This window comes from Xenopus laevis, chromosome 2S (genome assembly GCF_017654675.1).
Source record: "Xenopus laevis strain J_2021 chromosome 2S, Xenopus_laevis_v10.1, whole genome shotgun sequence".
Lineage (NCBI taxonomy): Eukaryota > Metazoa > Chordata > Amphibia > Anura > Pipidae > Xenopus > Xenopus laevis.
In genome coordinates, this window is record NC_054374.1 from 89,098,177 (window position 1) to 89,170,265 (window position 72,089).

The 72,089-nt window shown below is 38.0% G+C and overlaps 3 protein-coding genes across 3 annotated transcripts; all 3 read right to left on the reverse strand.

Annotated features, from left to right (window-relative positions):
* Positions 1 to 31,994: 31,994 nt before the first annotated feature.
* LOC121400353 (C-C motif chemokine 4 homolog) lies at positions 31,995 to 33,753 on the reverse strand. The gene is made up of 3 exons (XM_041583267.1): positions 33,545 to 33,753; positions 32,900 to 33,014; positions 31,995 to 32,387 (listed from the first exon to the last, which is right to left on the reverse strand). Exons 1-3 carry the CDS (start codon positions 33,621 to 33,623, stop codon positions 32,285 to 32,287), a joined length of 297 nt encoding a protein of 98 aa, XP_041439201.1. The 5' UTR covers positions 33,624 to 33,753; the 3' UTR covers positions 31,995 to 32,284.
* Positions 33,754 to 36,802: 3,049 nt separating this feature from the next.
* LOC121400787 (C-C motif chemokine 5-like) lies at positions 36,803 to 39,949 on the reverse strand. Its single transcript, XM_041584739.1, has 4 exons — positions 39,887 to 39,949; positions 38,901 to 38,982; positions 38,326 to 38,431; positions 36,803 to 36,893 (listed from the first exon to the last, which is right to left on the reverse strand). The coding sequence occupies exons 1-4, from the start codon at positions 39,947 to 39,949 to the stop codon at positions 36,803 to 36,805; spliced, it is 342 nt and encodes a 113-aa protein (XP_041440673.1).
* An 11,376-nt stretch (positions 39,950 to 51,325) lies between these two features.
* On the reverse strand, positions 51,326 to 69,103 carry LOC108709640 (C-C motif chemokine 4). The gene is made up of 3 exons (XM_018249667.2): positions 68,622 to 69,103; positions 54,660 to 54,768; positions 51,326 to 52,206 (listed from the first exon to the last, which is right to left on the reverse strand). Exons 1-3 carry the CDS (start codon positions 68,686 to 68,688, stop codon positions 52,119 to 52,121), a joined length of 264 nt encoding a protein of 87 aa, XP_018105156.1. The 5' UTR covers positions 68,689 to 69,103; the 3' UTR covers positions 51,326 to 52,118.
* Positions 69,104 to 72,089: the final 2,986 nt, after the last annotated feature.

The following is a 72,089-nucleotide window of genomic DNA, read 5'->3' on the forward strand; positions in this document are numbered from 1 at the left end:
TGTCTCCCTGCATGTACAGTATATCTAATACAGTATATACTGTATGTAGACTTGTATCTTTCATATGTGATATTCTTTTTTGGATTGCAGTATTCCTTAAAGGAGAAGGAAAGGTTAAAACTAAGTAAGCCTTATAAGAAAGGTCCATCTAAATATACCAGTAAACCCCCAAAGTAGTGCTGCTCTGAGTCCCCTGTCAAAAGAAACACTGCACTTCTTTCCTTCTATTGTGTACTCATGGGCTTCTGTATCAGACTTCCTGCCTTCAGCTTAAACCTCATTGCCCTGGCAAGAGCATGCTCAGTTTGCTCTTCTTCCCCACCCCCCTCCCTTCTCTACTGTAATCTGAGCCCAGAGCAGGGAGAGACTCAGGCAGGAAGTGATGTCACACCATGTTAATACTGCAGCTCCTATCCTAAACAAACAGAGAGCTTCTAGAGCTGTTTACTCAGGTATGGTAAAACATTCTACAGAATAAATATAGCATTCTAGCTTGCAATATTGCAGCTAATCTATTGGCAATAAAATGCCTCCGTAGCTTTCCTTCTCCTTTAAACTTCTTCATAATAATCTGCAAATCCCATTTATCCTCTTCTGTGACAAATGTAAATGTATTATATACTTCCAGTGCATCTTCCCGCATGTAAAAAGAGACTGTAACTCAGCTGGTTTACTTGTTCCTCCTGTGGCAGCAAAAGCACTGATTCAAAGCGCTGTTGAAACCTTCTCCAATCTGATAAATTTCCTTGTAGAATGTCCAGACCTGCAGGAGGTTTAAGATTGTCCATCTTTTATGTTTCCTCTTCAGCCAATACTTCTGACACCATGTATTGTTTTTGGTTGTTTTTATCTATTGCAATCAGCACACAGCGACCCAGATCTGTTCTGTGGACAACATGTCCAAGTAAAATCATGACACCAACCAAGCACAATGCTCCTTTAGATGTTGTCTATGGGGAACAGTGCAGGAGAGAGTGTTGTATAAATTAATGACAAAGTCCCCCAAAAGTGCAAAACTAGGCATAAGGGCACAGCTTTGACATAAAGTATTGCTTTAAGAAAACAACCCTGATGTTGCTGGACTACAGTTCCCAGAATGCCTCAAACTTCATTATGTGTTCTTTTATTCTGGAATTTGTATTCCAGCAGCAACGGAGTAAATGTTGCTTTGATCAATGTGGTGCAGTTGGCTTTACTACTCCTTTAGCACCTGCCTATGGCATGGTGGTAAGTACAGGTTTGATTTGCACCCACAGTGTTGCACTTTGCACTCGATTCACTAGTCCCCTGCCACAAGTGCTTTGTAACTGAGCACTAAGAGACACTATTTTGCACTATTTAACCCATATGGACTTTTACCATGTATTTCACATTAAGGACAGACAAGTATATTCCTGAAAAAGGCTCTCCATAGGGACTGAAATGTTAGATACAAAGTGAAATTGAACAGAGATTATCCACATACAGACGCAGTACATCAGACACACCGGATGAAGTAACTCAAGGAAGCTTTAGAAAAAAAATTAAGAAAAAAAGCAATTTAGTCCTGCATGGATGGAAGTTATGTTTTATTGCAACAATTGTGCCTCTACATTTTGAGGTGAAAGCAAGAAAATCTGTAAAGATAAAAAGGTTGTTTTCCATTTTGTTTTCTACTCTCAAAGCTCTGCTTTGGTCAGCATAGCTGTAATCACAAGGGAAAGTTGACTCACTACAATAAACAAGTCAAATCAGATGAAAGTGCATGTGGACTGGCCAAACCAAGAATGACATGACAAAGTTGTCATCTTAAATATGAGGACAGTTGCAAGTTGTTTTCAGGTTAGTGTTTTTTGTCCCACAATATCTTGCTGTCACTTATTAATAATGGTGTGGCAGTATATAGAGCAGGGGTCCCCAAACTTTTTTACCCGTGAGCCACATTCAAATGTAAATGGAGTTGGGGAGCTACACAAGCATGGTAAATTCCCTTGGGGTGCCAAATAAGGGCTGTGATTGCCTATTTGGTAGCCCCTATGTGGATTGGCTGCCTAGAAGAGGCTCTACTTGGCACTATACTTAGTTTTTATGCAATTAAAACTTGCTTACACGCCTGGAATTCAAAAATTAGCACCTGGGTTGAGGACACTGAGAGCTACATCAAAGGGGTTGAAGAGCAACATGTTGCTCAAGAGCTACTGGTTGGGGATCACTGATATAGAGAATAATGCTGCCCTGTTGAATTCCAGGTCATAGAACTAATATTTTATAATGGGGGTACAATATTTCTTATAATACTTAATATTTTTATATTGATATCCCCTTTTGCAAAAACCAAAGCTACTAGTTTGAATAATAATCCAAAACACAAAAATAAACAACATAAACTAAATGCAACTTTATTTAGAATTGTATTTAATATATTTACTGTAGTAATGTCAGAAGCCTTTCTATTATCTCCTTATTTACTAGCACGCTCACCCTGGCTCATTCATTAATGAATGAGGCCTCAGCTCTGATATCTGTTATAACCGTATTATTTTTGGCCACTCAGCATGTACTTTCCATTGAAATATTATGAAATATAGTGTATAATAGCTAGCAGTTATTATATTGATTAACAGCCCTAGATATATCTAAATGGAAATATATGACTGCATGCAGAGCAAATCACTGTTAAATGACAAACTCTCTGACTTTTCTACCCACTTGTCTTAGAGTTCCAGACTTCTCCACAGAGGAAGCAGCCTGGGGACTCCCACAAGTACTTATCGAGAATTAATGAAGACTGAAACCTTAGAGGGGACATTTAACTTCAAATTACTTTCGTTTTGATGTATATGAACATAGTGTGTAATTCTGTTTTTTAATTATCTGTCTTTTTGCTCTGCTGTTCTTCAGTTTGGCATTGCTGCAAATAACATAAAGGCACTTAATAAAAACAGAGCAACATGTTTAACAAAGGGTAAACAGACAAGTATCCTCAGCACTATGTATGTTTTTTAGGACTTTAGAGTTCTCTAAGCACCAATTATAACAGCATGACACTAAGCAACATTACAAATACATATTTTACAGGTTATTCAGGGCTCAGGTACATACATTATGTATCAATATGTCACAGCTTGGATTGCCTAATTTTGTATTGCCTATTTTTTAACATTTTACGGAACAGGCATATAGTGAAACTAGTGAGAACTACCATCCAGACTCCCTAAACATCTGGGCAATGCTACTTAACCCCAACAGAACCTCTAAGGAAAGACTGGATTCCAGCTCTGTACAGAAGTTCCCTAACAAAAAAAAGAAAGAGACTGACATTCTGACAAGGCTGGCAGAAAAGTAACTGTTCACTGTGGTGAAGCCCTAAACTATGACTCCAAAAGTGGAGGCAAAAGGTGTATGTATGGTGGATACTAGTGTTTGCCAGGGACATGGCTATACTAATAAAAGATGCAGTCTATATTTTGCTGATTTTTACCTGCAGGTATGTATACATACATTCAGTAAAGTACAGTGAAGTCATATACGTTTGTATTAAACCTTTAAAAACTACATTAAAACATATATATTACAGTAACCATATAATAGTGTGATATACCGTTATACCATATATACAGGTGATTGGACCGTTAGCTCAACTAGATGTACCAGATGCACATTTTGGTAACCTCTGCAATTAAGAGACCTTCAATGAATGAGTTACAAGTGTAGGACTCTATTGATGAATACAGGGTATACTCAGGCACATCAGTGTGATAAACAGTCCTAAGAGGAAAGAAATTCAAGCTACCAGTGACAGAAAGGTAAGTATTGTTTATGTAAAGAAAATTATATAATTGAACAAGAGGCAATCAACATACTTTAATTACATTTTTAATGTAATTTCTCAAAATATGTCTAATAAATCCTCCTCTAGTTGCATACTGCTGTTTCCTGACAGTCTTATACTGAGCAGCAGTAATTGCAAGCCTAAAATTATTATAAAAAAATGAAAGGGGTTTGCTTATATTTGCTTATAGTGGTGGTAGCTAAAGTCTACAGTAATGCCTTGCCATCAGCCACACAAAATACAACAGCCGCGCATCCTATAATGGTTTTCTTATGTGGTACAAGTACCTGGAAATCTTGAGTTAAAAGGAGGAAATGGCTGTTATAACCACCAAACCCTCTATGGCTCTCCATATATACTTCTGACAAGTTAGTGTAGTAGTGTATCTATGCTCTGATAAAGATCTCCCTGTTCTTTAAAATGGTACGGTATCTGTACAATGATAATGTCCTCCCTGGTGTGTGTATGGCAATAATTATTTATATGCTGTTTAAGGGAACATAAACCTGCAGCAGTACTGTTTCCTTCAAATGTAGCTGGAATACAACAACATTTTCCGGCCTTTTTTAAAGAAGACATAACCAAAAGAAGTAGGGCACAACTGTTGTGCATTATGATTTAGGCTTTTATACCAGCCCTGGGGCAACCACAGTCCTTTAGCAGTGAAGATCTGTGCCTGTAGCTTCTTTTCTGCTTATTCACTGCACATGCTCTTTGCTGCTGTCACTTACTGAGCTCAGGGACCAAAGCAAAATATACTGAATATATATAATATAATTGTCACAATATAAGACTGAGGCTGATTAGTAAATCATTATTGGTATATGGCAGCTTATAAACCAGCACAATTAGCATCAGAATTTAATAATCAGCCCTATAGCAGGCCAAACTCATTTTCTGCTTGATGATTTACAACGGCCCCTAAGCTTATCTCCTCAACAGTTGCTCAAGGCACACTGAGCATGTGTGTGTGTCACAGACACGTCTGACAATATTCAAGATGGAAAACTCCAATGGCAACTTTAAAGGCCTGGATCATTGCTACTATAGAGATGCTAAACTTTGATGGCTGGTTCAATAAGTTCAATATACAAAACATGGCATTTCTAGCCATATTAAATTTAGGGTTAGTTTTCCTTTAAGGGTTAAAGCTGTAGTTTAGCAACAATAGAGGTGCATTCTTAAAGGGGTAGTAAACCCTGCTTCACTGAACTGCTCAGCTAAACGTTACTCAGTTGTTGCTGGACTACATATCCCAGAGTAATGTAATGTATAATAAAGATTGAAGCATGCTGGGAGCTGTAGTCGAGCAACATCAGGTTTGTATTCTTAAAGCAATATTGCAGAATAAATTGTTTCCCCAAATCTCCACAGCCAGCAACTGCTTAAAAAGTGCAAAAAAAATCTCCAATTAAATTCCCAGCAGATGTCTAAATCTGGTTCCCTCTTCTTTGTTCATGCAACTGAAGTTGAAAACATTAAGCCCAGTTTCCAGGCACTGAACAAGTCTATCCTTTATCCCCACGTCTGATTCCTTCGTCATATAGTGAAGAAAAAAACAACATAATCATCTCTATATGTAACATAACAACAACATGCCTGACATGCGGCAGAGAGGAGGACCGGAGTGGGGAGGGGAAGCAGCGAAGGGCAGCAGTGAGGAGGAGAAGCAGCAGAGGGAAGGGGTGGAGTGGGGAGGGTAAGTGGCAGAGGGGAGGGCTCGAGTGAGATGGGGAAGCGGTAGAGGGGAGGGCAGACCAGAAGAAGGAAGCAATTACGAACTGGGTGTAGGCAGAAGAGGTTCCTGCACGGCTCCCCCTATTGTTGCGCCTAGGGTTGCCACCTGGCCGGTATTTTACCATCCGGTAAAAATGCCGGTTGACCCCAACATTACTAATAGGGAAAAAAGATAAATATATAGAAAGGCTGGTATTTTTTTCCAGAAAAGGTGGCAACCCTAGTTGTGCCCTAGGTAGGTGCCTCTTCTGCCTACACCGAGTTCCGGCCCTGGGAACACCTATTATGTGTAGATGGTTGCTGGCCCTTACTGTGTCTTGCTCTTTCATTAGCAAAGCACATGTTTTTACAGAGGTACCTCGCATTACACCCTGCAACTGGCATTTAACCCTATGTCAAAGTTGACTGAAAGCTTCATGGGAAGTAACTTTTTAAAGTTATCTACTCCCCCCTGCTACAACACTGTTGTGTCCAGTGCCACAATACACAACTTCTTTCATGTCCCTACTGGCACAGCCCTAGGTTCCAAATTCTAACCTGGTTCCAAATTCTAAACTGGTTCCATTCAATATTATATTTAGATGACATTTATTTGCCTGGGGTATCCTGCCATGCTAATCTCTGTGGCAGGCACAAAGCTACATGAGTTAAACAGTAACATCAACAAATGAAAGTGTATTAAATTAATACACTTTCATTTATTGGTGTTACCGTTTAACGCATGTATTAATTTAATACACTTTTATTTGCTGGTGTTACTGTTTATCTCATGAATTAAATGAATTAAAATAGAATGCACTGTTGTGCTGCGCTGATAAAACTGGTTTGATTGCTTTAGCAACTCTACTATAGTTTAAATAAACAATCTGCTGGGTAGCTGTGGTGGCAGCCATTGAAATCTGAAAAAGGAGAAAAGGCACAGGTTCCATAGCTGATAACAGATAACCCTGTAGTATACAATGTGATTCTACATAGCTCATCTGTTATCTACTATTTGTCTTGTGCTTGAATGGCTGCCCCCATGGCTACACAGCAGCTTGTTTATATAAATTATAATAGTCTTTCTGAAGCAAACACCCCAGTTTTACCAGTGCAGGGCAACACTACATTATATATTCAATCCTTCTTCCACTGGTGGGTGAGGTCTCTAATATTTTCTGGATTTACAAATGCTATGTTAAATACTCACAAAGTGAAAAACTGTTTATTGCTTTTCCCCCTATTTCTGTTAACCTACTGACTGTTATAAGCAATTAATGTTTGTAACAGTTTTTTTTATTATATATTATATAAATTATAATATACTATACATTTTTCAATAAATATACTAACTGAATAGTAACACCTAAATAGGTCACGGTTGTATGTTCATGCACCATTGAACACTCCCAATGTGCAACTATGCAATGCACTAGAAAATACACAATGTGAACTGTACTCATATCTTGTACTATTTCTTAACTTTTAACCAACTAAACAAGGTTCACTTCTAGAAATATTTAGCAAGCCAAACACAGATAATGCGTTCATTCCAGTTATGTCTGCAGTTAGAATAAATATAGTAAATAATCCAAGCAGCATTTAGTTATCAGGGCACTTTCTTGTGGGTATAAAATATAATCTGACATTTACAACTATTTGTATTTTTAACCCATCAGTAGTAATTTGATTTCTGTGCAGTGGCGTAACCAGATATTATTGGGCCCCACAGCAAATTATTTTTCAGGCCCCAAAATGTGTAGAGGTTGACTTGTTTCTCCAATATTTATTGAAATTGTATATGAATTAGGGCCTCATGGGGCCCCTATACCTCCTGGGCCCCCCTGCAGCCGCAGGGTCTGCTTCCTCTATAGTTACGCCCCTGTTTCTGTGTGATTGTATAAAGCATGCAGGTGTGTTCACACAGCTGATGACAATTACATCTTTCTTAAAATTGCCTTTTTGAAAAGTTCCATTTCACACAAACGACATACTTACTGTACTGTATTGTACATTTTTTTTAAAAATCCCCTGCTAAATACCAAAGAAGACTTTCCTGTTGCTGGAGTTAAACCTCAAAATAAATGTTAACAGTGCATAGGAAACATTAACAATGATCTTATCGCTGCCTGCCTTTCCTGCATGTTATTATTCAAATGACAAATGAGATGTGTGTAGGATGTGCTAGCAAGAAGGCTTATATTTAATATCAGTGGCAGTGACAAATATGTGTGCCACACAAATCTGGACTTTCCTTAAAAGATAATAATAATTAAAAAAAATAGGATCAATAAATAAAGAGAAACAATTTATTTTGTTGGGCTTGGCAATATTGATAGTACAGTATAGTAAATGAATGCACATTTATCAAATGTTGAATTTTGAATTCATGAGTCTTTAAAAACTCCCAATTCAAAATTCGAACAATCTAAATTTATTTAAAAAATGTAATTTTTAAACTTGGATGAGTTAAATACTCGAATCAAAATTAAATCGAATTTGATTTGAATTTAAAAAACTCGATTCGTGTTTTTTCTGCAAAAAAAAAAAATAGAATGTCATGAAGGCTGCAAACAACTCCAAATTGATCGCTGAACTCTTCCATTGACTCAAACAGCAAATCGGCAGGTTTTAGGTGGCGAATAGTAGAATTCAAATTCTTAAATGGCCAGAGTATGATAAATCTCGAAATAATTTTTTTTTAAAAAATTCAAATCGAATTTGAAAAACTCCCTAGTCGAATTTGACAGTTTTGACCATAAAACAAGTCGCAAATTTGAATTTGGAATTTGAATGTTCAATTCGACCCTTGATAAATCTGCCCCTTGGACTGCAGTGTTGCTTGACTTGAATATGACTCGATCCTGGTATCATCCCCTACATCCCAGTAAATACTCACAACCACAATCTCTTTGGTGGAAAGGCTGCAGCTTGATTTATTACATAAACATTACATTTTTTATCTACTCATAGCAATAGCCAAGCAACTACAGAAAATTCTACACAGGTTTGTGAAATGGTCTATAAAACTAGGTCTGATGGCACACAGTGTGACTGACACTGCAGATTGTAGGCCAAAAAATATGTATTAGAGCATGTTAAGGCCAAGACCCGCATATACTAGTGTCAGTTAGTGCCCTTGAAGTCAATGGGAGACAACATGGGCAGTTTCAAGCACTTCTCCATATTTCAACACTGTGCACCATAGCCCTAACTCTTTGTTTAATTATAACTATTTTACTTTTTAATGATAAAGCACATCTCCTCGGTAGTGCATTGCAACTGCATTGAAATAGGGATGCACCAAATCCATTATTTTAGGATTCGGCCAAATCCTGAATCCTTCACAAAAGATGTGTTTGAATACAGAACTGAATCCTAATTTGCATATGTTAATTAGGGAAACTATGTGTGTGCAATGCCTAATTTTAAAAAATTACTTCCTTGTTGTGTGATGAAAAGTCACATGATTTTTAGTACTCGGATTCAAGCACTTGGATTTGGCCCAATCTGAATTCTGCTGAAAAAGGTTGAATCTTGCTTGTATCCCAAACCGAATCCTGGATTTGTTGCATCCCTAATCTGTATACATGCAGTACTTCCATATAATTCTAGAGGGCCCTGACTGGTGTACAATTTAAATATATGTTGGGGGAAGTAGGGGCAAAAATAATTTTCTGTGGAGTCCAGTAGACCACTGCTTGCAACTATGGTATATATTATACAATGTGTATATTATAATGTGTGTCATATCTAGGTATATCATTAAGAACAGGTAGATTTGTCCTGCATAAGTAAAGAACACTAATACCCATGCAAAGTAAAGTTATGCCAGTGTTCAATATATAACCAACATCAGCAGAAGGAATAGGCTCACTTCAGAAAACACTGCTAGTCCTGTGCATTGAACAGATTTAAGAAAGGGGGGGTGCTTAACTGCACTACTATTTTTAATCATGAAAAGGTGGATGTATTGTTTATGAAAGGTGGATTGGATTAATATACATAGTTCTATTCTCTGTGCTGTCTGTGCATATATGAATTCATTTTAGTAATTCATTTACTCGAGTGCCCTATATATTAGTGTGGGACAGTCGGCTATAATTGAACTTGGATTTATGAATTGTTTAATTGATTGCATTTTTAAATGAAATGTCACCTTACCATATATTGTATTGATGAATTTTGGGGTAATCTACTGTATGTCCAGGAACATGGATCAAGAATTCATAATTTTGCAATTTTGAAACAGTGACAATCCCCTTTTGCTCTTCAATTAAATTTAAAGTCAAAGCAGCTTTTAGTACCACATTCTTGAAATGCTGTGTTTACTTAATATAATGTTAACCATTATGCTTCATGGTGTTTACTTTAAATAATCTGGTTGCAAACTAAAAATGGTACCTATAGGCAGAAGTGCATGTACAGACTAGAATGCTGATTTCTCCATGGGTTTCAGTTGCCTTTCTTGAGAAGCTGTGCAACATATGGGCCACACCAGAACTATGTGTACAGATAAGCCTATCACACCCTTAAAACTCTTGCATAGTTACTAAACTTTGCCAAGTCAGCCAGTATTTAACATCATACCTTGCCAATATTTTACATTTCAGTTTAATTCACTCTGTTTAAGCAAAAGAATCAGGCACAACAATATCAACAGTGATATGTTTGTTTTTTCCTTAAAAGCCACATTTCTTCTGACCACTTCTCTTTTCTGGCTGTAAATGTTTTGTTTTGTTTGGATATCGCAGAACGTTATATTTTTCTAAGCTGTACACCTGGGGTAAGTTGTTTCAAATTGCTGAAGACAATATTAACTCTTTGGATAACTACCTCAAAATATTTTTTGAGCCACTGAATTAAAATGTACCTTTTCAAATCAAGACTGGAAAATGTAATTAGAGCATATGGTATAATTTAAGAAATCATAGCCATTGCTCCATTTTTAGCTAAAGAATGCATATCCACTGAAATATATTTAAAACTAGTACCGTTTGTGAGGAACCTTGCATAAATTATTGTAACATGCTTAACCATGGGCAATTTAGGGCTGTTGTAATCAACATTAAACAAATCTTCTGTTGCCCTTTAATATCAATAACATGTGTCAGGCAACCATGTGAAAAGTAAGAGCGTACCCTTTGCAAGGAAAAACTAAACAACTTTTTAACATGAAAAGTAAAGAAACTGGAAAGCCTGGAACCATACACCATGCACTGCAGACATTAGAGCATTTTCTGCACAAACCTCCTGTTCACCACTTCTAATTTGGTTTTCTTTGGTGCTATTTAATAATGATTATTGATACTATGGCTTGAAATAGGTATTTAGGTAATAGGTATTTTTTAAATTATAATAGTACACATCAGAGCTTCTGTTATCGCCACCTGTGGAACAGCCAATATGACTGTTTTGGTTATATTGCTTTTATGAATGGCTAGGTGATACTGATGTTTAGTAATTAATAAACTAAGGTGGCCATACATGGGGTGATAAGGTCAACAGGTCCCCCTTGTTAATCTGCCCACTTTTGTCACATGGGTGGCCAAATCTGACCCAGATTCATTTGTTTGGTGACTTCATCTGAAGGGTCTCCATAGGCCCCACTAGTTTGCTGCCACAACTTTTTATCTCAGAACATGGGTTGCCAAATCAGGCCCAGATCAGCTCATCTGTTGACTGTGTGTGGCCAGAGTTACCTTTACGCCACATAATTATGTCTAGCAAAAAGAGGAGAGAAGATACTACTGGTGTTGAACTGGGTTTCTAGGAATCAATATCAGCAAAGACACGTCTATTAGAAGTGTTGGAATATAACAAACAGTGATTGTTTTAGTGCATGTTACTTAATGCAGGGAGGGTATATTGTTGCTTAGCAATGTGATGTCATGTGTCAATGTCAATGTGATGGCCTGTAGCCATGTATGTTTTTCTTGTTTCTCTTCCTGTGACTATGAAAGTTCCTTTTGCAGACATGTTACTGTATGCTGAAATGTTTATGCTGAGTTCTATAAATCAACCAAGTTACTGTTCAAACAGAGGTTGGTGTGTCTGTCCTCACTTCAGATCAGCTCTCTGCTAACAAGAAGCCCTGTCTGAAAGCAGCGCCATTTATCTTTATAGTGTTGTTAGAGCCATTGCTATATTAAAGCAATACTTTGCTCCTGAAAACAGATCAAATATATTTGAAGAGGCATGGGGAATATCGTAAATGGAAGCAGAACAACTAGTTATTTTTTTAACATAATATAAAAACTTGCCCTCCAATGGAATTCATAACTTTTACTTATGTTATTCTATTTCTATATGCAATGCAACATAGTTGCATAGTTACATAGTTAGATTGGGTTGACAAAATACCAAAATCCATCAAGTTCAACCCCTCAAATGAAACCCAGGGACATACACTGACCCCTCCATACACTCACATAAATTATATATACTCATAAACTAACTATAGATTTTAGTATCACAATAGCCTTTGATATTATGTCTGTCCAAGAAATCATCCAAGCCATTCTTAAAGGCATTAACTGAATCAGCCATCACAACATCACCCGGCAGTGCATTCCACAACCTCACTGTCCTGACTGTGAAGAACCACCTACGTTGCTTCAAATGAAAGTTCTTTTCTTCTAGTCTAAAGGGGTGGCCTCTGGTACGATGATCCACGTTATGGGTAAAAAGGTCCCCTGCTATTTGTCTATAATGTCCTCTAATATACTTGTAAAATGTAATCATGTCCCCTCTCAAGCGTCTTTTTCCAGAGAAAACATCCCCTACCATCATAATTTACGTCTTCCATCCCTCTAACCAGTTTAGTTGCTCTTCTCTGCACTCTCTCCAGCTCATTTATATCCCTCTTAAGGACTGGAGTCAAAAACTGCACCTCACACTCTAGGTGAGGCCTTACCAGGGGCCTAGACTTAAATCCACAAAAAGCCTTAGATCATTCTCAGTTAATTTTAATGTTATAGAATGGCCAATTCTAAGCAACTTTTCGATTGGTTTTCATTGTTTATTTTGTATAGTTTTATAGTTATTTGCCTTTTTCTTCTGACTCTTTGCAGCTTTCAAATGGCGTCGCTGACACCCTTCTAAAAAACAAATGCTCTGTAAGACTACAAATCTATTGGTATTTTTACTTTTTATTACTAAGCTTTTATTCAGGCCTCTCCCATTCATATTTTAGTCTTTTATTTAAATCAATGCATGGTTGCTAGGGTCATTTGGACCCTAGTTACCAGATTGCTTAAGATGCAAATTGAAGAGCTGCTGAATAAAAAGCTAAATAACTCAAAAACCTTAAATAAAAAAAATTAAAACAAATTACAAGTTGTCTCAGAATATCACTCTCTACATCATACTAAGGGGCAGATTTATCAAAGGTAGAGGTGAATTTTCAAATCGAATTTCGAGCTATTTTAGTGTACTTTGACTAGGGAATAGTCCAAATTCGTTTTGAATTTGAAAAAAATTCGAAAATTCGAATATCTAAATTTATCATGTACTGTCCCTTTAAAAATTCGACTTCAACCATTTGCCATTTAAAACCTGCCAAATTGCTGTTTTAGCATATGGGGGACTTCCTAGAACCTATTTGGAGTCAATTGGTGGGGGGGAAATTTTGAATCGAATTTGATTCGAACTATTCGAATCCGGACCTATTTGATCAAAAACTGACATATTTGACCAAAAAAAAAACTTTGACTGGTCTATTTGAATTCGAATTTTGAAGTTTTTTCAATTCGAAATTCAACCCTTGATAAATATGCCCCTAAAAGTTATCTTAAAGGTGAACAACCCGTTTAAGGAAGCTCCCAAGACACTGCAATTTAGTGTTTTATTTTATTTTCCAGTTTGCTGCCAAGTTTTCCAATTTAGTCAAATCACTCTGCAAAGTGGCAGCATCCTGCATGGAACCTATAGTATGGTGTTGCTCTAGCTAACTACTAGAGGGACACCAACACCAACAACATTCCTTGCTTACAGGTGGTTCATAGCATAAACCAATGATCATTTTCTTTGTAACCTTTTAACCAGTCGAAATCTCTACCCCCTCCCTAATAGAAGCAATGGTTATTGCTTTAGTGCATGGCTTTAATTCAGGATTTATATACTAACACATTCCTCCACCCCTTTTAATCCCTCTGTCCCTCTTAAAAATGGTGTAATCATTTAAATTCAAAGCCCAGTCACATGTTTCATCCCACCAGGTGTCAGTGATACCAATTATATCATACATTTTAGACCATACAATAAACTCTCTCCCATTTTAGCTGACAAACTCCATGCTTTTACCAGCATACAGCAAAGGTTACTACTTTTCCTTTTATAATTTGCATTCCTTAATTGAGAATTATATCTTAAGCTAGTATTAGCCTGTTTTCCTTTTAACAGAGGGACCTCCTCAGCTGGTAAACTGTATACCCCCTCGCTCCTCCCCCATGACCCATTAGCTTCCCCATAATTCTTTGGCTCACCACCACCTCCTGCCTAGTTTAAACACTCCTGCACCCCTTAGCCATTCTTTTCCGGAGGCACAAGCCATCATGACTAAATAGAAGCAGGAGCTCACTAAGCTCCTGCTGTCTTCCTAAACTTGCAAGTGGCACATGCAAAATTTCTGAAAAAATTACACTGGAACAGTGTCGGACTGGGACACCAGGGGCCCACCCAAAAACCTTTGACCAGGGGCCAGCCAATTTATCTTGGACCAGGGCCCAGTCTTAGTGCTGTTATTCTTCATCTCCTCACTCAATCTCTATTCTCCAAGTCTTTTCTTTACATACTATAATCCATTATTCCATCAATTTAGCCTTTGTTCTCATAGAAATAGGAATAGCGATGAAATAGGCAAAATGTTTAGCAGCAGGAGGGCCCACTGACACCTGGGCCCACCGGGAGTTTTCCTGGTATCCTGGTGGGCCAGTCCGACACTGCATTGGAAGATCTTCCATTCATCTTAGAGCCTAGATTCCTGAACTTATTCTTTAAGGTCTTCCATCAACCATTAATTTTGTTGTTAGTACCAATATGTACAAAGACAGCTGGGTCATGCACAGCCCCACCCAATAATTTGTCTACCCGATCAACCACATGCTGAACCATGGCACCAAGAAGACCCTATCCAGTTTTCTAATAAATGAATCCCCTACAACGGCAAACTGTTTAGGCCTGGCTCTGCTCTCCTCCCCACCACTACTAGAAAAACTGTCCTTTTTGCCCACACTAGATTTTCTAACTGTCACACATCTAACGGCCTCATCATCCTGCTGCTGTTCTTCCCCCCCCCCCAACTATCTGACCGCGCTAGGTCCTGCTCAGTGAGCAAGATAATACATTCAAGATTGTCAATCGAACACAGTGTTACAGTTTGCTGCTCTAGTGCTCTGGCACGAACCTCTAAAGTGGCAATTTGCTCACAACTGCCGCAGAGGTAAGCAGTTTGGATCTCCTGTTCCAAATCTGCATATATATGGCAAACTGTACAATGGGTCAGACCTTCAATCTTGCTAACACTCATTATCCTAGTTACAGATCAAAACAGGAATAAAAAAAATTAGGTCTGAGAACAAACGTTTGATCTAGACTGAACCTCATTTAGTTGGAAACTCTTGTGTTTACAACTCCACTTACAGAGGCCCCACTACTCCTGTGTTTGTAACTTCACTTACAGAGCAACTACTTAAAGAGCAAACACTTAGGGTAAGGCCACACGAGGAGATTCAGAGAGATTTTGTCGCCTCATCTTTTGAGTGACTATCTCCCTGAACTGCCTCAGCGTTTTTCCCCATAGGCTACAATGAAAAGTCGCCTGCGCTAATGCACACACGGCGATGCGTTTTCTATAGTCGCCTGAAATTGCCTCACTGAGGCAACTTTGGGCAACTATTGAAAACGCATCGCTGCGTGTGCATTAGCACAGGCGACTTTTCATTGTAGCCTATGGGCAAAAACGCTGAGGCAGTTTGGGGAGATAGTCGCTCAAAAGACGAGGTGATTAGTCGCCAGGCGACAAAATCTCTCCGAATCTCCTCATGTGGAGTAGCCCTTAAGAGCAGCTAAACACTAGAGCAAGCGCCACTGGAGTCCCAGGAGTTCTATTTATACAGTCTGTTCAGTTGCAACTAATCAAACCCCACCCACCTCAAACTGAGGGAAAACTAACTGCAAAGTAAAGCAGTTTGTGGCAAACTAGCTGTAAGCACAATAGCACACCAAACTTTGCTATTTAGCAACCTATAAAAAAAATTAAAACACAGTACTTCAATTTACAACCCTTACTTTGAAATAATAGTTAATAAATAGTTATCCTTTTTAGTTGATTTATTTGTTTCAGTGGCTTTCTCCAGTCAGCAGCCAGTTAGTAAGCAAGACATGTTTTCCTTGTAAATACAAAAGGGAACTGATACTCCCCGTGAACCAAATACCATAGAGCAAACATGAGCTATCCTCAATTCCTTCCGAAAAACAATAACGAAACTTGTGAAAGCTTTAGCATTTAGGTGGAATGCTTCATAATTAAGTAACTGTAGAAATCTGGGTTTTCCAGTTGTTTCAGAGGAAATAAGCATCAATACGCATATGGTTCTTATGAAAACTCATCTATTTTTAGGGGGTTATTTATCAAGGTCCGAATTTATCTCAATATCGGCTGCTACAAACTCTGATCAAAGCCACTCAGGTTTTTAAAGCTTTTTTATTATTACATTTTCCCGAAAATTACCTCTGCGGGAAAAGCTCAGATTTTCATGATTTTTTCGTGAATTTTCACCTGAAGGCTCCGAAAACATTGTGAAATTGCCAAACCCCCCGACACAACCAAAAATCAATGGGACTGTTCCCATTGACTTTTATGCATCCTCGACAGGTTTGAGATGCCGTGTTTTAACCGTTTTTAAGCCTATTTTAACATAAAAAATCACGGATTTTCCTAGGGAATTTCGGGTATTTGGAGCTTAGTAAATAATCCCCTTAATGTTTACCCACAATAAGAGAAAATTTAAATTCATACTTACCGAAATTTTCTTTTCCTGGTTACTATGGGCAGCCTTTACACCAAGGGTTATTCCCCACCTCTCAGGTCGATAGGACAGGTTAACATCAAAACTCCTCCCCAAAAAAGAATAGCAACACCTATTAACCTTATATACACCCCTACTTGCTCCTTACTCTTGTCTTTTTGTCCGAGCTCAACATTAGGGAGGGTTTAGTGTAAAGGCTGCCCATAGTAACCAGGAAAAGAAAATTTCGGTAAGTATGAATTTAAATTTTCTCTTTTCCCCTGGTCACTATGGCAGCCTTCACACCAAGGGTGATATACATGAGCAATATTTTAGGGAGGGAAAATCAAAAAACTCTTTATCTTGCTGAACGAAAAAACTTTATTCACACACTGATTCCAAAATTTTTAACGCAACATTAGCTTCTTGAGTGGATCGCACATCTAAATGATAGTGCTTCAAAAATGTATTTGCAGAGCTCCATGATGCTGCCTTGCATACTTCTCCCATTGAAGCTTCTGCCTGAAAAGCCCATGAAGCACTGATTGCCCTTGTGGAGTGTGCCTTTACACCTCTTGGAAACCGAACCCCGACTTCCTGATAGGCCATCTTGATGCAGTTTACTATCCACCTACTTATCGTAGTTGTGGACGCTGCTTTTCCTTTTTTATTCCCGGCTGGAATAATTAATAACCTTTTCTCTTTTCTCCACATCCTTGTTCTCTTAAGATATATCGACAAACATCTTACTACGTCCAGAGTATGCCATTCTGTTTCCCTTTCAGATATTGGCTCTGGATAGAACGCTGGTAGGATGACCTCTTTGTTTAAATGATGCTCTCTTACCACTTTTGGTAAGAACTCTGGCACTGTTCTCATCACCACCTTATCTGCTTGCAGGACTGTATATGGTTCTTCTGATGAAAGCGCCTGCAAGTCACTTACTCTTCTAGCTGAAGTGACTGCAATTAAAAAGGTTGTCTTCAGAGTTAACAACATCTCTGCCACTGTGTCTAGTGGTTCGAATGGTTCCTTTGTTAATGCTTTCAAGACTAGAGGCAAACTCCATGTTGCTGAAAGCTTTTTGACTGGCGGTCTCAGATGTAGTACTCCTGTTAAGAACTTTACTATCTTTTGGTCTCTTGCCCACTGCTTTTCTGTTAACACAGAAATTGCTGATGTCTGTAATTTTAGAGTCCTCACACTCAGGTTTTATCAAATCCTGCTTGGAGAAAGTCCAATACATGGGACACTGTTACTTGCTCAGGAGTGACTCCCTTCTTAAGCAACCACGGCAAAAATACCTTCCATACTCTTTGATAAGTTTTATTAGTTGAAGGTTTTCTTGCGGCCAACATTGTTTTAATTACTGCCTCTGAGAATCCTTCTTTTATTAGCCTACTCCTTTCAATCTCCAAGCCTTCAGAGATAATCCCTGCGGACCTGGATGTATCATTGGACCCTGAAGAAGTAGGTCTGTCCTCATTGGAAGCGTCCATGGATTGTCTATCAACATTGATCTCAGCAATGGATACCAGATTCTCCTGGGCCAATCTGGAAGGATTGCTATCACATTGGCCCTCTCCCTCTTTATCTTCCTGAGTACCCTCGGGATTAATGGATATGGAGGAAAGATGTATAACAGACCCTGACTCCAATCTTGCACCAGAGCATCCGTCGCTAGTGCTTGATAACAATGCGTCCTCGCATAGAATTGCTTTACCTTTCGATTTTTTTCTGTTGCCATTAGGTCCACAACTGGTTGCCCCCATCTCTGTACAATCTTCAGGAATATTTCCTGACTCAGCTCCCACTCGTGTTTGTTGATTGTCGTCCGACTCAAAAAGTCTGCTACCTGATTGAGTTTTCCTGGGATATGTAACGCTGACAGATCTTGAAGGTATTTTTCTCCCCATCTCATAATGGGTTTTAGTTCCTCCAACAAATTCTTGCTGCGAGTACCCCCTTGTTTCTTGATGTACATCACTGCTGCTAGATTGTCCATCTTCACCATCAAAGAAGTTCCGTACAATTGCTGATTTAGAGTTTGGATTGCCTTCCAGACCGCTCTTAGTTCCAAAATGTTGGATGATAGGTGCTTTTCTTCTGCACTCCATCTCCCTTGAATATAAATCTGATTTAGGTGTGCTCCCCAGCCCCACGGGCTTGAGTCCACCGTCCACTGCACCTCTACTAGGGACTTTCCCCTGGTCAGATTTTCTTGTGATAGCCACCATCTCATTTCCTCTTGAACCTGATCCGTAATCAGAAATTTTTGACTCCATGACTGATCTGATCGTCTCCACTGTCGAATGAAACTTTGTTGCAGAGGTCTTATATGCCATCTCGCCCATCTTACCATTGGAATTGTTGAATTCAACAATCCCAAGACACTTGCTATTTTCCTTGCTGGCCAAGTGGACTTTTGAAGAAACTGTGCCATGACTATCCTTATCTTGATCTTTTTGTCCTCTGGTAATGTCACTAAGGCTTGTTCTGTCAAGAACCTTGCCCCTAGATATACCAGATCCTGTGTGGGCCGACATTGACTTTTTCCCATATTCAGCCTCCATCCATGACTCTGAAGTATATCTATCACTACATCTCGATGAATCTCTAGTATTCTTGAATCTTCCGCCTTTAGCAAAATGTCGTCTAAATAGTGGTATATTAAAATACCCCTTTTCCTGATTTCTGCTATCAGAGCTTGCAAGACCTTTGTGAATACTCGCGGAGACGTCGCTAATCCGAACGGCAGGCATGTGAACTGGAAATGCTTGTCTGCCCCTATCGCAAATCGAAGAAATCTCTGATGACTCTTTGCGATCGGTATGTGCAAATATGCATCTTTTAGATCCAGTGACAACATCCAATCTGTTGGTTGTATCTGCGCAATAATTGTCTGAATTGACTCCATCCTGAATTTTTTTACCTTCAGATAAACATTTATGGGCCTTAAATCCAAGACTGGCCGGTAGTCCCCCGTCTTCTTTTCCAACAGGAACATTGAAGAGTAAAAACCCGTCTTTCTCTCTTCCTGAGGTACTGGAACAATGGCCCCATTCATCAACAGTTGTTGTACATAACTTAACATAATCTCTCTCTTTTTCTTGTCTACTGGAACATTCGATATCGTAAAATAACTGTTTCTTGGTGTTCTGTCGAACTCCAGGTAGTATCCTTTTCTTATTATCTGTAATACCCACTGATCCTTTGTAGACTTTGTCCAAACCTCCACAAAACGTTCTAATCTTCTGGGTATCAACGAAGTTTGGACTGCCGAATCCTCAATACATCTTTCTATCTTGCCCTGCAAGTCTTGTTCCTCTTCCTCTCTGTTGTCTAAAAAGAGAACTCTGACCTCCCCTCCACTGACTGGATGTGGAGTTTCTCGTTGTCGTTCTGTTAAACCTCTGATCTCTAGGGAATTTTCTTTCCTGAAAAAACTGTTTGTTCTTATTCCCTTCTCCTCTCATTGATACCCTCTCTTGTGGAAGAAACACACTCTTCCCTCCTGTAACTTTCTTGATTATTTCTTCCAATTTCTCTCCGAACAGCATTGTACCTTCAAATGGTAAATTGCAAAGGCTTATCTTTGACGCTTTATCCGCTGTCCATGATCTCAACCACAACGCTCTTCGTGCTGCTACAGATAACGCCATTGCTCTGGATGATGCCTTGACCAAATCGACTGACGCTTCCGCGATGAAATCCGTCGCAAGCTTTACTTCCTCCAAGGAATCCACAATATATGCTCTATTTACTCCACCTTTTAGAGCTCTTTCTATATTCTGAATCCAACATTGCAATGCTCTCGAAACCGATGTTAATGCTAGTGCTGGTTTCGTAGTCGCTCCCAACGCCACATGCGATTTTCTTAACGATGTTTCAATTTTCTTATCCATTGGATTCTGAAAAGATGCCACATCTTCCACTGGTAACGCTGTTCTCCTTGACAAACGAGCTACTGCAGCATCTACTTTAGGGGGTTTGTTTAGCACCTGCTCCTCCTCTAGAGAAAAAGGATATTTTTTAAATATCTTAGTTGGAATTGGATATCTTCCCTCTGTCTTTTCCCACTCCTTTGATATAATCTCTTTTATCACTTTATGTACTGGAAAAGTTGCTTTTTCCTTTTTTAAAGACTTAAAAGGATTAAATGAAGATGTGTGCGCCTCCTGTGGTTCAGGCAACTCCAACTGTGTTCTTACTGCCTTTATTAATGGTTCTACTAGTGAGAGATCAAATGAAGATTTAACCTCTTCCTCTTCAGACCCTTCTTCTGATGAATCGTCTGACATCAGCTCTCTTACGTGTTGTCTTTCACTTCTATGTAAAGGTCTCTCTACTTCTGTTTCTAGATCAGCTCTGGATCTTTTTCTGGCTTCTTGCACTCCTTCTGAAACAGCTTCTTTTATCCATCTTAAGATGTCTGCTGTATCTGCTGCTGCATCCCCAGCCAGCCTTCTTGAGCAACGATCACAAAATTTTGAGTGTTTTTGTGCTGTATTCTGGCATGCTACACAGACCTTGTTCTTCTCCTTGCTACTCCTCTTCCTGGGCATAGGCACACTAACAAGTAAAGAACCAAAAATATCATTACAAAGCTGCACTCTTTTTCCCTCTTTTTTAAAACACAAACCTACCTGTTTACATGGCTCACCTCCTAATACTCTGGGCAGCATTTTCTGGGCTACTAGGCACCTGTGGCTCCATCATTGAGCAATCTAATAAACACCGAAAAGAAACAATCATGAGAGCCTTTTAAATAAAAAACGCTCCCTAAAACAAAAGCCTATTCTCTTACCCTTTCAGTCACCAAACGCTCCACTCTCCTTGCGTGCAGCACAAGACGCGCCTGTCTTTCCAGCGCATAGAAGTTTGATACACGCTGGACTGACCTCATCAGTAAGCGCCTGAAGTATGGGCACGTCCTGTGCTAGCGCCCACAAAGAAAATGGCGCCGTCCGCCTCTTCCCTATCCTATGTGCACAGAAAGAGAGAGAGAGTTCCCTGGTGCCGCCCACAACCTGGTGTAACACGCAGGTATGTTATTTTCCCTGCCTGGACGCAGAGCCATATAGCATATATGCCCCGGGCTGCCTAGTAACGGGGTCATGGTTAGCCTGTTCCTCTGTGAGGCAACACTTTTTGCATAACCCTTCCAGGGAGAGAGGCGCAAAAACTCCCTAGGTTAATGGACCCCATATTGGGTTCCTGGTGAGCCATAAAATAAAATATTCTCTAGAGCCTTCCAAGCCCTAAAAAAAATTTTTCGTCCTATCTCCAGCGAGGACAGGAAAAAAGACAAGAGTAAGGAGCAAGTAGGGGTGTATATAAGGTTAATAGGTGTTGCTATTCTTTTTTGGGGAGGAGTTTTGATGTTAACCTGTCCTATCGACCTGAGAGGTGGGGAATAACCCTTGGTGTGAAGGCTGCCATAGTGACCAGGGGAAAAGTATTTCTGTATAATTAGATTTTTTTCACAAATGTAAATTTAATTTGTCTTATTTAAAAATTTACCCTGCAACACCCTGATATAGACAATGCAACTCCCCCTGATAAACCACCAAAAAAGTGCACTCATATACATTGTCCTAAAGTTTGCAAACATCAGCTATGCTAACTAAGTTCAAATTCAATTGTTTGCAGACTCACTTATATCATATAACCATACATTGCCTGTGGTAAGTCAAGCAGAGTATCTACTTTATTTTTGTATAAACAAAGTAAATATTTTACAGACCAATGGATTGCAGCTTTTATTTACTATATCTGAGTCCCTTTGGGTCAAAAGTTTATATACACTAGTTTGCTAGTATTTAGTGGTATTGCCATTTAATTGTCTAACATGAATCAAATGCTTAAGCTAGCCACAAGTATCTCAAATACAGTATGTTGCTGGAATTGTGCCCATTCCTAACAGAGCTGGTGTAGGATATTCAGGATTTTTGGTTTCCTTGTTCTGACACACGTTTTCAGTTCAATCAACACATTTTTAATGGGATTCAGTTCTGGGCTTTATGATGGCCACTCCACTACTTTCCAATACTTTTTTTTGTATTTAGGCCATTTTGTTAAAACTTTGTAGGTACGTTTTAGATCATTGTCATGTTGGAAGACAAAGTTCTCGATGTTTAGCTTTTTATACCATGCTATGAGCAACAGACGTTTTCCTTGCATGACAATCTTTTCAGCCATGGCAATGGAGGACTCTCTTATAGGGGATATAAACCCAGCTGTAACATCACCCCACAGTGCCCCCTAGTTTTCTATAGAAGCTGCCAAAAAACATAATTATAGACGCAAAAAAATTTACTAATGAGAATTCTACTGATCAAAAACTTTTATTATAAATGCAAAAGAACTGACAAATCAAAAAGTTGAATCTCAGCACCATATCAGACATCTTGTTGTTATCTTACATACAGAGATAATTGTGTCATTGTTTTTTCTTCATTATATTACTGGAATCAAATGGGATAAAGGACAGCCTTGTTCAGTGCATTTGCAGCAGTTGCTGGCTGTGGAGATTTGGGGAAATGTTTTTTGACGTTTCATTGTTCAATGTTGCTTTAAGAATACAACCCTATTGTTACTGGACTACAGCTCCCAGCATGCCTTATCCTTCATTATATGTTACAATTACTCTGGGATATATAGTCCAGCAACAACTTAGTAAAGTTTGGTTAAGCAGTGCAGTGCAGCAGGGTTTACAACCCCTTTAATGGTGCATATTTATATGTTGGCACCTAATGCCTCATCCACTTTTTGTTATCTGTTACCCAGAACAAGCTCATCTATAGAGAGTTCCTTATTTTTAATTCTGGTGGCAACAAACCTTGTGGCTGAAGTGAACTAGTGGGTCATTTAGATACAACTGGTATAAGGCCAAGTCTCACACCACTCAAGTTCTTATCAGCTGGAAAGTACAGACTTTCTGTTCAGCTGCTGCAGCTTTCAGTAGGATAAACTGTGACAAATTGTATTCACTTCCAGTCTCTGAGCCTTAGTTTATAATGGGAGAAGAGTGAATAAAAGTGTGTTTACAGACAGTACCACAACTTCTAAAATGTGTTTCTGGCTCTACTATTACAAATTATAGTTTCCAAAAAATGTTGAATCCAATAGATTTTATTGTTTTATTTTACTTGTGTTTGCTCTTTATCCCTGAAGGCAATGTGGATGTGTATAAACAGGTAATGTTTACAGGCAATTGTAACCCTTTATCAGTTCAGCACTGATTTTCCTAATGGGTGAACCTATGATGTGGGCGTCTGTACTTCCCCGTCCTCCACTAACCACAAGTCTGGACACTTCCTCCATAGAAAGGAAAAAAGGAAAGTTCATAACTAAACATAGAAATATGATATGATGCTATATGATGATATGATTCATATCCTCACTCGTACAGCAGAATTATTTTTGTAAATTTCCCTTTACACTCAACCCACAGATCACTTCAAAATACTATATAAGCAAAGCTGTTAGACTGCTTCAATATGCTTTACCTAGCAGCTAATAAAGAAAGGGACAACATACTTATAGACCATGAAAGCCACATGCTTTGCTCTGCTGGTTATCCTGCTACTACTAGGAATTTCCTGTGATGCCTTGTCTCCATGTAAGTACTCTATCGCTGTGTTTGCATGCTATGGTATTATGGTGCAATGGTATCTGGGTTTAGATAACAAAACTGGGAAAGCAACAGTTTGCATGGTAGTTAGGTTAGCAGATCACATGGAAATAGGAATATGTCTAGAAAATATTTGTTAGAAAGTCTATTATTACAGAAAAAATTAAACATTATAAAAAAACGTATTTGCTTAAAGACGCCTCTATGGGAGATGCCTTCCCCATAATTTAGAGATTTCTGGATATTGATTTTCCAAATAAGGGATCCCCATACCTGTAATGCACTAATAACACTGACTTTAATCCCAGCAAGGGTTATAATACCGCAAACTTAATAATACATTACACATATATTAAAATCATATTTATTGTTAATGCATTTTTTGCATATGTGCACTTTATTGGATGTGGGTGTTTACAGTGAAGTCTAGGTGTTAGGAACTATGTTTAATGTATCCAGCAATTACTGCATGCAGTTAAGTGTACACAGAGATTTATATTGTGAGCCAGGAAACCTGAGGATATGATTTATTGATCAATTGAGACCAAAAAATGAAACCTTGGCATCACCCAGATTACTATTTGGTCTAACCATGGGCTATTGCACTACAGGTCCCAGTATGCTTTAATCATTGTCCTTTGCACTATGTTGCTTTATTAAAGTTGTAGAGTGGTGCAAGACTCCTACAGAATGTTTATGTCGGGTGGGTTTATGCCCACCCGGTATTAAAGTTCTCAAATAACACAACCACTATGGTTAATATCACTAGTACATTGGTTACCTACCTGTATGTTTTTGCGGAAAAGCAGACACAGGGAGCTCACATAAACTCCTTGCCCTGGATTGAATCAAGTACTAACCATGCTGCATCTTTAAACCTTTAAACGTTACTTTCCGCTTTGTCTTCCACTTCCCCTTTTTTCTTTCTACTTCCTCCTTTTCTTCATTGTGGGAGATAAGCAGCCTTTTCTAAATAAATGCGACAAGCCATAGCATTTCAAGGCACAGGACTGGAGAGGAAGTACGTACCAGGTTTAATTTGTATTAGCTCAGGCTAAATTGTGATGCAAATCTATATAAATGGGCAAGAAAACAACACCTATTGCAAATATTTTGTCGTACAGTCATAATGCACTTAAAACTCATGTAGAAGATGTACAGTAGCACCCTCTTGTGACTGAATGTTACACTGTAATAGCCATGGTGTTCTGCAGAAGCACATATACCTGCCCCACTTCCATCTCCTACTGTATATTGATCATAGTAGGATAATTACAAGGTCCCTAGTGGATCTCATCTATTTTGGCATGACATGCAAGCAGAATAATGAAATAAATGGCTCATGATCTACATTTAGAATTTGAATGAAAATATCTGTAAATGTTGATCCTTCTGCATTTGTAGACAATTTAACAATGTATTTTCTTTGTTTCCTCTTTTTAGTTAGACGTTATAAGGAAACCGGTTGCTGTAGTCAATTATTTCATGCAAAAAGGATTAAACTGCAAAATATTAACAGCTACAGGAAAACTCGCAGCTCCTGCAATCAGCAAGCCTATATGTAAGTGCTGTATTGCTGTGATTTGTTGCATAATACTAGTATTTAACTTGAGCATCAAGGAAATGTTCATCAATTTAACAATTATACATATGAATGGTAACTTATATAACCTTTTCGTATGTGCTTTTTATTTCTCTTAATCCCAATCAAGATATTTGTAATTGCAATTCAAAGCAGAATTTCTTTGCCCCTTTCTGCACTGCAGGTTCTAACTTTGACACAATGTAGGAGAACTCACTTCTCCTCCAGAGTTCCAATTCCCTTTAGATCAGTGCAATGCATAGAAACATAAAGAGAGTCAAAAAATGAACAATTAACAATTACGTAAATTGCCTATATATTGAACATTTTTGAATTTATTTTGAAAAGTTGCATAGAAATACATTCTTTTTTTATTATTTTTTTTATTCTTATTCTTATTATTTATTCTTATTATTATGGCTAATCATGTTTGAAGGAGGTACCACTCAGAATGTCATATCCACTGGCATAACAACATGGCCAAAACACCCACAGTTATATAGGGCCAGATAGGGCACATCAGAGGTAAGACCCCTTGATCTTTGTGGGGGTCCAGGGAACTTTGAGTTATGTCACAATACAGGTCCTTTGTTGTAACAAAGTGAAAAAGCTCAACAACATACTACATTTTAGGGGGCACATTTACTAAGGGTCGAAGTGAATTCAAAGTGAAATTTCGAATTCAAAAACTTTGAATTTCGAAGTAATTTTTGGGTACTTCGACCATTGAATAGGCCAAATTCGACTTCGATTCGAATTGGAAAACTTAGAATATTCGACCTTTCTAAAATCGAAATACTGTCTCTTTAAAAAACTTGGACTTCGACACTTCACCACCTTAAACTTGCCGAATTGCTATGTTAGCCTATTGGGACCTCCTAGAACTTATAGCCAACATTTGGCTAAGTTTTTAGAAGTCAAAGGTTTTTTTATGAAAATCGTTCGTTCGATCGATGAAATTGTTCGAATCGTTTGTTTCGAACGATTTCTACGATCGATCAAACGATTTTAATTCGATCGATAACTGTTAAATTTAATCAAAAAAACTTTGACTATCAAATTTTTTCAAATTGATTGTCGAATTTCAAAGTTTTAGCACTTCGAAATTCGACCCTTAGTTAATGTGCCCCTTAGAGAAATACAATTATAAATGTAAGCTCTTTTATATGAGAAGATACATGTAATTTTTTTGTGCAATCCTTATGTATTTGTAAGAAAATGTAAATGATTCCTTGCTGTTTTGCAGTGTGGATATTAAAGGAATAGGTGATCGCTGTTACAAGATTCAAGAATCACTCACAAAAATTATGCAAAAATTTGATGAACAACAGAAAAATGGAACAAATTAGAAGAATGCAAGCTCTATGGCTCCTGAATCCAAAAATCTCACTCAATAAGCTATTGAACCTGGAAGCTTCCCTCTGCTGTGATTATCCTGAAAATGTTACATTTACTTTTCTACTGTTTCATAATGTTCCACATTCAACACTTTAAAGTGTTATTACTAAGGCTCTTTCGCCTGTAAAAAAAAACAGGTATAAAGTGCATATAATTTGCAACTAATAGTGCAACCTGCAGAACAACATATTAGTGCAGAGATGGGCATCCCTTGAGTTCCTCTACCCTGTATGCCATTTAGGATTTGCAAGGCAGGAGCATAGAGGGGTGCAAGAAAGCCCTGTGCCTAAATCCTATTACATTAAATACAGGGTTCCCCTGCAACACAGCAATGCACTCTGTGCAGCAGCACTAAGCATCAGCAGAGGTGCAAGTGTATGGATTCTAAAGGGTGCAACTATGCCCACCTTACATCTCCAACACTTGCACCCCTGACTATGAAAGGATCCCTACAATCTCATATTTAAGCAAGAGATATGTTGTGTGTAACTTTCCTTCAGTTGCTGTTCCTACAGCGTGGCTGCTTATAATACTACTAATCCTGTATAATGCTGACTTGCAGAACATCAGGCTTTAGTACATAAATGTGAATATGAGAAACAGTTTTGCATAACCTTGCTGATACTTTTAATAATTCACAGCAGATATGATTGTTAGAATTTCATTTTTATGGCAGATACATGTTTATGAATAATGTGTTGCACACAATGCTTTTTGCACAAGAGCAGTACTTTTTGCACAAGAGCAGGGACACTAGGACATTTTTTTCTTATTTTTAGAAATATAGTAAGCTTTGAATAGAATACTGCATTTATTCTGTTTAATGTTGGTGCCACTTTGTGTAGAATGGTTTTTCAGTATTATCAGTAGTTGACTTGTTTGCTCTGTAATGGTACAAAACTGTTGTTTCACACTTTTCCTGTTAAAATTACGATATGCTTTATTGTTTTTAAATATTGGAACTCATGGTTAAGGATGTATCTTGATGTACAACACTGACCTATGGACAGGGAAAAGTGCAGTCACTCACTTACATGTCTGCTTTTGTTGTCAGTAATGGCCATTTGTGTAATTACCTCCCCTGCATTGGAGATAAGACAGAATTACAGAATTACATGGTGAATAGCCGAAGAATGCCATCTGGGAGGATTTTAAATGAAATAAAGTGCAGATGGAGTGCAGGGTATTACAGACAATCTACACACGTCTGGGAGGTGACAGTGTAATAATGGTTTAATTTAGGATCTCATTTCATTGTGAACTAGGAAGCAGCATTACATAGTTGCATCTGTTGGTGTTGGCACTGGAACACTGTGCAACAGGGAAGTGAGCAGCACTCTGTCCTTAATCTGCAAAGCTATCATATTCATGTTTTTACAGCTCCTGTAGGAAATATCAGTTAACCTTAAAGCGTACAGTAAATGGCATATCTATCAGCGAAATTCACTATTCTGGATTTGGAAAGGAAAGAATGAAAAATAAATTCTTGTTTGTAGCCATTTTAGTTTATTAGATTCCATGTTGCTAAATGTCCTGTATTTCATAATAAAACAAAATTTTGTAGCAAGAACATTTGTCGTCATTGTTTATTTTCAGCCTTATTCAAAGGTTAGTGCTCCACTCAGCACAATATCTATCAAAAAGACAGGTTAAACATCAGATACAACTGAGAAGAAACCATACTCTTCACTCTCTTGCACCACTTGGTCATTCAGTTTCCATTCTGTAATATGATATACAGTTTTCTGGCACTAAGGCAGACGTCCCCTTCTACATACACAGGGATGTAAACCCAAAACGAATAATGAAGAAATGTAATTCTAAGCAACTTTCTAAAATACATTCAAGAAAAATGTTCAGTGGTTATAAAGATGTTTGTAAGCGTAATTGCAGATTGTCAGCTGTATTTTGTCCCTTTTTGGACTGCCGGTTCTATCTCTTGGGCAATGTTGTCTTGCATGCCTCTTTGTAGGTTTCTGTTACATTGTTTCAAAAGTCAGGCTCACCATGGCAGAACATAGAGAGTGACAGAGAGATAATGGATTTTAAAAGCATTAATAGTTTCAAATAACTTTAATTCCATTCAAAAACTGTAATTAATGTTGGAATGGAATGTTGTTTAGAATTACAATTTCTTTCATTAGTAAAAAAAAAGATTTGGGCTTATCAGCCTACATTTTTGATAATAATCTCCTACATGTGGTTTACTCAGTGGCCATCTCACTGGAGCTCTCAGGAAGTTTTGCTGTGCTTAGGCTTGCCACCCTGTCTGTATTTGACCTGCCTTGCTGCTAAATCGCCAGCTAGGGCTGGCAGTAGACATTTACTGGCAATGTACTTGCTGGTAAAATTGTAATAACCTATAAATCCCCCCCCCCCTTTCCTACTGATGAAGGCACCAGTGAGCAGGGCACCAAGAGGAGATCTGGGGTGTGGGGCCATGCTGAAGGAAATAAATGTATCCTCTGCCCCAGTGCCCCCTTACAATAGATTCCAGTCAGTTTTCAGAAGAGTTTACTGTAGAGGTACAGGGTCCTTAATTCAGAAACTCTTTCTCCAAAAACACCAAAATATGAGAAGGCCCTCTCTTGTAAAGTCCATTATAAGCAAAAAATTTAAAAAATGATCTGTAATAATAAAACAGTGCCTGGTACTTGATCGCAACTAAGCTGCTTGAATCCATATTGGTGGCAAAACACTCATATTGGGTTTATTTTGTGATTTTTAGCAGACTTAAGGTATGGTGATCCAAATTACAGAAAGATCCCTTTTCCAAAAACATCAGTTCCAGATAGAAAATCCTATACCTGTACTGCGTTATGGAAAAGAGGGATGTGATGTTGGTAGTGATAATATTACAATAACATTACGATTTATACAATGTTATTTGTTTGTTGCTTAGTAAGCAGTATTTGTAGTTTCTTTTAATATTCAGAATTGTATGTTATATTAAGGATATGATGTTGTCAAACTAAGACCCGTAACACATTAAAATAACTACACACATAGGGGCCAATTCATTAACTTCGAGTGAAGGGTTCGAAGTAAAAAAACTTCGACCCCCTAGTTCGCCACCTAAAAGCTACCGAACCCAATGTTAGCCTATGGGGAAGGTCCCCATAGGCTTGGCTAAATTTATTTGGTCGAAGGATAATCCTTCGATTGTTGGATTAAAATCCTTCGAATCGTTAGATTCGAAGGATTTAATCGTTCGATCGAAGGATTATTCCTTCGATCGTTCAATCACAGTTTTTGTGTAAAATCCTTCGACTTCAATATTCGAAGTCGAAGGATTATAATTCCAAGTCGAATATCGAGGGTTAATTAACCCTCGATATTCGACCCTTGATGCATCGGCCCCTAACAGCCCACAACATCTTAACTATTAAGCTCATTAACTCTTGTATTTGTTATTGATTGTTTTTTTATGTTTTCTTGTATGTTTCATGTTTACACCCACACTGTAAAATTAGAACAACATGGCAATAATAAAAAATATGAATTGTAGTTTAATGAGCTCATAGCCGGAATATGTAATCAATATTTCTGTTCCCTGATTTTATATATTGTCCACAAGAGGGCGCTTTAACATATACAAATGACAATGTTTGTATCGCTAACAGTCAAGTAGTTTGTTTCCATAAAGTTTTCAATGATGTTTAGGAACTTAAATACTCATCATATATGTAGATAAAAGCCTTAAAATTATGTTTCTTGGTCCATCACATTTCAGCTGACCGAAAGGGGCCACAACCCATCTCCCACAGTTTCCAGTCACATAAAAAAGGTTTCATGTACTTGGATATGAATGAAAAAGAATCATATCGCTCTAAAAGGATAATTTATTCATTCTTTTTTTAATTATTTTTTCCACTGCAGATCTATTGGGGAAATAAATACCATTTTTCTTAAAAAAAAAAGTTGACAATAAAGGAAGTAAAAACTGCAAAAAAAATAATTTTTAGGATGATTTTTTTTTCAAAAAAAATCGTCCTTTTATCTAACTTTTGTCCTTTATAGTTGCCACAAATACATTTCTTGTATGGGTAATTTATTGGTAAAAATTACACATAGATTAAAATGTATATTGGTAAATGTTTTACAGTGTGTATTTCTGCATCAAAGCATGATTTACTTGTATTCAGGCACATTTTTGTTTAGTTTTGAATATTTACCAAAGAGAAAACGCAATTTTGTTAAGGCCCTTTGCTAAATTTTATTTTTAGATACCAACCATGTGTTTCCTAGGTATTTCTATAACTTTAACTGCAGAATTTCAGTGCCACAACTGGCACAGCTGGCTCTGATGAATTTGGGATTATGACAAGAAAATAAAGGTGCAGGAAATGTTATCCAGAATGCTCGATATTCGACCATTGAAGTAAAATCCTTCGACTTCGAATATCGAAGTCGAAGGATTCACCGCATTTACTTCAGTCGAACGATTAAATCCTTTGAATCTAACGATTCGAAGGACTTTTACCCATCGATCGAACGATTTTCCTTCAATTACAGAAAGCTTCTGGGGAAGGTCCCCATAGGCTAACATTGGTGCTCGGTAGGTTTTAGGTGGTGAAGTAGGTAGTCGAAGTTTTTTTTAAAGAGACAGTACTTCGACTATCGAATGGTCGAATAGTCGAACGATTTTTCTAATTCGTAGTCGAAGGTCGAAGTAGCCAATTCGATGGTCGAAGTAGCCCAAAAAAAACTTCGAAAATCTGAGTTCTAATCCTTCACTCGAGCTTAGTAAATGTGCCCCTAAGTCTACTAGAAAATTATGTAAACATTTAATAAACCCAATAGGCTGGTTTTGCTTCCCCAAAGCATTAATTATATCTTCTTAAGGATCAAGTACAAGGTACTGTTTTAATATTACAGAGAAAAAGGAAATCATTTTTAAAAATGTGGATTATTTGGAAAATGGAGTCTAAGGGAGACGGTCTATCCATAATTCTGGACAACTGGTTCCCGAATAACGAATCCCATACCGTATCTGTATGGACCCCTTTGCTGCTCATATCATTTTTATAATATAATATGTTATTTTAATGTAACATTTTAGGCGTACAAGGCACAGACAATATGAGTATGTGTTCTATGTACAGAATTCAGAAGCTCCTACACAAGAGAAATTAAAAGAAATTAAACTTTGTAATGTCCAGCTGAATAATGTAATTGGTCACCCATTTGTCCTGTGGTTTGACACATAATTGTTTTCCTTTGTATGTTACAAATCTGTAAAGAAAAATATCAATGTAAGAACACATTATAAAATGATAATTTCATTATACAGGCATGGGATGTGTTATCAGGTATACATGGGATTGGGGTTTTCTGCACAAGGGATTTTTCTGTAATTTTGATCACCATTTATTTGCCTGCTAATAATAATTTAAACAATTAATAAACCCAATAAGATTGTTTTGTCCCATATATAATGCAGATTGGTTAGGATTAAGTACATTTTTGGAATCCAGATTAGATAAAATCAAGTACAATTGTTTTGCTCCCCAATATGGATTCATGCTGTTTAGGTAGGAATAAGTACAAGGTACTCTTATAATAAATTATTTTCTTAAAATGGAAGATTGGCTTATTTTAACTCAGATATTTCCAGAAAAGGAATCCCATACCGGTATATGAGTGGCACAACACTGCAAGCTTATTTAGAAAACAGTTTAAAATATAATTTTCTGTCACATATTTTGGCAGGCTGGCAATAAACTAATGTTTCCTTGTATACTTACATGGCACCAGGTTTTGGACACAAGCTGCTGGTGGGGAAATATCCACGGATCTGCCGAAATTTAATTGGCTTCTGGACGAATTTAAAACAGCAGAAATCTGGGACAAAAGACCCCACTAAAATGAAAACAGAAATTCCTTTGAAAGTGTTACCTCACAATCGTGGAGGCAGAGTGGAAACTTTCTTATAGAGGTAAAGGAATAAGCACTAAAGTGTTTTGGTTTTTTTTACGTTTTCATGTATTCAAATAAAAACACAATACTGTCATTTACTGATAACTATATTTAACAAATTTGTGTGCAAAGAATAGGGAACATCATACAAATATAACTTATTCTACAATGTCTAACACACTATACACACACTGCTTTTATTCACATCTGTTTGTATTTCTGATGTATTTTTGCCACAGAGAAATTAGCTCATCTTAATTCTAAATTAATCCAAATAGGCAGAAATACTGGGGTCAGGAAATCCAAAAATAAAATAGGAATTTTATCTCCACACAGAAATCCAAGGTATTTTGCTCTGAAAAGATATTTTACACGTGAAGTTTGAGCTCGTATATGTGTTTATATAAGGCAAACAGGACAAAAAGAATTTCTAAGATACAATAAAGCTAGCATGTCACAAAATCAGGACTCACCTGGTCCACATTTTCCATAAGAACAGCAGGAAATCAGAAGCAGGAGAAAGAAAACGATCTGTAAAATCTGCATTTTCATGGCTTAAAATGTAGTAAAAGAGAAAATCAATTTCCTTACGATTTGAGGGCATATACTTTTCAACTTCTATTTATCCCCTGCATGAAGAATGGGAAAATCAGGGGAAATCCAGAAGTATGTCATGAGTCACAGAGACCCACAGCAGTGGCAAAAGTGTGATGGTTTCATACTAGTGGGAATGAAGCCACTCATTGTATTATGTGGGAACGACATAATACAATTTAGTGCATTCAGTGAAAGTAAAAAGCTCTTTGGAAAGTTGTGAATTGCTTTTTCTTTAAATATGTCAGTCTCTTCTAACGGGTAACACTGCCTTGATTCATTTTATAAATCTTGTTTTTATTTCGTTTTTGAAAACAGCAAAAATATTCTTTGTAATAGAATGTCAAGATTGAGTTAGGAAAGGAAAAAATGAAAGTAGAGGGAGAGATGGATAAGAAAGGGTGTGTGAGAGGGTGGCAAGTATTATATTTATCTCCCACCAGCAGCTTTCACACAAGTTACCAGTTACAGATTCAAAGGGCTACTGGTGACTGTACTCAGTGTCATACTGGGGAACCTGGGCCCACCAGAGTACCTAACCTCAAACACACACATATACTTATGTAGGCCTACTAGTTTCACTAATATAGATATAGATATATAGAACACCTTTGTGATTTTCAGATTTCAAAATTAAATTACAGATCTGCTTCATCTGTATTTGTGTCAGAAGTTTAATATATATTGAATCAATGAGTAATTAATTTATTAACTAAAAAATAATTAATTCAACAACTAATAATTCATTCACTTCATTGCATTTGATTTATTTAACTATTAATTCATTAATTGTATGCCCTCCCTGCCCCAGTTATATGATGCATACCCCAACTATCTATAAGTGGCTGCATTGCTTTAACTGTATATTTTACTGTACATCCATTTCCAGGTTTCAGTGCTGGAGGTTAAGAGGTAGAGTGAAAAGATAGAGTGCTGCTGCAGAACTTCAAATGGAGCAGAGTTTGAGAAGCATTGATCAGTGCAGTAAGGGAGGTAGTTGGAGCAGCAGGGAAATGTAGGAGGTGGCTGTGTAGGTTTATGTATCAGCAGAGCATGTGGGAAGTGCAGTGAGTATAGATGAAATGGAGAAGTGGCAGCCACAGCCTATTGGATGGATGATTGGCAATGGGGAGAAAATAGAGAGGAGAGGCTATGGGGCAAATTCACTAACCGGCGAAAATTCACCAGCGCTGTCTTTGCGCACATCGCAACACTTCGCCAGGCGTAAATTCGCCTGGACAACGCTAATTCACGAAGATCCGAAATTGCGCACAGGGTAACAAAATTACGCCAGTGAAATTACGCTCAGCAATTCGAAGTTATGCTACCGATAGCTAATTAGCATAAGACGTGCAGTTAAAGTACAATGGCCATATATGCTGCAGCAAATACATTACACTACACAAGCCTTAATAAAATTATATAAAGTTGTTATAATGCCCTACACATGTGCCCACAGTATAGTTTAGGTGCCATATGTTAGCAAATGTAGGGGGGAAGGAGGGTACCCCAAAAAAAAATTTACGATCTTTTTCAGTCTATCACCCTTTAAATAGGAAAAAACGCCAGTGTTTTTTGGGAATTAGAAAAACTTTCAACTATTTTTTGAGGAACTCCTATCTACTCTATTGCACTTCGCCTGGTCTGAGGTGGCGAAGGCAAGTCTGGCGATAGAGGTAACGTTCAGTAATATCAAAAACTTTGTGAATGCCTGGCATTAGAGGGTGGAGTTACGCCAGTCTATCTCCTTGGCGAAATTACACCAGCGAATTTATGCCAGCTACCATTAGTAAATCGGCGAAGTGCTGAGATGACGTCACGCTGGTGAATTTTCGCCAGCGTTAGCCACTTCGCCCTTTAGTAAATTTCCCCCTATCTCTGAGAGGGGATGGAAAGGTTAGCAGGTGAGATGGCCAGTGGAAGTAGTAGCAGTGCATGTAAGGTCTGGGGTCCATCAGGTATTTTCCTGGTGTCCCAGTGGGCCAGTCTGACTCTGACTGTACTCCATACCCACTGGATTCAGAAGTTTATGAATTGGTTATGAAATCTCCTAAAAATACATATATCATTTTGTAAAATGGCAGTGGCTTGGTTGTTTTTGTCTCTATTCCTAAAGTGTAAGCTCTGATTTGTTTTAACAAATAAAAAATATATATATCATGTCTGCAATCAAGAAGGTTGTAACTTGAGCTTAGGGAGAACAGCAAGTGTCCTAATAGTTTTTTTTAAAGATCTCTTAACTTCTATTTATACTATAAAAATAAATGATATTATCCCCCTTTTCCCCAACCTAGCATCCAAGGCTTAAGGCATCTACATGGTCAATAGGTGGCCCACCCAAATGTATTTGTCCAAAAGATCCCTCCAGTAGATTAATGGGGATCTGAACCCTGCAGTAATGCTGTCCCACAGTGCCCCCTAGTTTTCTATAGAAGTTCGTGAAAAACAATTATACATGCACAAAAATTCACCATTGAGAATTCTATTCTCCCCAGCATAAGAACACTAGTTTTTAAGGTATAATATATTGTTGGAGCTGGGGTCAAGCAACTTCAGGGCTGTATTCTTAAAGAAATATGGTTAAATAAAATGGAAACTTGATGCAAGAGAATACACAAATTCTACACTCACAGAAATTCTGTAATAATATTCCAAATATTTAAATTATTTTATTTGCTGGTATATATACCTTATTTTTTTTAAGGAGAAACATTAAATTAAATTAAAATAAGAATAATTATTCCTTCTAATAGGTCACTATAGTAAAAGGCATTACCATACTTCTAAGTTTTCTGGTTAAAAGATCCAATACCTACTGGGACTTAAGTACTTAAAAATATTATCAAATATAAAGTGAAGATGTAAATACTCTTCTGAATATTTTCACCTGAAGATGTATTGTAAAACTAGTATCAGTATTCTCTGCCATATCACTTTATGTTCAGTATATAATAATCCCCTCAGTGATACTCACAGTAAAGTCTTTCAAGGAAAACAGTTCTTTAAGTTTAATAAAGAAGGATGAGGTATATGTTAGTGTTTCTGGAAGAGACTTTGGGATCCCTTCCAACAAACAAAACTGGCAAGGCCACCACATTAGCGATTAGAAGACTGAACAACGTGACATTGTAAATTCTTTAACCAGATTGTCTGTCCAGATGGTTTTTGTAATCAATGACCCAGCTGTCATTTGGGTTGGTGCAGACTTTTCCATTCTTAGTAATAAAACTGTGAAGAGCAGATGAGTGAACAATTAGATCAAATAACGAGCATAGAGTGTCTGCATACATTATATCTTCTTACCGTATTTGTCATTAATGATTGCCAATGCTGAATTACATAAAGTAGAAAAGATTTAATTTCCTAGTAGTCATACTTGCAAAGAACCCCTCTTTCAATGTGATGAACTACACAGTGGGATACTCATCTGTGTTCACTGACTAACTCTGCTGCAGTTGTTGTAGGGTGCTATAATGTCAGTGTGATTGCCTCTGTTCTATTGCATGTGGATTTAAACAGAGGGCATTCAAGTAAGCTTTGATGCTAAGTATTCTACTGGATGGTTGTCTCACAGTTATTAAGAATTAAGAGCTAATTCATCATACCATGGTCATTTGCAAGACTTTGTGTTTTTTGCCAACAATGCATCTGCTCTATCTCACTCCACTGTCTTCTTATTCAGTTTTGCTTTTAAGTCTTCAGTCACCCTAAACTAGATCTCACTCATAAGAAAAGTAGCCATTGCATCTGTTTAAGCAATTGATGTCATTCCTAGTAACAAAATACCTGGAGAAATTATTTTTTTGCCAAAAAATATCTGATATAAAGCAGTACAGTAAGTAGTACCAAAGTTCACTAAGAAGTGCTGGAAATATGGTTGCTGACACAATGGAACTATAGAGCAATCTAATTTCTTAAGCAATATTAAAACAGGAATGTAAGGGGTCTGTACCAGTGAATAACAAGCATTTGGGGGGAGAAATGCCATCCCCAGAAAAACCTAGTGGTTTCCCTAAATGTCAGATACAAATTAAGAGTATGTACATTACAGTATGTTGCATTAAATACTTTTGTCCCGGCGGTATTGTCAGGCTGCACACTCTGTACTGTACATGCTTTTAATTTTATATACCTCTGTACAGTATTTCCCTTTACCTCTGTAAAATTGCACCAGGAATCAGGTCAGTCATAGTTAATAATATGAGAAAGCTAACAACAGGAAGTAACAAAACAGGAAGTAAAACTTCCTCTCCTTAACACTGCTAATGCTTGTGTTGTGTTTCCATTTTAAAATCAGTCAAGATGCAAATACAATTACTTAGTTTCTTGGCTTTGCTAGGGCTTTTTAACTTGAGAGGAATGTAGTGGCATATATCAGAATAAGAGCTTCTTAAATACTGAAGACATGACATAGAAAATGGTGCTTCTGTATACATTGGGCTGAGTGTTGGGCCTATTTTTTCACAAATCAAGTCCTGTGAGTGTGGTCTTTTTTTCTAAATATATATATCTATAGCTATATATATATATATATATATATATATATATATATATATATATATATATATATATATTGTACTTTTATGTACTGTACAGCGCTGCGGCTCCTTAACAGCGCTTAACAAATAAAGTTATACATACATACATACCTTGTACTTACATAATGGCAGGATTAGAACACAAGCTGCTCGTAGTGTAGTAGCTTTGAATCCTTCCAAAAGACAGTGGTGCAAATTTAAAGCAGCAGGGTGTAGAATATGTTCCCACTAAAAAAAGTCAATTTTACTTATCAGTTACTCATTTTAAGTATTGTATAAAATATTCCTAGCTGTAAGAAAACTACAAGTATAGAAAGTTGCTGTTTTTTTTTACTTTAGATGTGTATTGGGGACAATTTTTCCATAAACTCTGTAATAAAATGTAATATATATATATATATATATATATATATATATATATATATATATATATATATATATATACATATATATATATAATATCAAAACAGGGGGGTTGTGGGAGCACTCTAAAGGCTTTAAAGTATATATATATAAGTATAATAAATGCTATTGCATATGTACCCAAAACAGGGGTTATTTTGTTACAAAGTTATGATCATAAAATTGATACATATATATATATATATATATATATATATATATATATATATATATATATATATATATATATATATATATATATATATATATACACACAATATTTCACTGGGATTACCATAGTTACACTTATCTGAACCGCAGTTCACCTGGGAGTAGCAAACAGCAAGTAACAGAAGAGTGACTACACACAACAAAACCTTTTATCTTTTCTGCTTGGACTCAGTTCTAGTTATACAGAGCAGAGACTCAGATACAGAAGCCAACAGTGACCCACACATAAATCTGCGGATCATAGAATAAAACATTGGGGAATTCCAAGTAACCAATGAGTGACATCACTGGAAACAAAAGGGACCTATTTTTGTTTTCTCCATTACTGAAAACACTGTGCATTCATTGCTATGTTTTATACCAATTTCTGCTTTTTGGATGTCATTATGTAATTGCGCAGATTTATTTTTCAACAACATTTTGCAGTGAACACCTGCCTTTAATGAAACTCAGGGATTCTGCTCAGCAGGGACAAAAGATAACAAATGTAGCAATTTAAAACAGTGTCGGCGACCCCACTCCCAGCTGCTTAAGAAGATGAAAAATAAAACTTTATACTGCATTATTAGAAAAATGGTCTCAAATAGAAAATAGAAAGTAATTAGAAAAAGGTTTTATCTGATGAACTATCTGAAACCAACTGAACTAAAAAATTTTTTGCAGGTGAACAACCCCTTTAACAAATCAGAAATAGGGGATATCAATAAGCCCTTGCCATGCCAATATTGAACTATCAATACCCAAATGATAGCCATCACAGTCATAGGGGCATGTAACATAAACATATGAACTTGTACCAAATGATATAATAATATATAATATGATATAATAATTATATACCAAGTGCCTTGACAAAATACAACACCAAAACCCCAACATAAGAAATATATACAAATAGAAAGGGATCACAAGTGTTTACAAACAGTTGTAAGACCTGACAAGGAAAGCACATGACCATCCAGAGGCTGAACAGAATGCCACTGACCATAATAAAGGGAGGACCGTTATAACATCTTGGGAAGTGCCAATCCCAGGTAGGAAGCTCAATACCTGGAAGTACCTTTTACCACCAAAGTCCTTTCCACGCAGTCCCTGACACCTTCCTCTACCCATTGTGTGCTGGTCCAAACTTGAGTTTTAAATTTCTAACTAGCATATATTCAAAGTCACATTTTTTTGCTGTGATTTTCTCTAACAATAGAATGATACAAAATGACAATCTTTAATTTGAATACATTAACCCCTATCAGTAATATTCTAGAACAATGCTGTCCAACTAGCGGCCTGCAGGTTGCATCTGGCCCACGCCCTCACCCCTCATTGTTCACACCTGTAACATCTCTATTGTTCACACCCCCTAAAGCCCTGTACTGTTCACAGCTCATAAATGCTCTTGTCAGCACACTCCCAACTCAAATCTTTGATTTGGTGCAAGTCATACAATGGCCACATCCATCTGCCAATCCAGTATACTGCTAACAGACAGCACCTGCAAGGAAAATCATCTGCTAAAAGCATTTAACATTTTTAAATTAACATAATCAAATAACATTGCAGGCACAATTTGTGCTTCGTTGATTTAGGGCAGTGACTCTAGACAACAATAATGTTGGTGGACCTCATAGCCCTTTTCATAAATTTTCGGCAGTACAGGCAGTCCACGGGTTACGTACGAGATAGGGACTGTAGGTTTGTTCTTAAGTTGAATTTATATGTAAGTTGAAACATATACATTATTAAATGCAACTTAGACAGATGTCTGTCTAACATAGTATTTATTTTTACCTTTCTGTGCATATTTATCTTTACATTTCTGTGCTCTGCAGTAGACAACACACACCATAGGGGATTGGGGCAGGTGGTTTATTAAAGATAAATTCTAATAAAAGTCAAACCATAGTATGTTACTGTAATAGCCCCCGTCTGTATGTGTGAGTTGTATGTAAGTCGGGTCTTTGTAACTCCCTGTATTAAACTCAGACAAAGATCCTTTATCTGAAAAACAGCATTTTTATAATAGCAACTATCCCCAAGTAGCATACTGTGCACAACATGACATGTAAGCATTCATAATGGATGGGGTAGTGGGGAACTAAGTTAGAGATGGGCAAACATACAGCATTCTAACTACATGTCACATTTTAATCTATTATGTTCACTGAACCAATTATTCTAATGAGATTTGTCGCACATGTATGACGTCATGACTAAGCGCCCTGTTTGGGTAGGGCCATGTGTATAAAAATGCACTCACTAACACTTGTATTTTATCCTTGATAAAGGCCCAGGCATGGGCCGAAACGTTGGATGCACAAGTTAAAATAATAAAAAAACTTTTTTCACGAAACATTGGAGTGCGGGTCCTTATCGAATGATTGTATGCTGAAGCTTTGACCGAGCACCCACAGTATCTCCAAGACTGGATTTGAGTGCAAGCGTTTTTCTACATATGTAACAAGGTGAAGAATATTCCCTGAACTTTACGCCCTGCACCCCAGCATTTCTTACCTCTTTGACTTTATTGAATATGGATGGCGGCAGCCAAAACTCTGCTACTTTACATCGTGAAAACTTTACTGCTGTGGACATAGAAAATATTTTGTTCCCAGAATCTTATGAAGAGACTTTTGGCAAATTGGGTGCAAAAGAGATCTATCACGAGCTTTTGCGCTTGAAGAAAAAAGAAATCGAATTACATCTACACGGAGTGTCCCTCTCAGATTATTATAGAGAGAAAAGAATCCCCAGGGGTTTTAGGATTAACAATACACCTACCCTGGGACGAACAAATCCTGAATTTGGCAAAAGATGGTGTCAGATACTCGACCGCTGCTCCCTGGATCTCATGCTGCTGGTTATTGAAGAGGTCGGGCGCGAACTCAAGGTAGTGAAGACGGATCTAGCCAGCTTCGAGTCAGCAAACAAGATAATCCTGCAAACAGACCGTGAAACCGATTGGGTGGTGCGGCTAGAGGAGCAGACCGGCAAGTACAAGGCGGATCTATTGGCGTTTAAAAACTCTAAGCGCCTTAAAGTTATTCAAGATTATAAAGAGGCCTCAATTTACCGGTGGCAGCAGGGAGGCGCGGCGAATCCAAGGAGGAGAAGACCGGAGTGGCGCGATCGGAGGTCCCCGGGGTACAGATCTGCGAGTGGTGCATCGGATAGCGAAGGGGAAGTGAGTGCCACTGAATCCCCACGGCTGCAAGCGGCTTTTTTAGGCGATCGCCCACACGCCAGCAGAGACCCAGGAAGGCCACCCGCAGGAGCAGGAGGAGGCGGATCCGTCAAGACGCGGTCACAGGGGCAACAGGCAAAGCCGAAGAAGAAAACCTGATCTTCAACCTGTCGGCCTACAGTCTGAATCCAGAGGAAACGATGCTGCTGCAGAAGGGTTTGGGATTCGTGCCTTCGGTGAGTGACATTCCTTTTCATTCAATTGTCGATAATTTTAAATTTTCCAGGCAATTGCGCTTGAAAGAGCGTTTTGGAACTAGTAAAGGGTGTACCACTGAAGGCTCTATTGGCACATTGGAAGCTACCTCTGGGGGGGCTGGCAACGATATTGACTTTGTCCACGATAGATTCAAGTTAAAGAGCAGCTATGACCCCATTAGCATTAACCCCTCGATAAAGACCTTCAATCGGATGCTTGATACCGATATGGCCACCTGGTATAAGAAAAAAAGTAAATGGCGTGGCAATTTGTCAGCAGTGGAAAGAGAAGCCATACGGTCTCTTAAGAATAATAATTCAATAATTATCAAGAAAGCTGATAAGGGAGGGGCGGTCGTCGTCCTTGATTACAGCTATTACAGACAAGAGATACTTACACAATTGGAGGATGAGACCAACTATGGCAAATTGACTTTTGATCCCACGGACAAATTTCACAATGAGCTAAATGACATTTTGAGCACGGCATTGACCAATGGGTGGGTGACCAAGGAAATATTCAACTATTTTTTGCCTAAACACCCTGTCAGACCGGTAATGTATACTCTGCCCAAAATACATAAAAGTTTGTCTAAGCCACCAGGGAGACCTATAATTTCGTCAAATGGGTCCCTGAATGAGGGCATTGCTGAATTTGTAGACACACTGCTACAGCCATGTGTACAAGAAATTGGGAGTTATCTCAGAGACACCAACGATTTTCTTAAACTTTTGCGGAGTATAGATTTACCGGTATCTGACATGATCTTGGTTACTATGGATGTTCAGAGTCTCTATACCTGCATCCCACATGAAGCAGGTATAGAGGCTGTGAGGCGATTGATTACTGACAATCAGTTGTATACAGGCCCACCAATTGAATTCACGCTGTCCCTATTGAGGTTCATTTTGTTCAAAAATTACTTCAAGTTTGAAAAACAGTTTTATTTACAGCGCACTGGGACAGCGATGGGTTCAAAAGTGGCTCCAATGTATGCAAATGCTTATATGTTTGTGTATGAACAAGAAAAGATATTGAGTGACCCGATATTCAGACAGTTTGGCGCCTTTTATCGGCGCTACATCGATGATGTCTTTTTTCTATGGTTAGGTACGGCTGAGAGCTTGGAAAATTTTGTCGCAAGACTTAATAATGAGAATAGTCCAGTCAGATTTACCCTTAAATACCATAGAGACAATATCGAATTTCTCGATGTTAAAATATACAAGGATGAAAACAGGTTAAATTCATGTATCTTTGTGAAGCCCACAGATAGAAATACTGTATTGCATTACCACAGTAACCACCCGAGGCACCTCTTGGACTCCTTACCAAAGTCCCAGATGCTAAGGGTAGTCCGTATCGATAGTGATTGGCAAAAAAGAAAAGAAGATCTGATGGAGATGTCAAAAAAATTCCTAGCGAGAGGATACCCTGATAAATTGGTTTATGATACAATGCAATGGGCCCTAGAACTCGACAGGGAGGAAATGCTTCTCGAGAGAACGGACGAGAAGTCCAATAATAAAAAACACACTGATGATATGTATTATGTTAGTCGGTATGATGTAGCAGCTGACTATAGACGTAAGTGTGTACTAAGGCATTGGCCCCTGGTACAAAGTGATGGGGGACTTACCAAAAAGCTCCCCACGAGACCTAAATTCAGCTACAAAAGAGGCCGGAGTCTAAAAGAGAATTTGAGCTCTGCGGATCCGGTATCCAAATACATCGAGTACCAGCGACAGCATTTCTTAACATCACGACCAGGTGTGTTCAAATGTACCGGTTGCATAATGTGCAGCAGTCTGATTTTGGGTTCTAGTTTCACCCACCCCCATACTGGTAAAAAATACGCTATTAAACATCGCATGACGTGTACCACTACAATGGTAATTTATATCATTAAGTGCCCGTGTGGTCTCCTGTATTGTGGGAAGACGATACGTCAATTAAAAGAGAGGATTGGGATGCATCGAGCCAGCATAAGGGCAGCATTGGATCCTGACAGGGATGACAAAAGTAAGGGCAAGAAACAAGATATATCGCAACAACTAGTGGCGAAGCACTGGGCAGAGGCTAAGCATAGCCCTGCAGCGTTCCGTTGCATGCCGATAGAGCATGTCCCAGAAAGAGCGAGGGGAGGTGATTTTGATAAGGCTTTACTCCAGAGGGAAGCCTACTGGACCTACGAATTGGACTGTGTGGCACCAAAAGGGTTAAATGGCCAACTGGTGTTGAGCTGCTTTCTGAATTGAAACTTCTAACATCCTTGCTTTCACGATGAGCGAACATAGGATACTTTAGTAAATAGGCAACAAGGTTTCGAATGTATCGTTTTTGTAGTCAGTAAAAAAATGACACAGTGTTTAAGATATAATGCCTTTATTGTGTATCTGTCGCAACAGTCAACATCACAATATATACTTTGTATGTTTTTGCAGGGTATACATGGAAGGAATCTCAGCTGTATGGATTGTTTTATGAATGCACACATATTCCACTCGGTGGTGGCATCTTGTGGTGAGAATGCTAACTACATGTCACATTTTAATCTATTATGTTCACTGAACCAATTATTCTAATGAGATTTGTCGCACATGTATGACGTCATGACTAAGCGCCCTGTTTGGGTAGGGCCATGTGTATAAAAATGCACTCACTAACACTTGTATTTTATCCTTGATAAAGGCCCAGGCATGGGCCGAAACGTTGGATGCACAAGTTAAAATAATAAAAAAACTTTTTTCACGAAACATTGGAGTGCGGGTCCTTATCGAATGATTGTATGCTGAAGCTTTGACCGAGCACCCACAGTATCTCCAAGACTGGATTTGAGTGCAAGCGTTTTTCTACATATATTTATATATTTATATATACTTTTGTTGTTCTACCTGTAGCTGGCGGACAAATGCTAATCAGATTGGTTGCTATAGGTTACTAATATTTATTCGGCAGGTGCGAATTTGCGGCGGATTTCCGTGTTTCACCAACGGCAAATAAATTTGCCGATTTGCTGTCATTACGCCAGCCTATATTCCTAAATAAATGTAATTTCTATTTTTAATTTTATACACAATAATATTCTTTGCCTTACTAAATCACACAATCAAATGGAGTAAGGTAAAAATGTCTCTTAGTAACTATTAGCAGCCAAACAGCAGGGAGAATTTGTTTTTTTGCAAATATCTTATTGATGTTTGTCACTGGGCGTGTGTAAGTTCAGTAGCCAGGCAGATCTTCAGTGGGAAATTTGTGCTTTATTTTTAAGAAAATGCAGAAAACAATGTATTTGCAATGGTGCAGTAAACACTTTCACCAGCAGGGGGTCAGCAGTAACCCTGCAAGCACACATCTGAAGCTCCAGAACTGCCTCTTTCAAAGGCTTAATATAGAATGCCCAATGAATACAGTCTGCAGCCTTTTATAGCTTCCAAACTGCTCTATGCTGCCACCAGGTGACCAGCATCTACCCTATAAATATTCATTAAAAGAACAGTAAAACCAACAAATGAAAGTGTATTAAATTAATTAATATAATTAATTAATATAATGCACTGTTTGCCTGCACTGGTAAAACTGGTTTGTTTGCTTCAGTAACTCTACTATAGTTTATATAAACAAACTGCTGGGTAGCTGTGGGGGCAGCTATTCATAGCTGAAAAAGGAGAAAAGTCACAGGTTACACAGCTGATAACAGACAAACTCTGTAGTATACAATGCAATGCTATAACTCAAGTTATCTACTATTTGTCTTGTGTTTGTATGGCTTCCTCCATTGGCTACACAGCAGCTTGTTTATATAAACTATAACAGTCTTTTTTTGTTACTTTTCTTTTAAGAGAGGCTGCTCACCCCTTTAGGAGGTGGCTTCTCTGAGAGCTCTAGGTGCTTCATGAAACTTTGTACAATTAAATGTTACTTATGAAAGCAAAGTTTTCCATTCACAGACTTTTGTATTCCCATGTAGCAAACACAGCTTCCAATATGAAATTGTTTTAGCACCATTTACATGATTCAAAAAAAGTAGCCCTCAGTTTGGGCTAATACTGCTGCAAAGTTTCCACTTTTAACACAAACATATACAAGCTATATACATATATTATACACATAGTTATTTACATGGATTACTGGCCAGAAAAGTTAATAAACATTAACAACAACAACAAAAAAACTAAGTTTGCTCCATTACAGTGTTATTGTATTCTATAACATATTAAAACTTAACTGAAAGGTGAATCACACCTTTAACCATTATATGGTGTGCAACTTCCATGTGCAACTTCCGTCTCATGGAGAATTATTTGACATTGCCAATGTCTTCAAAAGAGTTTTCATGCCATATTTACTACTTTTACAGTTACTACTACTTCTACATTGTGGTGCTATATAATTTATGTCTCCTTGATCTGTGCAGAACTAGGAATTGCACAGTGGAAGCTTCTCATTCCAATAGTCTTTTTTGCTATTGTTCAAGATGTAATTAGGGCCTAGGGCTCAGGTGTAATTCCACTATCTGCACCATCCCCAGAACCATCTGTAATTATGTCCCTGAAGAGGAAGCAATTTTACTTTTGAACTTTTTACTTCCTACAACTTTACACAGACAACTATAATGTCCTCTTAATAAGTTTATAAAGTTCATAAAAAATGTCATTGCCCATTAATGCCATATTATTTGCAATGTTCTTGCATCAAAATTTTTGCTGCTCTCATGTTTGTATGATGTGACAATTTTGTTTTGCTATAACTGGCGTTGCAGTTAATTTCAGTGTTATCTGTTGCAATCTGTAACTTTTTTGGTACTTATTTAGGCTACCAGCAAATCTGCTAGAAATCTTGCCAATTTTTTTGACTTGACTGCCAATTGCCACAAATAGCTTATACCAAATATTATTGTATTATTAAATATAATGTCCAATGATGTCATTTGAATAATAATTATTTTCACATTAAATAATTAACAAATTATCATAGAATAATTTCATCATGCTAATGTTATTTTTTTGTCTAAAGCAGGCAGGAAGTTCATATAACTTCTTATTATGCACGGAAGCAAATGTTGTAATTTGTGAAACGAAAACAATATTCCTGCTGTATCAGCTTTAAGCACAGTGGCACATGTTCCTTCCATTGTTTCCTTTCAGCATCTGGATGGACTTTTTGAGAGGTGCTGTGATGGCTTCATGCATAAGAATAAAATGTGGAATTTCCTTGTAAATACACTTGCCTGCATATTAAGGATAAATAGAGGTTAGGAGAGATAAGTCAGTCAGATCTTGCTGAACATCTGCCTGTTTCGGAAAAGTCACTGCAAGCTGCTAAAATTCGGATCACTCTGGCTGTTCTCTCTGGTGCATTGGTTCTTTATACACATTATTACATAGAGCGAGAAAAGGCAGAGCTACACAGATAAAAAAGATAAAAAGTACAAGGGAATTAAGAATGGGAGGGGTGGGTTCTGGGCCTCAGTTGAAAAGTAAAAATATATACAGTATACACAATGAACGACATTATACTACATACAAAATTGTGCTAGATTTCTATGGGGTGCCGTTTGTCCCAAATACATTCTGTATGCAAAACTATCCCTAGTACAGAGAATTAATGTCTCTCGTGGTACATAAGTATTTCTGACCATATACACAGAAAAAATATATACAAAAGACTTATGTCTATTAAACGATGAGAAAAGTATCTGGTTTGTGCAGAAAACAATATCATTATATTCCAAACTCCATTCTGTACACTCTAACAAGCAATCTGTCTCAGAAATGTATAACATCCATGTAACAGATCCAGTTATGTGTAAATTTACTTACAGAATGAATTATTAAAACGTGGACAGAATATATAATGGTGTAACTAACTAGCGCATGACAAGCTAGATTTTAATGTCAAAATAGATATTTGTAGCAGAAATCAAGATTTTATAGTACAGTATTAATTCTATCAACAAAATGAACTCACAAAGCAATGTGAAACAATACTGTCAATACTGTCATTATACTGAACCAATAAGAACAAAGCTTACTGCCCTATAACAAACAAGATGAAAAGTTGCCAAATCTGCTCCACACAGCTGCTTCGTCCCTAATGCATAGGATTCTATCTGGCCTGTAATAGAGATGCCCTCTAATGTTCCCTGTGCTGCATAGCAATAAACATGAACAAAGAACAATGATTTCCTAAAAGGACTGCTGTTAAACATTACAGCTTCTTAACTAGAAGTTCTTAGAAATGGCTGAGAAATATAATGCTGCACTGATAATGATTCTAAAGAAAGAAAAGCATACAAAGCATAAATATGATCATTTTAGATTATATGGTTATTCTTATTGTAGTAACCTGCTTGTGTGGCCATTTTGGTTAAGGGCATTCCTGCTGTTTTGCCATTGTCGTGTGGAGCACAGTTGGCAACGATTCATCTTGTTTGTGATATGGCAATAAGCTTTGTTCTTATTGGTTCAGTAAAGTGACTGACAGTATTGCTTCACAGTTTTCATGTTGTTGATAGAATAAATCCTGTACTGTAAAATTTTGCTTTCTTTCACAAACATTATTTTGTCATTAAAATCTAGCTTGGCATGCACTAGTTTTATATTCTGTCCACGTTTTTTTTTTATAATTCATTCTGTAACTGGATCTGTTACATGGATGTTACAGATTGATTGTTAAAGTGTACAGAATGGAGTTTGTAATATAATGATATCCTAATAGACACAAGTCTTTTGCATATATTTGTATCTGTGTTTATGGCCAGAAATAATTATGTACCATGAGAGACATTAAGGGGCAAATTCACCATGGGTCGAATATCTAGGGTTAATTAACCCTCGATATTCGACTGGGAATTAAAATCCTTCGACTTCGAATATCGAAGTCGAAGGATTTTAGCGCAAATAGTTCGATCGAACGGTTAAATCCTTCGAATCTAACAATTCCAATGATTTTAATCCAACGATCGAAGGATTATCATTCGACCAAAAAAACTTAGGCAAGCCTATGGGGACCTTCCTAACATTGGGTTCGGTAGGTTTTAGATGGCGAACTAGGGGGTCGAAGTTTTTTCTTAAAGAGACAGTACTTTGACTATCGAATGGTCGAATAGTCGAAAGATTTTTAGTTAGAATCCTTCAAGTCGAAGTCGTAGTCGAAGGTCGAAGTAGCCCATTCGATGGTCGAAGTAGCCCAAAAAAAATTCGAAGTTTTTTTAATTCGAATCCTTCACTCGAGCTTGGTGAATTGGCCCCTAATTATCTGTACTAGAGATGGATTTGTAGAATGTATTTGGGACAAACTGCACCCCATAGATTTCCATACAAAATTATGTCAGTGGACTTAAAACATTGCCACTTTAACCCCATGCAACACTGCATAAAAACATGAGTATTTATCATGATGTGAAATGAATGTGAAGCTGAGAGGAAAATTCTGGTATAAATATCTGGTGTAAAAAGTATATTTTTTACTCAAGATTTTCCCCACCACCCCATTGAAAGGTTAGCGCAGATTTCAGGTTGCATTATATATTGTTGAGTATTCTTGAGCACACCTTCAAAAATATCACCAACTTTTGCAATGGTTCCTGATTTCAGTAACAATTTTGTATTCTGCTAAATCATGGACACCGTTTGGTAAACAACACTTTCAATTTATTGCACCATTTTTTGGTGTCACACATTTTACACTACATGATAAATAGATTCTTGTGTAGCTTCCGTTTTTACTTGTGATAATACTGTCTTAACATATGGGCTGAATTGTTTATAGAAGACAATAAATGGTAAAATGTTGTTGTTGTGTTAAAGGGGACCTGTCACCCTAAGAAATAATTTTAAACTATATTCCCAAAACTGCTGGCGTCTTTTCCTTTTTACAGGGTGAGAGGCTTGAAAAGATCGAAAAAAAATTTATCCTCCTTCCCCCCTACATTTGATAACATATGGCACATAAACTAAGCTGTGGGCACATGTGTAGGGCAATATAACACCTCTATATAATTTTATTAAGGTTCCCTGGCTTGTGTAGTGTAATGTATTTGCTGCAGCATATACGGTCATTGCACTTTAACTGCACGCCTTATGCAAATTAGCTAACGCTAGCGTAACTTCGAATTGCTGGGGTATTTTCGCTAGCGCAACTTCACCAGCATTTGTTACCCTGTGCGCAACTTTGGATCTTCGTGAATTAGCATTGTCCAGGCGAATTTACTCCTGGCGAAGTGTTGTGATGTGCGAGAAGCCAGCACTGGCGAATTTTTGCCGGTTAGTGAATTTGCCCCTTGGAATTCACACTCAAAGCAAGCAGGCAGACACCATTTTATAAACACTGTTATTTAGGCAAGTTTTGCATCATTCCAAAATCGTTTATGCCCCAGAATGGGACACCTGATACCCCTGGCCATGCACTGGCTACACAATTAGATGGTGCGGAGGGGGGGGGGAATGTGGGGCAGTGCAGTGACATCTAGGAAGTGCAGATTTGAAATTGTCTGCCTTACCTCTATGCCTCTAGGCAGAAAGGTGGGGCAGGCAACACATGATTGACAGCTGAAATTTTTTTCAATGCCTTTTTACCAGGTATGGATGTTATAATACAAAAATAATTGGGGTTTCATGTTTAATTTGTAAAAAAACTTTTATTATACAGCTTTTTATGTCTGGATGAGAGGTCCACTTTAATGCCCCTCCATTTGTCCAGGTTAGTGGGGATTGCTATGGCCCACTGCTTTAAATGTCTTAAAGCAGTGTTGCTCAGCATGGCCCTATATTATGGGCAGTGTGAGACCTCTGCTGATCCTCCTTTGTCTACATGTGAATAGTCTGGTTTCAGCCCAAAAAGGCATTGCATTTCATCATGGAATAATTTAGTTTGAAAGACATGCATGTATATTGTACGTATCTTGATGGTGCCCAAATATTAATTTCAAAAATTCATAAAAAAGTGACACAAAAATGTATGATTTTTAAGGATGTTGTGCAAAAAAATCTTTATTTTTTTTAATGCCAACAGAAATTTTTATACAGTAATAAATTAATACATGTCCAAAATAAATACAACTACATTTGAAAATAAAAAGTCAATCAAAGTATAACTTACATATATAAAAATATCTAATAATATCCTTCTAGATTGTTACTGGAGATAGTCAAACAATTCAGTAGATCATTTTGAGCTCTAAGTGAGCCCCTAATGTTGACTGGATCTGATGATTTTGTATTTAGGAAAAGGTAATACTTTACTTCTGCAAAAACAATAACATTTGGTTCTTCTGAGTAACTAAGGCTGCCACAAGGAATAAAATAAGTAAACAAAATATACAAATAAAAATCCCTGTCCAGAAGAATGTATTGAAATGTTTTTTCCTAAGCTTTACTGAAACATGAAGGACACATTTATGACCATCAGAGTGTGACTAGCACAAGATTCAAGTTTTCTATGGTAGAGGTGGAAGGTATAAAATATATTTTCTAAAGCAAATAATAAATCTGGATGGATAATTCAGCCATTCTACACGAGCTTCAAGTATCTTACAATGAGCACCAAAAAGTATTTAAAGGAACAGTAACACCAGAAAATCAATGTGTTTTAAATTAATGAAAATATAATGTACTGTTGTGCTGAATTGTTAAAACTGACATGTTCCAATTATATATTCTACAATAGTTTATATAAACAAGCTGCTGTGTAGCCATGGGGGCAGCCATTCAAAGCTGAAAAGGGAGAAAAGGCACAGGATACACAGCTGATAACCGATGTAGTGTTAGACCTCTGCTGATCCTTCTCTGTCTGTGGATAGTCTGCTATCAGCCCAAAATGGAATTGCATTCCAATAAATTAGAATTAATTTGCAGGCAGCTGGATGATGAGATCAGTCACCCATTTCTCACTTGATCTGGCACATATTTTAAATCCTTTCCTTGTTGTAAACCTGTTGAGTAAAAAAAAAAAATAGTTTATATAGGGAATAATGCACCCCCTACTGTAAAATAAGGGTATTAGATGTTACCAAGGTCCATATAAAGGCAGAAGGCAGTTATAAGATTATATCTTGTACTATAGGTTAGATCATTAATAGTGTGCTTATTAGTCTTAAGGAATCGCATGCAGAGATGTAAAAAAATGCCAAGACTCCTCCAGTCCCAGCAATCATTAAAGGACCAGTAACATCAAAAGATATCAATACTGAATTGCCCCAAAACTGCAATAATGATAAAGACTTACTCCCCTTTGGATTTTTTTTTTTAAAAACTTCAGAATATAAAGGGGAAGGGCAACAGGTATCTTAAATTCCTCTGTTCATTGTATTGAAAGTTAAGCCTTACCTTGAGTAAGCCTTAACTATTATAGGCATATTTGATGGGGAGGGATTTAGCATTAACATATTCTGGTGTTACTGCTCCTTCAACAACTAATAAGTAGGTAGAATTAAGTTAACTGCTGTTTGAAAGCCAACATCTCATTAGTCTTTAAAGGTGCTACAGCAGGACAGCCCTGGCTTAAGACAAATTGCAGCCTTCTATTTGTATAGGTTTATTTATCTGTACTACAGAAATAGTACCTGGCACATTACAGGTTTGAAAATATTCCACAGAGGGTAAATGCAACCCCACTAGAGATATATAATATAGGCAATGTGTTGTTATCTGCTAGCATTCTTTAGTTCACCTTAGCAAAACAAGTAATATGGAGCCCTGTATTAAATTAAAAAAAAGAAGAATGCAGTTGAGGAATGCTTTATAAGCAAAAAAATCTGTCCTCTCGTACTTTTCTGTTTGTTCATATGTATCCCCTGTTTTTAAATGGGGAATAGTTTACCATAACAAGCAGCTAGTAGTAGATACTGTAGTAGATAGTAAATGTATTATTTCCAAACTAGGTTAAAACAGGAGCCAAATTTAAACAACTAGTTGGTTTCAGATAGATCACCAGAAATAACGACTTTTTCCAATTACTTTCTATTTTCTATGTGTGAAGGTTTTTCTAATATTGAAGTGTAAAGTGTCATTTCTCTCCTTCTGAAGCAGCTCTGGGAGGGGGGGTCGCCGACCATGTAAACTGTTCTAAATGGATACATTTAGTTGATAAATTTCTTAACTTTGTCCCCGCTGAGCAGAATCTCTGGGTTTCATTACAGGCAGCTGTTAGACTTGATACAATAGTTGCTAATACTCCAGAGATGCAGCTGAGAAATGTATCAACTCAATGTTGCAAAATTGTAACAGTTTAGAGTCTGCACCTGAATTACTGAGCTGCCAGACTGAAATACCAGAGACACGAACATTCACCTTTAAACTTAGATTTTGGGAAAAAAACGTAAAAAATAAATAATGGAAAGTAATTGAAAAAAAGTCTTTATTTCTGGGGAACAATTTAAAAACAACTGAATTGAAAAAAAGTGTTTGGAAGGTGAACAACCCCTTTAATCCTGGTAGATTCCCAGCAATTTAAAGGGATCCTGTCATCGGTAAAACATGTTTTTTTCAAAACGCATCAATTAATAGTGCTACTCCAGAAGACTTCTGCACTGAAATCCATTTCTCAAAAGAGCAAAGAGATTTTTTTATATTCAATTTTGAAATCTGACATGGGGCTAGACATTTTGTAAATTTCCAAGCTGCCCCCAGTCATGTGACTTGTGCCTGCACTTTAGGAGAGAAATGCTTTCTGGCAGGCTGCTGTTTTTCCTTCTGAATGTAACTGAATGTGTCTCAGTGGGACATGGGTTTTTACTATTGAGTGTTGTTCTTAGATCTACCAGGCAGTTGTTATCTTGTGTTAGGGAGCTGTTATCTGGTTAACTTCCCATTGTTCTTTTGTTTGGCTGCTGGGGGGGGGGGAAGGGAGGGGGTGATATCACTTCAACTTGCAGTACAGCAGTAAAGAGTGACTGAAGTTTATCAGAGCACAAGTCACATGACTTGGGCAGCTGGGAAATTGACAATATGTCTAGCCCCATGTCAGATTTTAAAATTAAATATAAAAAAATTTGTTTGCTCTTTTGAGAAATGGATTTCAGTGCAGAATTCTGCTGGAGCAGCACTATTAACTGATTCATTTTGAAATGTTTTTTTTCCCATGACAGTATCCCTTTAAATTGTTATTGCATTTTCCTGTCAAGAAAATATTCAAATTACCACATGTGGCAAAGCCTTTTGTAAAAAAATGTATCTATTACCTGGATGCATTTCTTTTGAAATTTAAGTTGAAGTTTAACTGTATGGGATGGCTTTTAAAAGCGAATTCATCATTTATGGGGCTGGGTGCAAAGTGCTAAAAATAGGATGCAAACCATTTTGCACCCAGTCCAACACTTAGCCAAAAGGTGAAAGTTTTTGTGCTTCAGACCTGTGAGACCATTTTATAAATGAAACCTGTACTTACACAACAGCAGGATGGGGGCAGAAGCTGCTTGTGATGTAATAGCTTTTCACTTGTTTTAGTGATAAGCGGTTCTTAGTAAACTTAAAACAGCAGGATGTTGGAAGAAAACCTGTAAGGCAAAGACAAAATAGTTACTTTTTTTCCAAATATTTTATAGTTTTCTTTTAAGTTTTTTTAGTCTTTAAGTCTTAAAGTTTGGTTTCCAATTAACATAAACAGAAAAGATAAAGTACATTAGTTCCTAGGTACAGTAATGGAGAAAAGCTCATAGACATCTAGATTTTATATTTAGTATTATTATTATTATTACAGGTATGGGATCCATTATCAGGAAAACTATTATCCAGCAAGGTCTGAAATACAGGAAGGCCTTCTAACACAGACTTTTTTAATGAAATAATTAAAAAAATTTTCCTCAACTACAAGCTACTAAAACATTAGTTTGTACTTCATCCTAGCTAAAATATAATTAATCTGTATGGAGGCAAAACAATCCTATTGGGTTTATTTAGGGGCACATTTACCTAGGGTCGAATATCGAGGGTTAATTAACCAAATTGAAATCCTTTGACTTCGAATATCTAAGTCGAAGGATTTAGCCCAATTCATTTGATCGAACGATCGAAGGAATAATAGTTAGATTGAACGATTAAATCCTTCGAATCGAACGATTTGAAGGATTTTAATCCATCGATTGAAGGATTATCCTTCGATCAGAAAAACCTTGTAAACCTTCCCCAACAGTGGCCTCGGTAGGTTTTAGGTGGCGAACTAGGGGGTGGAAGTTTTTTTTAAAGAGACAGTACTTCAATTATCGAATGGTCGAATATTCGAACGATTTTTAGTTCGAATCGTTCGATTCGAAGTCAAAGGTCGTAGTCGAAGTAGCCAATTCCATGGTCGAAGTAGCCAAAAAAAACATTTGAAATTCGAACTATATTTCCTCTATTTTCCTCTATTCCTTCACTCGAGCTTAGTGAATGGGCCCCTTAATGTTTAAATGGAAATCCAAATTATAGAAAGATAACAGCTATTTGACATATATTTTCCAAAAGCTCCTCGTGGCGAACTAGGGGGTGAGACTGAATTCGTTGGTAAGCAGTTCACACTGACACTAAAAACGATTTACGGTCTGATTATCTAAAGTGTTGCTTTACTTTGATGTTTCTTACTTTGATACAATCTGACTCCTTCTAATTGATGAACGATACAATGACAGTCTGCTGTTTCCTATTTATTTTAACTCGCTACATTACCATGGAGGTATTTTTTTTCGTATATATATATATAATGGACAATACAACAAAAAGAGATATATTTGACTGCTCTGTACCTTTCTGCATCGAAAATAATGTAATGCAGATAAATCACACAGTATTAATAGTTATTTCTTTTGCAACACATACTATGATTGTACACTACTATTTTGTATTGCTTTATTTTTTGTATTGATTATTGTGTATTAAATATGCGGACTTGTGAAGATGAATTAAAGCTTCTTTATTTCTCAAAAATTAACAATGCATAATGTCCTTACTACTTTCGTGCCCAAAGGCACTTCCTCAGAGTATAACATTTCTTTTTCACACATAAAACTTTTATGTGTGAAAAATAAATGTTATACTCGGTAGTAAGGACATTATGCATTGTTAATTTTTGAGAAATAAAGAAGCTTTAATTCATTTTCACAAGTCCGCATATTTGGTATATGTGTTGTTGAGAGGAAGTTCCGTGGCCAGGGAACAAGATACGGACATGTGATTGTCTTGAACCAATCAGCGCAACACTGGTGAGAAATTTGTATTGATTATTGTGTATTGCCTTATTTTTGGTCATAATATATCACTTGTAGATTTCTGTAATATTTTGTTTTTTTGGTTTTCTGCATTTTAGTGGTTTTGGTTTATGTTTTTCTGTGAGTTTTCTGTATTGATGGATACTTTGCATAATTAATTAATTCACTTTATGATGTCACTTCCACTTTTTCCTGCCACTGGGGGTTTAAAGGTTGATTTGAGTTTGTACAGTATATGCACTTGGAGAAAGGTCAGATTGCAGACCGAAACGTTAGTTCTTGTCTCACTTGAAATAAAAACCTTTTATTTTTTCATAAGTCCTGACTGTGCGGACCCTCTCTTCTGGCTATATATATATATATATATATATATATATATATATATATATATATATATATATATATATATATATATATATATATATATAGACAGATACAAGATTCCTCTGCACTCATCCCATTATCAATATTTCCCTGGTTACTATGGCAGCACTCACACTTTTGGGTATTCCCCGCCCCCGCTTTCAATAGGACAGAACTATCAATTAACTAATTAATTAACCATGCTTATATATACCCCTTCTTACCCTCAGACTGGTGTCTTTTTTCTGTCCTCGCTTTCTTGGAGCCCTTTTTAGGGATAAGGATTTTTCTTTTGTGGCTCACGTGGACCCAGTTTTGGGACCTTTACCTGGGAAGTTTTGCCTCTCTTCCTGGTTGGGCTGTGCAGAGTGTTTCCTCCCAGAGGAGATCAGCCAGCCAAATCCCCGTTATTAGGCAGCCCGGGGATTCAGGGTGTATTATTGCCTGTGTCCCAGACCAGGTTATGGGCGGCACTATTAGGATTCCTTTCTGTGGGCGTAAGTTGCGGCTTGCGTTCCAAAAGACGGAAGTGACGTTTCAGAAGGGAACTAGGTGAGCACAGTTGCGAAGGCGCACTTCCGCATGTGACGTCATTGTGTTGCGACGCGGATGCGGTTGGCGCTGGTTTGGCGCGGAAAATTCGTTTGTGCAGATCGTTTCTTTGAATCAGATCGTTTTCTTTGAAAGTGGATAAAGAATAATCGTATTGTTTCTTCTATTCAGGTAGTTTAAAAGGAGTTTATTGTGCATGAGAATTGTTTTTTTTTTTTCTATGCTGTTAGTTAATCTAGATTTTTGTTTTAGAAATGACTTCTTTACCGCAAGTGCCTAGTAGCCCAGAAAATACTGCCAGTGATATTAGGAGGTGAGCCACTATTTGGTAAGTGTTTGGGTAAAAGAGTGCTTATGGGTTATTAACATTATTATTATGTTATTTTTCAGTGTGCCTATCCCCAGAAAAGCGATCTCTAAAGAGAAGCATAGAGTCTGTGTGGCCTGCGACAATCCAGCACTTAAACACTCAAAATTGTGTGATCGCTGTACCAGAAGATTGGCAGGAGACGCTGCGGCGGATACGGCAGATGTGATGAAATGGATTAGAGAGGCTGTGACAGAGGGAGTCAAACTGGCCACTAGAAGAGTCAGAGAAGAAGATACTTTTGGGCATTCTTCACAGTTGCCAACTACAAGCTTTTCTTCAGGCTTCCAATCACCAATAGATTCAGATGATGAAGAGCTTATGGAAGATGGGAGTAGTTCAGCTTTTGAGTTTACGCTGGTAGAACCTTTAATAAGAGCAGTGAGGGAACAATTGGAACTTCCAGAAACAACAGAAAAACAGCCAGTTTCTTCAAATCCCTTTAAATTTTTGAAGAAAGACAAAGCAACTTTTCCTCTTCATGAAGTAATTAATGAAGTTATAGTGAAAGAATGGATTAAGACAGATGCAAGAATTCCGATTCCACAGAAAGTACAGAAATTATATCCTTTTGCAGCAGAAGAAGAACTAATTTGGAACAAGCCACCTAATGTTGATGCAGCTGTGTCGCGACTATCGAGAAAGACTTTATTACCTGTAGAAGACGTAGTTTCATTTATGAATCCCATGGATAAAAAGATGGAAGCCTCATTAAAGAAGACTCACTTGGCCTTGGGAGCTACTTGTAGACCAGCTCTTGCTTTGACTTCGGTGTCAAGAGCTATGAAATTATGGTTACATAATATCGAGACGGCTTTAAAGGAAGGTGTTGATAGAAGAAGTATTATTGATGCACTAGATGAATTGAAGCTATCTACAGATTTTGTCACGGAGGCTTCGGTGGATCTAGTTAGATCCTCTTCTAGAGCTATGGCTTTATCAGTGGCCGCAAGAAGGGCTTTATGGCTGAGATCCTGGAATGCAGACAAATCGTCAAAGGTGAATTTGTGTAATTTGCCTTTTGAAGGGCAGATGCTTTTTGGGTCAAAGCTGGATGAAATTATAAAGTCTGTAACAGGGGGAAAGAGTGTGTTCTTGCCACAGGAAAATAGATCTTTTCGACATTCAGATTTTAGATCAAGTAGATCTTCCTTTCGAGATAAAGCTTCCAGTAGAGAACACATTCAATCAAGATCGACAAGAGGAAATGAACAAAGTAGCCATTGGAGAGGAGGGCAATACTCTCTATTTAAGGCGCAGAGAGGTAGAGGAGTCGTTTCCAAACCAGCTAGGAAATTTTGAAGGTTTGACAGCTCAAAACTCAAAAATACCCAGAAGATTAAATCAATTTGCATAAGTTTGGGCGAAGTCGATAAAAGATCAGTGGGTGTTGCAGGTCATAAGTCAAGGATATTATCTAGAATTCGAAAAGACTCCAATTCACAATCATTTTGTAATGTCAAGGATTCCCAGGCACAGGGAACAGAGGGAGATGATGAACAATTATATACTCCAGCTATTACAGGACGGAGCTATTCGACCAGTCCCACAACAATTTCAGGGAGAAGGAATTTATTCAACTCTATTTATGCTACGCAAAAAGACGGGGGATTCCGACCAGTACTGGACCTAAGGCCGGTAAATGTATTTTTGAGAATAAGAAGATTCAGAATGGAATCAATTTTTTCAATTGTGAAGGAAATTCAAGTCGGAGATTGGCTACTATCCTTAGACTTAAAGGATGCGTATTTCCATGTCCCCATAGTAACTTCACATCAGAAATTTCTGAGGTTTGCGATAGACCAAGAAAATCATTATCAATTCACATGCCTCCCGTTTGGATTAGTGACTTCACCTCGAGTTTTTTCAAAGATTCTTCAGTCCCTCATTGCAGAAATCAGAAAACTGGGAATACAAATATTCCATTATTTAGACGATATCCTAATGAAGTCTCGAGATCCCGAAATGTTACTTCTGCAGAGGGATTATGTCATACAATTTTTACAGACACATGGCTGGATTCTCAATCTAGAAAAAAACCAGTTGACACCTACTCAGGATTTGGTATATCTGGGAGCCAGGTTTCTGACAAACCAAGCATTAGTAGTTCTTCCAGAGGAAAAGAAAGAGAAGATCAAGTTAGCTATTTGGAATCTAATAAGAAAATCATCCTGTTCAGCCAGAGAGATAACACGCGTTTTGGGTCTTCTGACCTCAACTTTTCCAATGTTGAAATGGGCGAGATGGCATGTCAGACCCCTACAGAAAATGTTTTTGAACCAGTGGAATACAAGATTACAGGATTGGAATCAGAAGATACTGGTTCAGACTCAAGTAAAAGAAGAAATGAAGTGGTGGTTAAGCGAAAAGAAGTTAGCACAAGGTCAAGTGCTAAAAGAAATCAAATGGAAAATTCTAACTACAGATTCCAGCCCTTGGGGCTGGGGGGCGCATATAGAGGATACATATCTGCAAGATCGATGGTCGAACAGAGAGAAGACACTGCCTGCCAATGTGTTAGAATTGAGAGCAGTGTGGAGAGCGATTCGGAGGTGCAAACACCTATTGAGAGGAACATCGCTGTTAGTGAAAATAGACAACAGGGCAGCTGTTGCTTATATAAAGAGACAAGGGGGAACACACAGCAAGAGTCTCATGGCAGAGCTGCATCCCATAATGTGTTGGGCAGAGGAGAATTTGCAAGATATAACAGCTCTATATCTCCCGGGGAAGGAGAATGTGATTGCGGACTTCCTCAGCCGCTCGAGGATAGACAGACACGAGTGGGAACTACACCAACAAGTTTTCTCTCAAATTGTGAAGAGATGGGGCAAACCGATGGTAGATTTAATGGCAAGTCCAATCAATCGGAAAGTCGAGAAATTCTTTTCCAGGTATCAATGTCCCCAGGCAGTAGCAACAGATGCTTTCCAACAATCATGGAGCAAGGATCTTCTTTACATATTTCCTCCCATACCGTTAATTCCTCAAGTATTGAGGAAAATCAGGGCGGACAGGGCAAATGTTATAGCCATCATCCCAGACTGGCCAAGGAGATTTTGGTACCCGTTACTGAAGTCGATGTCAGTAGAGAAACCTTTTCAACTGCAGCAGAGAGCAGATCTGTTGATGCAGGGGCCATTGAGGCATCCTTGCCCAAGAAAATTGTGCCTCAAAGCTTGGAGGTTGAAAGGAAGAGGTTGAGTAAAGAAGGATTTTCAGATTTGGTGATAAGTACCATGATGTCAGCTAGAAAATTCTCAACAAATAGAACTTACGATAGAGTCTGGCAAGTATTCTCACAATGGCTATTATCAAAGGGTTATGATGCCGAACAGTTGACGACGGCCCAAATCCTGGATTTCTTACAAGCAGGTTTCGATAAGGGACTCGGTTTAAGGACACTAAAACTACAGGTGTCAGCAATCTCAGCCTTAACTGGAGTGCAATGGTCCAAGGAAGATAGTATAACAAAATTTATGGCAGGAGTAATGCATTTAAGACCTCCAGTAAGAGTATTGTCGGCCACGTGGGATTTGCCTTTAGTTTTACAGGCTCTTACAACGAAACCGTTTGAACCAATAGAAGAGATTTCAGAAGTAAATCTTACATTGAAAACTCTTTTTCTTACAGCGATAACCTCTTCAAGGAGGGTGAGTGATTTACAAGCACTATCAGCAGAACCGCCCTTCACACTCATTCAACCACATCAAGTGGTTTTAAGGCCGGTTCCAGAATATCTTCCTAAAGTGGTTTCTACTTTTCATTTGAATCATGAGTCAATTTTACCAAGCTTCTTTTCGCAGCCTACTTCAAGTCAAGAGGAAATATGGAGTACTCTAGATTTAGTCAGATGTATTTCGACTTATTTGAAGAGATTGAAGGAATGGAGAAAATCTAACAAATTATTTGTAGTCCCAGAAGGGAACAGAAGAGGACAAGCAGCTTCCGTGTCTACGTTAAGTAGATGGATAGTTAAATGTATTCACATGGCCTACGAGGCAGTAGGTCATAAAGCTCCAAAAGGGGTGAAGGCCCTCTCCACGAGGGCATTGAGTTCTTCTTGGGCCTTTCAGGCAGAAATCACTTTGGAGCAAATATGCAAGTCTGCATCATGGTCTTCAGCTAATACGTTTTTGAAGCATTATCATGTTGATTTATTTTCTCCAAATGATTCTTTATTTGGTAAAAAAGTATTGGAAGCAGTAAAAACTGCAAAATAAAAACCGATACTCTGCCTTGACTGTTGGTATTATGTAATTTCCCACCCTGTCTGACTGCTAAGGTACTGACCCAAAAGTGTGAGTGCTGCCATAGTAACCAGGGAAAACAAAAAATTCATTTCATACTTACCGTAATTTTTGTTTCCTGGTTACTATGGGCAGCACTCAGGGGCGCACCGCCAATGAGGCGAGCTGAGACGCTCGCCTCAGGCGGCAACGCCGGAGCGGTTTCCAGGGGCGGCAAAAAGCCGCTCCTGCACCTTTAAGAGCCGAATTTCCGGTTTTTAAACCAGAAATTCGGCTTTACGAATGCGAGAGAGCGCAATTGCGCTCTCAGCATTAGTGTTCCTGCCTCCCCTCCCGACAGGTAAGTCGGCGAGGGGGGGCGGCATTGCAGGAGCCGCCTCAGGCGGCCCTAAGGTACAAATCGGCACTGGCAGCACTCATGCTGAACCCTCCCAAAGAAATTCCTAAAGCTCGGACTTAAAAGAAACCAGTCTGAGGGTAAGGAGGGGTATATATAAGCATGGTTAATTAATTAGTTAATTGATAGTTCTGTCCTATTGAAAGCGGGGGCGGGGAATACCCAAAAGTGTGAGTGCTGCCCATAGTAACCAGGAAACAAAAATTACGGTAAGTATGAAATGAATTTTTTGTTATTTAAGACAGAGACATTTTGTGCTTACTGCTACTGAAAAATGCCTTACCCTTTAAACAAAACAGGGATTATATATATATCATCATCGTCATCATTTATTTATATAGCACTGACAAGATACGCAGTGCTTTTATATATATATATGTGTGTATATATATATATATATATAACTTGTCAAGATGGACCAGCACTCCAGTTTGTTCAATCAAACGTGAATATTTATTTGAATAGTCACTCTCGTGTCCAACGTTTCGGCCCACATCTGGGCCTTTATCAAGGATGTGTGAGAGTGATAGTGAAAACATTTAAATACTTAAAATGTGGGCGTGTACATGACATCATTACCAATCAAATTAGTGCAAGTTCGTGAATGTGATTACATACTCTTTCTGTGTTTTTCCACTCTATGTCCTTCTCAAATTGTGCCACAAGATGTCGCTATTTTCAATCATTTTCATGTGTTATACAATTTTGTGCTAAACAAATTATATAAAGTAAATAAAGTATATAAAGTGTATAAAATGTACATCTTGTGATTGTGAGTACAATATACATGGCAATAAAAAGGTTAAAAAATAAAGCACCTTACAGGTATCTTGATAATCTGCTTGTTATGTCCCAATACAGCAAAAATTAAAGTCAACATCTAGAGAAAAGGAAAATCATATTTATGTTATTATATACATTGTTACCATCTTCAGTAAACTATGTTACAAATTCATCTCTGTTTTTGTCTTATTTGGCTACTTTATATGTCGCTGTCTATCGGGACTGTGGGAGATTCCAATCAATCTAGGAAACAATCGAGATTTAACTGCCCATTTAAGCCCTTCGGTGTCACGCAATCCAACTGATGGATCCAGAAGGCTTCTCTTCTGAGTAGCTCCTTACCATAATCTCCCCCTCTTGATCTCTTTAGTATTTGTTCAATAGGCATACACTTAAAGGTTGCGGCACTGTGCCCTGCCTCTGCCCAGTGTTTAGCCACTGGTTGCTGGGAGATGTCCTGCTTTTTGTCTTTCTTTTTCTCTGCTCTGTCAGGATCCAGGGCTGCTCGTATGCTTGCTCTATGCATAGCAATACGTTCCCTCAATTGCCTGACCGTCTTGCCACAATACACCATACCACAGGGGCACTTGATTATATATACCACCATCTGTGATTCACATGTCATCCTTTGCTTTATGGCGTACTTCTTACCTGTTCTTGGGTGTGTGAAGTGTTGTCCCTGTATTAGGGTTCCACATGTCACACAACCAGTGCATTTATAAACCCCTGGTCTTTCTGACAGAAAGTGTTGCACCCTTGGTTTTTGATATTTATCCATAGGGTCAGAGGGGCTCAGAGTCTCCTTCAAATTGTTGCCCCTTTTGTAGCTAAATTTGGGTCTCACGGGTAAGTTTTTGGAAATTGTTTCATCTGAGGCTACTAGTGGCCAATGTTTCACTACACTCTTTTTAACCAGTGTACTGTTTGTGTCATATTGGCTAACATAGTAAAGATCTTTTTTGTCTGTTTTACTTTGATTTTTTCTGGGCCACTCTTTCAAAACCTCTTGGCGATCAAGTGAAAGTGCCCAGCGCCTCGTATCTGTCAACAATTTCTCTGGGTAGCCCCTTTCCTGAAACTTTTTCTGCATTTTCTCCAAGTCCCTCTCTCTTCTATCTAACACACTGTCTATCCTGATCACTCTCAGCATTTGCGACTTCGGAAGAGAGTCTAGTAGGTGCCTAGGATGGTTACTGTGGTAATGCATTAAAGTGTTCCTGTCTGTAGGTTTGGTATAAATACATGTCTGCAACGAGTTTCCTTCTTTATACACCTCTACATCCAAGAAATGCATACATTGCTGGTCATATTGCATGGTGAATTTCACAGGGCTCTCCAAATTGTTTAGTTGTTTCACCATTGTTTCTAGGTCCCCAATGGGTCCCAACCATATAAAGAACAGATCATCGATGTACCTCCTATAGAAGGCACCATGTTGTCTGTATAGGGGATGGTTCAATATCTGTTCTTTTTCAAATTTGTACATGTATGCATTTGCATAGGCTGGGGCCACTTTGGACCCCATTGCTGTCCCTGTCCCCTGTACATAAAAATCGTTTTCGAACTTGAAATAGTTCTTGTATAACACAAATTGCAATAGTGCTAACAGGAATTCAATTGGAGGCCCCTTATACAATACATTTTCAGTGATCAATTCTCGCACTGCCTCAACACCTGCATCATGTGGGATGCACGTGTAGAGGCTTTGTACGTCCATTGTCACTAGTGTCATGTGTGCAGTCTCAAGATGAATACTCTGTATAACCTGCAAAAAATCAGTGGTATCTTTCACATAACCATAAACACTCTGAATGCACGGTTGCAGTATATCATCCAAATACTCCGCTATGCCTTCGTTTAGTGATCCTCTGGAGGAGATTATGGGTCGCCCAGGTGGTCTCTGTGCATTCTTGTGGATCTTAGGTAGTGTATATATAACTGGCCGAACTGGACATGCCGGTAAAAAATAATTGTACATATCATCTGTGATCCATCCATTACTTACAGCTATCCTCAAAATGCTGCCTAGTTCTCCTTTAAATTTGTCCGTGGGGTCAAAAGTTAGCTTTTGGTATTTCGATACATCCGACAACTGGTCTAAAAGTTCACATTTGTAGTAGCTGTAATCCATGATTACAATTCCCCCACCTTTATCGGCAGTTTTGATTATGATATCCTTATTCCCTTTAAGGGATTTCATAGCCTCCCTCTCGACAAGGGTGAGATTACCTCTCCATTTATGCTTATGTTTTTGGTAAGCAGACATATCTACATCCAACATGCGATTAAATGTCCTGATGGATGGATTTAAGCTTACAGGGTCATATTTGCTCTTTGGTTTGAATTTACCTAGGATGTGTGGCCTTTCCCCTTCTGCAGCTAAGTTATTCCCATTAAACATTTCCAGCTGAGGGGATCCTATATCCACAGGGTCCACATCTCTATTGTCGCTGGTTATCCCTCCATTCTTTGGGCATTGTGGTGGGGGGGCTGCACTACAGAATCGCTCTCTAAGTCTTAGCTGGCGAGAAAACTTATAGTTATCAACAGTATGTGTAAACGTGTTTCCACTCACCATTGGGACGAATCCTAATCCTTTTTGCAGCAGTCTGGCATCCGCATCGGTAAGCTGGTAAGAGGATAGATTGAATATTAGGTCTTTCTCCTTGTCGGCATTCGTTGTCGCTGAGGTTGCGCTTCTGCTTGGGTGCTTCCGACCCCCACGGCGGGTGGCTTTCCTGGGTCCTTGGTGTTGCTCTGGCGCTCTCCTAAAAAAGGAACCTGGGCGTTTGGCGATCCTCTTGCGCTTGGTTCTCCTTCGCTGTCTGAGGCTGCGCTGGTTGCCGATCGTGCCGGAGATCTCCGTGTTCTCCATTCTCCTCTGCGTCGCCGTGGCTCCGCTCCTTGCTGCCAGCGGTGTACCGAGTTCTCTTTGTAATCCTGTATGACTCGTAACCGCTTGGCACTTTTGAACGCTAGGAGCTCCGATCTATGTCTGCTGATCTGTTCCTCCAGTCGCCCCAGCCAGTCTGTTTCTTTATCGCTCTGTAGAGTCTTCAGATGAGCGCTCTCGAAGCTTGCGAGGTCACTTCGGGTCAGCCTAAGTTCGCGACCTGCTTCTTCTATTACAAGCAGCATCAAGTCCAATGAACATCTGTCCAACACTTGGCACCAACGCCTGCAGAAGTCAGGGTTGTTCCGCCCCAAGGTTGGTGTATTATTAATCCTGAAACCTCTGGGTACTCTGCTTTCTCTGTAATAGTCGGAAAGGGAAACTCCGTGTAGATGGAGTTCTGTCTCCTTTCTCTTGAGGCGTAGCAGCTCGTGGTATGTTTCCTTAGGCCCCAATTTGCCAAACGCTTCCTCATAGGTTTCAGTGAACAGTATCCTCTCGATTTGTTCCTTTGTGAAATTCTCCCCTTGTGTACAAGCTGGTTTGGGGTTGTTGTCATCCATGCCCTTCGTAATTGGGTCTTAGGTCTCGATGTATTGGATAGGGGGTGCAATGGTACAAAATGAGGGATCTCCCCAATATGTATAAGCTTCAGAAAGTACCTGCACTTTAACCCTCTCAGTTCGTGGTGGGTGCCCGGTCAAATGGTATTATGCAACTTGTCAAGATGGACCAGCACTCCAGTTTGTTCAATCAAACGTGAATATTTATTTGAATAGTCACTCTCGTGTCCAACGTTTCGGCCCACATCTGGGCCTTTATCAAGGATGTGTGAGAGTGATAGTGAAAACATTTAAATACTTAAAATGTGGGCGTGTACATGACATCATTACCAATCAAATTAGTGCAAGTTCGTGAATGTGATTACATACTCTTTCTGTGTTTTTCCACTCTATGTCCTTCTCAAATTGTGCCACAAGATGTCGCTATTTTCAATCATTTTCATGTGTTATACAATTTTGTGCTAAACAAATTATATAAAGTAAATAAAGTATATAAAGTGTATAAAATGTACATCTTGTGATTGTGAGTACAATATACATGGCAATAAAAAGGTTAAAAAATAAAGCACCTTACAGGTATCTTGATAATCTGCTTGTTATGTCCCAATACAGCAAAAATTAAAGTCAACATCTAGAGAAAAGGAAAATCATATTTATGTTATTATATACATTGTTACCATCTTCAGTAAACTATGTTACAAATTCATCTCTGTTTTTGTCTTATTTGGCTACTTTATATGTCGCTGTCTATCGGGACTGTGGGAGATTCCAATCAATCTAGGAAAGGTAATCTAGGTCAGGCAATTGAGGGAACGTATTGCTATGCATAGAGCAAGCATACGAGCAGCCCTGGATCCTGACAGAGCAGAGAAAAAGAAAGACAAAAAGCAGGACATCTCCCAGCAACCAGTGGCTAAACACTGGGCAGAGGCAGGGCACAGTGCCGCAACCTTTAAGTGTATGCCTATTGAACAAATACTAAAGAGATCAAGAGGGGGAGATTATGGTAAGGAGCTACTCAGAAGAGAAGCCTTCTGGATCCATCAGTTGGATTGCGTGACACCGAAGGGCTTAAATGGGCAGTTAAATCTCGATTGTTTCCTAGATTGATTGGAATCTCCCACAGTCCCGATAGACAGCGACATATAAAGTAGCCAAATAAGACAAAAACAGAGATGAATTTGTAACATAGTTTACTGAAGATGGTAACAATGTATATAATAACATAAATATGATTTTCCTTTTCTCTAGATGTTGACTTTAATTTTTGCTGTATTGGGACATAACAAGCAGATTATCAAGATACCTGTAAGGTGCTTTATTTTTTAACCTTTTTATTGCCATGTATATTGTACTCACAATCACAAGATGTACATTTTATACACTTTATATACTTTATTTACTTTATATAATTTGTTTAGCACAAAATTGTATAACACATGAAAATGATTGAAAATAGCGACATCTTGTGGCACAATTTGAGAAGGACATAGAGTGGAAAAACACAGAAAGAGTATGTAATCACATTCACGAACTTGCACTAATTTGATTGGTAATGATGTCATGTACACGCCCACATTTTAAGTATTTAAATGTTTTCACTATCACTCTCACACATCCTTGATAAAGGCCCAGATGTGGGCCGAAACGTTGGACACGAGAGTGACTATTCAAATAAATATTCACGTTTGATTGAACAAACTGGAGTGCTGGTCCATCTTGACAAGTTGCATAATACCATTTGACCGGGCACCCACCACGAACTGAGAGGGTTAAAGTGCAGGTACTTTCTGAAGCTTATATATATATATATATATATATATATATATATATATATATATATATATATATATATATATATATATATATATATATATATGCTGTTAAAGACCATTAAATAATTCAAAGGACAATCAGAAATCATGGTAGAAAGAATATCATTATTTCCATTATGCTAAAGTTGTAGTTTTACATATGTAGGAAAAAACATCAGACTTACCACACTGAACCTGGGAGCAGCAGGCAGTTAGCAGAAGAAGAGAAAGAACAGCCAGAGAGATCTGCATGTTAGCAGCTTGGAGTGACTTTCAGAACAGGCAGATGTTCAGCAAGATCTGACTCTCTTATGTGGCCCCCAGTCTCTATTTATGCTCTATATAGAGGGCCAGGAAAACCCCAAGGAAAATCCAAGTTACTTTTATGCATGAAGTCATTGCAGCACTTCTCCAAAAAGTCAATTCAGACACTGAAAGGAAACAGAGTGTCTCTGTGCTTAAAGCTGATGCAGCAGGAATTTTGTTTCGGTTTCACAAATTGCAACATTCCTGACAGGGACCTAAGGAGTCTGGTAACCCTGCAGTGTAAAATATACCATTCAATAAAATGACTTCATGTTCCCCCATCCCTAGATACAAAATACCTAGTAAAATTCAGCCGTGGTGAGACACATTATTTCTTAATGCATGTCATAAACAACAATGGTGCATTAGTTCTGACTCTTCTGAGAGGTGTTCCAGTTCCCTGCTGAAGAGTGCTTTGTGAATGAAAATTAATTGCAGAAACTGATGCAATATAGTGCTGTTTGTTTAGGGTTAATAATATACTTTATATCTTGCAAATACAAAACCTCCAGTTATTGACTAATTTGAGCTACACAGATATAAAAAGATATATATGGAAGATATAAAAGGGACGGTATGGGTTCATGGCTACAAAAGTAAGAATATTTAAAAAAATATAGGGCTGTGGTAGTTTACATACAGACTAATGTTTCCTAATGTATCCTTTATAAAGTAATTCATATCTCAGCCACTTTTTCATGTTTAGCTAGATCAGACACTAAGGATTCTTTGATACGTTTAACAGGAATAATTTAGAGATATGCAATAGATTTCCTGGTTGCTCCAGTAATTAGGAATTTGGAAAACTGGATACAAGCTAGCACTGCAGGTGCAAGATACCAGTGATGAGATTTCTGGAACACAGTTTGTACAAGTGCAGAAAAGTATCCTGACATGATATTTAAATCCCGTTCAGTCTTTATTTTTTCTATTTATCTGGGCTGGTGATGAGGGAAAGTTACTGTCAATAAACCAATAAAGGCGCTATTCATTTTATGTTGTTTTTGGACATAACATTAGTAATCTTATGAGTTTTTCAGCAGATCACTCTACTATAATTAACGTGCATATATGAAGTCTGGTTAGGGCAGTGTTGGGTAAGGCAAGTGCTCTGTGAAGTCGAAATACTTTGCGCACGACCACACGCGCTTCCTCGGTTGCGCACGGTAACGCACAATTACGCATGTGCGTCCTCGGTTGCGCATGGTTACGCACCGTTACGCATGTGCGTCCTCGGTTGCGCACGGTTACGCACAATTACGCACGTGCGTCCTCGGTTGCGCACGGTTACGCACAAGTACGCATGTGCGTCCTCGGTTGCGCACGGTTGACGCACATTACGCACGTGCGTCCTCGGTTGCGCACGGTTACGCACAATTGCGCATGTGCGTTCTCGGTTGCGCACGGCTACGCATGGTTGCGCGCCGTTGCGCACAGCTGTGGTGGGGATCTAAGTTGCCAACGTCCAGCCGGGTTGCCTGGGGCAACTGACACACCTCGCCCGGCACTGACTTATGGGTATGGGAAACAAATTGTACAGCGTGTCTCCAAAATGTACTGGGAAATGTCTTCTCTTATACAAAGCCTTTACTGTCCTGCTCATGCTCACATCGAAATTATCTGCTGAGATGGAAACTGAATTCTGAAAGCTATTTATGTTGTACAGCTGAGTTTCTGGTTTATTTACAGCTTAAACTATGGAACAGCTGACACATTGGCCTAAATGACTAAGCTAACGTTTAAAAACCATGAATACCTTTAAGGGTTGATTCACCTTTAAATAAACTACAAACATTAGTATAATGTAGAGAGTGATATTCTGAGTTTTTATTTTTTATTATTTGTGGTTTTTGCATTATTTAGATTTGTATCCAGCAGCTCTCCAGTCCAGTTTATACAAGGAAGCTCATCACTAGTCAATTGGCCACTGCTAGACATTCTTGACAAAATGCAACCACTTACTGGGGAAAAAGTAAGACAAGCCTTCCTAGACCTGATGCCTTATTACAAAGGTAATACCCAGGAACCTTGATTTAGCCTATCACAGCAGTATACATATTTTAAAAATAAAAAATAGGCTTAAAACAGTTCAAAACAGCTATTCTAAGTTGCCACCTATTTTACAAGCCTCTTAGCCATTCACCATTTATTTTCAGTGTAAAGAATGTCTTGTACACATTTTGGTGAAAATAGGTGAAATAGTGACTGCTTGAACCATAAAGGTAACAGGTGTAGCATCACTTCATAGTATCATGGGCCTATTTAAATTAATGCCTATGCCTAGGCATAGAGGCGGGGCAGACAATATTTGATTGACAGCTGAGATTTTTAAATGAGCTTACAGCAGCTATGAATGCTTTAATAAAAAATAGAAATTTGATTTCATGTTTAATTTGAAAAGGACTTTTATTATACAAATTTTTGTGTCTGGGTGACAGGTCCACTTTAAATAATAATTTTTTTTTAAAAAAAATGATTTCTTTTTTCTCTGTGATAATAAAACATTACCTTGTACTTGATCCCAACTAAAACATAATTAATCCTTATGTGACGCAAAACAATCCTATTTTGTTTAATTAACGTTTAAGTGATTTTTTTAGTAGACTTAAGGTACTGTATGGAGATCCAAATTACAGAAAGATGCCTTATCCGGAAAAATCTTGACTGTTATGGATAATCGGTCCCATTACTGTTATATACCGGTACTTTTTTTGTTGTGTAATTTGATGGATTTAAAAAAGCAGTATTTGTTATAATTGTGTTTAGTTTGAATTAATGCCAAGAGCAGATATTCAAATAGAATTTCCCAACTCAGCCTGACCAAACCATAAATATGCATTCCAACTTCTAGCTGTAATATCTGACCCAAAGTAATAGCTGTATGGGTAGTTTCCTGGAATACTAAAGTGGTATTCACTAATTGTGGATATATAAAGCAAGTCCTAGAAGATGATGGATGATATTAAGACACTCCCCCTTTAAAACTACACCTATACCAAGGATTGCCAATATTATTTAGGCCCTACATATATGTTTATATTTGCTTTCTTTCCATTTATCCCTCGTTCCTCTCTACTTTATCTTTTGTTATGACAATTCCTTCTTACTCTTCCACTATCTACTTTAACATTTCTTTTATTTCACTTTTCCACATTCTAGTGCCAATTCTCATTCCTTTCCCACTTTTTTTTCCTTCTCTGTCCTGTATTTCTCACCCTCTGTCCAAGTTTCTCTCCTCTTTACATTTCCTTTTATGCTTCCCAATTTACCCTCCTCAGTCCTCTTTTGAACTTCTTCAACCTGACATTGAACACAAATGCCTTGTAAAGCAAATGCAGGTAATACAC

Coding starts and splice junctions, on each gene's coding strand:
- LOC108709640 (XM_018249667.2), bottom strand. CDS start 68,688: ATGCAGATCTCTCTGGCTGTTCTTTCTCTTCTTCTGCTAACTGCCTGC. Junction 54,769..68,621: donor CTGCTCCCAGGTTCAGTGTG/GTAAGTCTGATG, acceptor TTTGCCTTACAG/GTTTTCTTCCAACATCCTGC. Junction 52,207..54,659: donor TGCCCCCATCCTGCTGTTGT/GTAAGTACAGGT, acceptor TTTACTCAACAG/GTTTACAACAAGGAAAGGAT.
- LOC121400787 (XM_041584739.1), bottom strand. CDS start 39,949: ATGGGTAGAGGAAGGTGTCAGGGACTGCGTGGAAAGGACTTTGGTGGT. Junction 38,432..38,900: donor TTCAGATAAGTGTAACTATG/GTAATCCCAGTG, acceptor GACTTTTTTTAG/TGGGAACATATTCTACACCC. Junction 36,894..38,325: donor TGTTCTAATCCTGCCATTAT/GTAAGTACAAGG, acceptor TGCTCTTCACAG/TTTTATTACTAAGAATGGAA.
- LOC121400353 (XM_041583267.1), bottom strand. CDS start 33,623: ATGAAAATGCAGATTTTACAGATCGTTTTCTTTCTCCTGCTTCTGATT. Junction 33,015..33,544: donor TTATGGAAAATGTGGACCAG/GTGAGTCCTGAT, acceptor TTTTCATTTTAG/TGGGGTCTTTTGTCCCAGAT. Junction 32,388..32,899: donor TGTCCAAAACCTGGTGCCAT/GTAAGTATACAA, acceptor TTTTCTTTACAG/ATTTGTAACATACAAAGGAA.